Genomic DNA, 72089 nt, shown 5'->3' with positions numbered 1-72089 from the left:
AGCCAATAGGGAAATTAATTTGATATTTAGAGTCATTAGCTTCACAATATCCATTTTGTCTAATAAGCATTCTGGAAATGTTCTAAAGGGATTTTTAGGACACAATATACAAAAGGGGACATAATAGGAGATTGAATGAATGATGGTAGGAAAATGCACAAGAGGACAAATGAAATCTAACTATGCTTTAGTGCTAACATTTCATTACCTTATCTCTTCCATACTAACTTATAGGATTAACTCGAAGGAAAAAAGTCAGCATGAAATGCACATCCTGACATGCAAATTCTGGACAAAGTACAAAACCAACAAAATTATTTAAGAAATAGGAAGCAAAAAAAAATTATCACAGAGAGCAAAAAACCTGGTTTTCTTAGCCCTTCCCTAAGTTGGAGTGTGTGGTTATTTTTTTCTATAGTTTCAAGGACAACAAGCAGTCTGACTTATGAAGAGTACTGCAGGGTTCTTCCTCACCTTCCTCAGCGTAAGCAAAGAGTCAGTGGAATTGCCGTAGGGTAAAACCCCAATCTCACACCGACGAGAAATAACCCAAAGCTGCAGAGAGAATCACTCATGCAACCTTCATTGCAGAATCAGAGCCTAAAACAATGGTAATCTAAGCTGTTGCTAGGAAAGAGGAGGAAAAAAAAAAAAAAAAAAAAGGAAAGGCAGATAGTGTGATGGCATCTCGTCCACAGGCCAGGACCGGGTCTCTGGCTGCGGGCCAAAGGCCGTGGCACGACTCCCACCCTCACCACACCAGGACGGCTGCGGCCAGCTCGCTCAGGCAGCTCCCCAGACCTTGCCAGGCGCTGTGCCGGAGCCTGCTCGCCAGCCGGGGCCAAAACCGTGCCAGGGACCACGCTAACAGTTTAACAGCAACTGCACGCAAGTGCCCTGGCCCGTGCCCTGGCCCCATGTCATTCACCAGCACTGACGTGGCCATGGGGAACTGATTTGAGGAGCAGTGGTGGAGTAAGGCTTGTGCAGAGAAAACCGATGCTGTGACTGTAAGGGGAACTTACGTCCGTAAGCTTTTGTTATTCAGCTGAAAAGCCTACTTCCAGAGCAAAGCTGTACACATTTCAATAGAAGATCAAGTCTCACAAAGGGTTGCCCGAGTTCTTGCTGTCTAATAAAGAGTCAGCAAATTTATGTTGTAGTAAAAACAATTGGGAGTAAAATTCCTTCAAAAAAAATACTCCATTCATCTGACTACAAAGTGAGTTGCAATAAATACAGTATTGAGAAACAGAGCGGCTTAGCGGGGTTTTAAGTAGTCTCTGCATTCTCGCTGCTGCTCCCACACACGCACACACACACAGGCTGCCACGCTCTTCATCGTGCTGCTAAAAGCAAACAGTGGATATGACGGACAAACATTGTAAGCACAGATGTGTCCATTATAACCAGCATGAACTATGCTCACGAGGAGCGCTGTCACTTCTGAAAATCCAAGTGTCTCCGGCTGCGAAAAAGCAGTGGGGTGTGAGAACAAAAGAAAGAGATGTTGTGATTAAGGCAGGGCTAATGGTTCATTAACAATATCCAAGGCCTGGCTCTACAGCTTAGAAGTTAAGGATTTATTTCAAAATTACCTTTTGGCTTTCTTTTTTTTGTTGTTGTTGCTGTTCGTTTCTTTTCTCTGCCTTTTGAAAAGGATTTGTAGCTTCCTCTCTTGCCCTTTTGTCTGATGGCTCCTAAAATATGAAGCAAATGAAAACACAGATCTAGTGAAAACAATATTTTTTTCCTTTCTCATCTCTTTTTTCAACTCTTTCTCTGATGTGTGAGTTTAAGGCAAGGGGAGAGGCAGCATTCCTTGCTTCAACAATGGCCCTACCCTGGCTTTTGGGGTCCAGCCTGGCAATCTGAGGGCAACCTTCAGAGCAGGTACAGTACTCACCTGAGCCAAAAGCACCACCCAAAACTTTCCAACAATTTAAGAATAACGTGACCGTGTTCCAGTCCCCTTTTTGCCACTGGTTCGTTTACTATAGAGGCATGATGTTAGCTTGTGTCTACCCTGCTAAATGAAGAAGGCCAATGAGTGAACTTGGTGCAGCAGGGCTGCTGTCAGATGCCCAGGGACAGCTGACAAATTAGCTTGTGCCAAAAACCTTTTTCCAGCTGGCACCGAGAGCAACACTGCATGAGCCTGAGGTCCTTCTGCTCTCTGGCATTGTCCAGCATTGTCCTCAACCACCACCATCAGCCCCCACTCATACCTCGGGCACATACTTTTATTTCAGTGCTGCAAAGCACCTTGCTGGTGGGCTGCGGCACGGCCCTGAAATTGTTTCAGTCTGAACTAGGGAAAAACAAACACACACACAATCATCATTATACCGTAAGGCCAAGGGATTGTACACGAAGTCCGGAGGAGCCACGGGGCCAAGTGCTATATGCTGGGAGGTCAGCCAGTCTGCTGCAGAGGGAGCTTTTCCCAGAGAGCCAGTGCACCGGTGGGTGTCTGAGTGAGGCATTGCTCTCTGCTACAGTAAGCAGTCCAGACAACTGTGGATGCTGGCTCTGGAGCTCCCAGAGCAGTTCTAGAGCACCCACTGGTACCTCCTAGCAATTCTGAAGGTTTCCTTGATTTGCATGACTCTAAAATGTGCTTTTTAGTGTGTTGGAAGGGAGGAACCTTCCTGTCCTTCCTCAGCCACTGGTCCAAAAATGCCTTCAGATATTTCCAGGTCTCCTCATTCCTATCTTCCAGCCAAAGGCATGTTGCATGTCACAGGCCTGATCCTTAGCTCTTCTTAATCGTGCTGGTAGTACAGAGTTGTAGACAGGAGAGTACAGAAGCACTGAAGAGCATTTCAGACATGATTTCAGACTCCTCTAGGCAACAGTGAATGTTGGTGAGGTCATCTGCAAGCTTTAGTTTCATGTGCAAATTGCTACTGTGCCTCCTTGCTGCTGCAATGAACCTGCTGTAAGTCAGAAGGGCCCAAGTAGTAGAAGTTATTACCATGAGGAATTCATAGCCTTTAGTTAGACATTGCTGTTTCCTATATGATACCCAGTCTCCAGTAAGAAATAACAAGTGGAGCAGAGAAAACCTAAACAACAGCACATTTGACCTGGAAATTGCTTAAGTTGTTTAGTTGGGAAGCATTATACACAAGGGCATGTCTTAAATCTCATGTTTTACTGTAATTCATCAGGATATTCCTTTATCTCCTCTTCTCATCCAGAACCTTCTCTGACTGTTGCCACCTACACATTTCTATCAGAAGTTTGGTGAGGGTAACTCCTTTAAACTATAGCTGGAATTAGAAGAGTGAGGTTTACCACAGGGGTTCTGATAGCTCCTGGAAGGACTTCTGGTGGATTAATCCTTTAGTTTGCACATCAGCCTCTTACAAAGGTACAGGCTGGACACTGCCTGGCTGGAAAGCAGCTCTGCTGAAAAGGCCCTGGTGTCCTGGTGGGCACCAGCTGGTCATGATCCAGCAGTGCACCCTGGCAGCACCCTGGGCTGCATGAACAGGAGCACAGCCAAAAGCTCAGTTAAAGGGACTTTCCGTTTTACTCAGCACTTATTAGACCACATCTAGGTACTGTGTCCAGTTTTGGACTCTCCACTTCAAGAAAGATATCAATAAACAAGTGAGTTCAGCAAAAAGCAACCAAAATGATTGGAGGAGTTGCCCTCTAAGAAGTTGAGGGAGCTGACCCAGTTCAGCCTAGAGAAGAAACAGCTTTAGAAGGACCTAACAGCAGCTTGACAGTGCCTACAAGGAGATTACCAGAAAGATGGAGGCAGGTTTTCCATGGTGACACATGGCACAGGATGCCATACTGACAAATTACATAAAATGAAACAGAAGAGGTTCTGAATTTGTATAGGGGGAAACCTTTTCACTATTAGGACAGCTAGGTTTCGGAACAGGTTGCCCAGAGAAGTTGGGCAGCCTCCATTCTCAGAGATTTTCCAGACCTGACTGGATACAGCCCTGAGCAGCCTGGTCTGACCTCATAGCTTACCTTGCTGTGAGGAGGCTGGGCTAGAGACCTTCTGAGATACCCTCTGATCTGAATTATCCCATGATCTGAAAGTTGGATGAGTTGAGCCTGTGTCATTGCAGGCTCTCTCCTCCTAGACAGTGGAGAGAAACAAGCACCTCTAAAGTGCTATTCATTTGACCTAACCCAAATGTCTAGCTAGAGTTGAGATGGCTTGCTGTGAAAGTTCTTGTTTCAATCCATAAATAGAACCTAAGGTAAGTAATTTAAACTTAGTCATCTAACATATAAATTGCTAAAATTTGGTAAGAAGTATCTCAATCTTGTATCCTATGCCTTCTTTTGCCTGCTGAGATTCAGACTTTCCTCTCTAGTGATCATGTCCTAGGATGCTCCTGGAGGATACCTTATGCAGAGAGCTGTTGTGAGATACCTGGGCAATGTTTGTATTAGCAAATAAAATGGGGAGAAGGTGCTAGCTAAAGCAGTGAGCAATTGCATGTACTCTTTAACTGCTAACACCCTCTCTGTCATGGCTGTAACACCTGCCAGATGCCACTTTCAGACACAAATCTTGGCAGCATTTGGGGGCTACCTTGTTTGGAAGAAGAGAGAAAGCCAAACTGTGTGGTTGCAAGCCATGTTGTCCCAGGTTGGGGTCAATCTCTAGCCCTGTAGTAGGCAGTCCTGCTGCCCTAACCATAGCCAGTGGACAGTCCTGAGCAAAACTGGTAGGAGTATAATCCTTTCGCGATCACCAAACTTCAGTTTATAAAACCTGTTTTATTTTCCTAATAACTAAATGACCTTCCTGTGCTAGCTTCATGACTGGAGATTAATACACTCTGGGATCACTGCCCAGTCACTTCTGCCAACACAGGAGCCATTCCAGGAGACATGTTCCTCCGACTCCCTGGTTAGATTTCAGTATATTTCAATTTTCCATTTGTAGATTATAATTTTTTCCAGCCCATGGTGTTCTGGTAATGTACTAGATCTATTGGAAAGTAGAATCAGCAGCACTTTCCCATGCTAATTCATCTGCCACAGTGGCAGTATCTAAATGTCCACTTGAAATCTCTCTGGATAAATAAATCTTCCGCTATTGTAGTGAGCTATGCAGTAGTTTGCTCTTTGCATCTTCCTGCTTTAGATGTTTAGCGGTAAGGCTGATTGTTAGAGAAAAATTCTGCAGTAAAACTGTACAGTACAGTATTCAGCATCAAAAAACTGATCACAAATGTGAACAATGCATCCCTATGAATCTGATCCTGCCCAATCCTTCATGTATTTCTACTTCAAGTTCCTGTGGGAATGCCTACAAGTTATTTTAAGACACTCCTCCAGAACAAATTAATAGCAGATACAGGCAGCAAATCTACAGGCACTTCCCAGGCATGACTGGAGGCCACCCTCTCAACTGAGCAGATCCCTTTAAGCTGTGGAGATGACACTGCTCAGTTTAAAGCAAGAAAACCACTAAGTGGTGTAATGGATTAGAAAATCTCTAGGCTTGCCTGGACATGAGGTATGTGGCTTTCTGAGCATACTTCCCTACCCCTCTTCTACTCCAGATGCCTTTTTACCAAATATATGGGCATATTCCATATTAGTGGAGTATCAGACTCCCCATCAGTTTGGGATGCTAGTGGCATAGAAATCTTGCAAAATTAGGATCTTAGTCAGCACCTCAGAGACCATTCACTTCAATAGCAGTAATGATGCTAACTATAACTAAACTATTTATACAAGAAATTTATCAGTTGTGATACGTGGACCTTTAAAACTGTTTTGCCAGTGCTAGCATACAGTTCTTCCTGTGTGTAATATCTTACAAGGTCAGTGTTAGAAGTGCCTCACCAATCCTATGAGAAAGTGTAACCCTGCAGAGTAAGGAGCTGTGACTGTCACTGCCTTGGCATATAAACAAAACCGGAGCTGACTCTCTGAAGCTCTGGCACTGATGCCCCATCCTGAAGTCTGTGAGAACTGCTCTTCTCAGACCAACTCTAGCGCAGGCGTGTGGCAGGATAAGGTGGGCTGCATGGGACAGGGCTGGCAGCACTGGCCTGTACACCAGAGGGTGTTAGGATCCGAGAGCAATTTGTCGTGATAAGTGCATAGAACTAAATGAATATATGTGGGCTAGAAGCTTAAACATGCTTGACAGAAAGCTCATCCACGTGAGCGACGTGGGACTGGAGTCCTTGTATGAGGAACGTAAAGAGGACATGGAGGTCAGAAGCCAGGACACCAGGAGCTGCTGCTATGCTGCTTCTGAGGGCAGACCTCAAACAAACTCAGTCTGAGAAACCCCTGGTTTATTTCACAGACTTCCTCCCACCATTGTACGCAGACCAGAGCACCAATCTTGTGTATGCTCAGCTACAAATCTAGGAGAGATTTTGCTGCCAGCGTGGGGGCTGACATGAGTGACATTAAACATGTGCATACAGTTTGGGTGCTACTGTGATATACATAATAAATAATAACAAGTATAAAAACAGACCTACCTTTTAGCAGCCATATCTCATCTATATTTTTAGATCCACAGCCATAAATGTTATAAATATAGCTGAAATTGTCCAATATGTATTGAATGCAGATATTCCAGGATGCCCATAAAACACATTGAAAAATGTGAATTGATTACATAAGCAGCTTTTTTAATGAATAAGGTCTATAGATTTTATAGTATTCCTCTCTCTCGAATCTTGTAAAATACATGGAAGTCTTAATTATAGTTGAAGATATCTGAACTATGTTGGCCTTTGATTTTATAATACAATATGTAATTCCTGCTGGCATAATAAACCAATAAATTCAGTATTTGTTATAAATGAGTTTAAATTTATAAGTCTATCAAAATACCTCCTGGTTCCTGTTAATGTTTAGGAAACATTTCAGAAATGTTTCAGGTTCCTGGCTGAAAGAATTGCCTCACTCTTTGCTGAGCTTCTGTTGAAACAACGTCTTGAAGTAATCAACAGTTATATATACTGTATGAGTAACACACACGCAAATGTTGTGTATGTAGGTAAGAGAGATACAGAAGGAAGAGAAGGAAAGTAGAAATAGTCGTTTATGTGTAAGCACTTCCTCCAGTAAGAGTTTTGGATCTAAAAGGCTCATCCTGAGCCAGTTGTAAATCACATTTTGCTTTGGAAGGTATGAAATAGATGGGCTGCCTTTCAAATAGCACCCTCAAATCCCTGCAGGTCCTGGCCAGGGACACTCAGTTTGCTAGTAGACAGCCAGCTGGTGAAATTCATACAGTACCACTGTCACGTGCTTGACTTTGTGGCTTTGTGCTGAGACTTCAACTCTTGCTTTTCGGTCACGTTCATATCAGTGCTCATGTAACATGACTTTCACTTCTCACTCTGGAGATAATAATATCTGGGTCCCAGCAAAAGGTGCCAATAGTCAGGAGTTGTAGCTGAAGGTGGTTAAAAATGTTCGCTCTCCTTCTATGAGTTGGTGCCCCTTGATGTGGCTCCTGAAGCTGCAAACAGCCAAACTCGTAGCAGGAAGGAAGGACAGTAAGAGATGATGAGACTTGTTTGCTGACATTATCAGGCTAAATACGTAAAATGAAGAAGCATCTGATTCTACTTTTAAAACTCAAATTTAGAGCATGTACTAGCATAGTCTGGTAATGTTTGTGACAGAAAATCAGTAAAATTTTCATGTCAAAATACTAAATACCACATAAAGGAGTTACAGATGCTGTATTTAGGTAGATTAGCTAAAGCATGGCATGAACTGTAGTTTCTTGAAATTCTACCCCCAAGGCAAAACTGAAATGTTCGATGGTTGAAGTTTTTTTGTTTTTGTTGTTCCTCAACAAAAAACAGCTTTAAAAATATGATGCATATAAAGTGTTATACTTTCTAAATTATGCTGGCTTTTGGCTAGGTACATGTTTTCTATTGAAGTTCACACTATAATCTGAGACATGTTAATTTAGGGTAGGCGTCTACTCAGTCAGCTGTTCAATAGAACGTATAGACATATACATTCAAGGCCTTTCATTCCCTGGAAGTCTGAGGAACATTTTGGATATTGCCTTTCAGCACTAAAACTGGTCAGCTTATGGTAGCATTTTCTCATTTCAGTTTCTGCAGGTCCAAACCACAACGATCCACAAGGGGATTAAAGCATATATTAATGAGCTTTTTAGCCCCTGTAGATTTTTCCTTCTAATTTGCCAGAACTTTATGTACCCCTTTCCTGACCCTAGAAGTGATATTTTCTTCCATCTGGAATGATTGTTTCATGTTAATATGTTGGTTTGAATATAAAACATAGGAATGTTGGTTAGCACAAAACCTAATGAAGGCTCTGGGGTTTTTAGCTTTTTTGGCTTTATTTATTTTTTTCCTTAAAGAAACATCACTCATTTGTTCAGGCCAAGAATGTAAGGTTTCAGATGTTACTCATGCAAATCTAATGTAAAACACAAACATTAGACAGTAAATCCATATTTAGGCACCTAAATAAGCAGCCTGATTTGACACATTAGCATTCTGGTAAAAGCCTATGTTTTCTTCCCTGACCCCTGTCATCTGAATTCAGTCAGGCTTATTAAGAATTCAAACCCCATCTTATAAGAGGGACCTGTGTCTACTAACTGCTGTAACTACCATTATGACAATTATACTGGAATAAGATCCCAGGGAAAGTAAGACTTGGACAAACAGGCGACATTTTATTTAGGTCTTTTGTCTTGGACTGCAGCTTCCATCTGAAATGGCCATTGTAAAATGGAACCGTACCTCCCACTGGATGAAAATCCAGCTTGTGCAGTTACCCATACGACTTCCCTCATAAAGGTTCTGGTAGCTGAGTACATTTTTGAGGGCAGAGTTTGGTTGCAATGTTCTCTCGTTGAGAATTTCCATTTGTTCGATTTTTTTTTTCTTTCTTCCATGTGTTCTACTTATTCCAAAGTAAAAGTGTGTTTTTTCTCTTGAGTTAATGAAAACTCAACAATCATTAGGCCCACTGAATTTTTAACTAAGCAGTTCTGCAAGAATGAGAAGGAAAAAAATACGCACATGGTAAACACAAAAGTGCTTAAGTAGATACCCATATATGGTAAAACGTACAAGTTAAATACTAACATATTTGGCAGAAATGCATGACAAGAATCCCTGTCCAGAGCCAAAGCCTCATAGACAAAGGGCAGAATTTACCACAAGCTTCCCTATCTCTGCTGCACGCAAAGCACGTTTCTTTTTTGGATGCATCTGGACGATTATCCATTATGCATTCCATATGACATACATCTCAATGGGGTTTACTTCACCTGCTTTCATGAAATGGACCTTATTCTTCTTGCTCTCATATAATAAGAACGTTTGCTACTGAATATTAAAACGTGTGCAACATGTGGCAGACATCTGTGGTGTGCTGCCATTGCACTTGACTTGCACAACAAAGTGAGCCATCTCACCTTCCAAAATCAACCCTGCCCCTCTTCAAAATACATCTTATTTCAGAAACGCAGGTGCAAAGCAACACACCTCAACAAAGACTGAACACATAAAGAGCTTCAAAGAGATTTTGTTCCACTGTGTTTTGCTTAGACGTGTCATGAAACAGCACATACGTAGGAATCAGTTTTCACTTGGTCTATTCCAGGAGTTTTCAGTCAGTTGGGCTTTGTTTTTTCTTGTGTTTTGCTTTTACTCATTCTTTTTCACCAAAATTTAAGATTATCCTTAAGAATGCAGATCACTGTTAGTGGAAGGCAGTTTCATGGTTCCAATACACAGGGCACCACACCAAGCCACTCTCTGTCCATCAGCCGAAACATGGTAATGACTGGGTAACTGGTAAACTACATGGCGAGTGTGACGTAAAATGCATTAACTTCATTTACAGTAAAAGACATTTAAATGAATACATCTTACTTCACATTTCCAATGTCTTAAGTGCACGCACAAGCCGAACCTTTGGTACCTTGTGTTCTTTTAGGAAGCAAAATAAGATAAATATAATTGACATCCTTTCCTTTTGAATGGGTTCCTGAAGCCTTTTAATTATCCTTAACTAATCCACTTTAACAGCTAATTCACATTGCCTCTCCTGAGCATCCTTGTGTCATCACGTTCTGGCTTGCAGATATGGAAAGTGGAAAATCTGCTGCTGCTTTTAGACTGCACCCACAGAAGATGTATGTGCAAATGTCAAGCCTCTAATGCCCAAATGTCTGCATGTGCTGTCTCTGCTCTCATAGCTCTGCAGTAATCATTTACACCTGTGCCATATGAGTTCAAAACTCAGCGATTTCACTCTTATTTTACTGTCTGGCAATGTAAGAACTTGAAATTACGTTTTCTTTAAGATCATTCTAATATACCAGGTAGTATAAGAGCATATTAAAGTAAGGGCTCTCTCTCGTACATCACCTACCACAGTGCTGGAAAATTACACTTGCTTTGTACTTAGCTAGTCACCGACCTGAGGTGCAAGAACGTGGAAAACTAGACCCATTTTGTGCAGAAGCTGAACATTTGTCTTGTGTTACTTTCTTATGCAGTATTGCATCAGAAATGCTTCCCCTGATCAGATATTAATACGTAAATGAAAAGGTATTCAAAATTTATTCATCTTGCGTGAGAATGAAAAAGATCATGAAAGAAATTCAAACCAGACTGAGGATTTTTGGAATAAATCTTTCAAAAGTAAAATAAAAAAACTCCAACACATAAGGAATTTCTAGAAGCAGGTAAGGGGTCATTCACATCTGCTATCTGAAGTGGACAACTTGGACAAGCACACTGCTCCAGGATAACTGCAGCTGTACTACCACCACCTTACTGTAACCCTGTGTAACCTCTGTTACTGCAAGAAGAGGTGATGGTCTGACTATTCACAGACAGGAATAGGAGCCACCTGTGTGAGTACTGAGTGCCACAAGGTCTGTTTCAATACCAAAGACTGACGCACATAGACACATATGCAGAAATACGTGTACCCTTTGAAAAACTACTGAAGGAATTTCTGGCATTCACCACTATACCTGGCTCTGCAAGGATTACAACTGTGAGTCGTGTCATAGCTGTTGCAGGCATGGAACATTTGCAATGTATCAAGAGAGCATATTGCCATTATTAAATGAATGAAGCCATTCAAAGCAATTTTGACTGAAAAGGCCTCATTTTAATTTACAGTTAGGGCTCCTTCACCACCCCTGCAGTATAAAAGTGCCTTAAAATGGATATAAGCAATCCTAATCAATCCTACTCTAAGGCACGTTTATGCTGCTTTAGCACAAAAATGAAAGTCCAGGCTCTCAAGGATTATGTGCGTAAAGCACTTACTGTATTGGACCCATTGCTATCTTTTCATTGATGGCAACACTTCAGGGCAAAGTACACAATCCCAGCTTCATCATATCAAACTCTACATAGAAATAGGAACAGGCTTCCTAGAGAGGTGGTTGATGCCCCAAGCCTGTCAGTGTTTAAGAGGCATTTGAACAATGTCCTTAATAACATGCTTTAACTTTTGGTCAGCCCTGGAGTAGTCAGGCAGTTGGATTAGATGACAGTTGTAGGTCCCTTCCAACTGAAATATTCTACTCTATTCTGTTCTATTCTATTCTATGTAGAAAAATGATAAATCAATGGAAGATACATATGGTCAGATCCAGACTCATGCTACAGTAAAGAAGTTCTAAGTCCACCTTAAAAGCATGGTAAGAATCAGAACAAATATTTAAGATAATCTGAGGCTTTATGATATCTGATATCACAGTATTGTATTTATAATAATTTGATTGCATGAGGGAACTACTTTCTGAAGGCTCGAGCATGTGGCTTCAGGCATCTCTGCATTGTGTTCTCAGGTGAATCCTAAGTTATTTTTTTTCCTAAGGTGCTGTAAATTTCTGCGCACTTTGTGCTTGCCACAGTGTGACCGTAAGAAACCAGTGCTCGGCTATTATTTCCCTGTAAGCCTGCACTGCACTTTGCAGTAGCCAGGTAGGCAGCATGGACACAGCCGTTGGCTGTGCTCGGGGAGAGAGCTTGTCTTGGTGGCCGTGAGCTGTGCCGCTTGGCTGCGGGGCCACAGGCCAGCCCCAATGTCAGTGTTAGATGTCTGTAGTTTGATGGGCAGCGGTTGGGCCGTAGTACACAACAGATGCGATGTGGCTTCCCTTGGAGCAAGCTACCCCGCACAGAGGCACGCACAGCTCACGGCAACATCCACAGGGCATGGGGGAGCTAGTACAACGCAAATTCAAACTCCAGCATACCACACACCAACCTGCTGCTTTAGGCAAACCCTTATTCCTCCTGGTCTATTAGGATGGTGAACTCTTCAAGGCAGAGACTTTTACTGGATGTTCAGTCATCACTTAAGTTACTTGAGCCAGCTGTGTTTGAGAGCCTCTGTCAGTAAGTGATTAAGACCTAATTCGTGTTTGCATCCACGGTGCAATCCCTGCTACCATCACCTGGTCACGAGAAGGAAATAAAAACCCAAACACTGACTTAAGGAATGAGGATGGGTCAGTGGTCAGGGTAGTGGTCCCTGCTGTTGGCATGCCTGGGAGTAAGCCTTTGTCCTCTTACAGTCTCTGGATGCGACAAATTGCATTGTCTCCATTCATAGCAATGGACACAGGAATATTCCCTACCCCTTCAGGTGTGTTAAGGTTAAATCCAATAAAGAGGTTGATATAAATATGAACATGGGTTTCTAAGAGGAGGCATGGTGTAGGCAGGGCACTTCTGTAAGTCCTTGTACTGCCACACACAGCAGAGCCGAGCAAGGCATGGCAAGGCTTTGCAGGGAAAATCATGTGGATGTTGGAAGCAGCAGAGCCATGTTAGCACATCACTGCACCTGAACTAATAATACTGGCACCTGAACTAACAGTGCCATGCTGAGGTGATCACATACTGAAGCAGGCAGAGCTAGCTTAGTAACTCTGCATTACGCTTTGCAGTGTATTTGTGCCACAAGCTGTCCTTCCTCAGAAAAGTCATCATAACATGGCCAGCTACAAGCTTAAAGAGGGATACTTTGTCTTTTATCTGACTAAGCAAGGAAGATGCCATGTGACTGTGTTGAAGGCACAGCTGTAGATGGTGTTACCCATACCTGAATAAATGAGGAATAGCTTCCCTGGAGACATCAGAGTCAGGCAGACAGAGAAATAGGGGAAGTGAGATGTGAATTCAGCTCAAGAGTTCAGTTTCATTCATTTTTTTCCTGTCCCAACTGATGTGTGCAGAAAGTGAATGATCCTTGGCAGCAGACCAGAATGAAGGATATTGAGATCAAAGAAGTACCAGCAGAGCACTGTGCTTCACAGAGTAGTGTGTATTTGGCACAGAAACACGTCCAATAAGCATTAAAAATATCTTTTTAATGGATATTTTATTCTCTTGACAGAGGCTATTTAAGATTTGAAAGTGACACAAAAGTAATTTATCCTCACATGTAAAAATGCACTCTCCAGATAGAGATACCACATTAATTTTACTCATTCATGTAACACTCTGAAAACTAATCTTGGGTTCCTCCCTCAACACTGTGGAAAGCAAAAATTAATTGACTTGGGTACAAGGAAAGGAATGAATCTGCACTTGCTTTACTCTAAGATTCTGCTTTCAGAGTAGCAAACCTAGGTCATCTGCAAGCAATCATTTGTTTTCTACTACAAATTCTACTTCATAATGTGTTTAATATGTCATTTGCTTATTAGCACCTTTGTTCATTAATATCTGTTTCACAACACAGTCTACAGTCCATCATGTTTTTAATTCCTCCAGTCATCAGACACACAGCACATAATGTGGTCATAGTTGAATGAGAATGATTTTATATTTATACACTGCCTATAAACCAGAAAAATCCCAGAGCAGGTTCATAAACTATCTTCTGTGAATAGGTTTATAAACAATGGTTTAGGGCAAATGTAATTATGGATCTGTTATACCTTTGTATACATCTTTCCAACTGTTCTTTTTTAACTAGACATGTATTGCAGATCTGTCATAATATTGGCCATCTAATCCTTATTTTTCTTGCTAATCAGGAAGTTTCTTCTCCTCTTGTCCACTTTGAACTTTCTTTTGGTTACTCCTGGTGTTCTTATCAGGATTCTGAGGCATGGAAAAATTTAGCAAGAAATTGCAAAATAAGAAAAACCGACAGTGAAGACTACAAGAGAGAACATTGAGTGATTTCTTTGCAGGACTTCATTGCACCAAAACCAAAATGGAGACCTGTTTTTGAAAGCAGAAGTCTCCTTGAAGGAAGCAAATTACAGTTCAGAGATAACAAAGACAGAAGGGTATTGGAACTGCATATCTCCCATGGGCCAAATTTCAAGAGCTATTTACACAGCACTATGAATTACCTGTCTCATGGAGCAGAGTGAGGAGACTCTCTATAATGTATACCCTAGCCTTAAAGACACTCAGACCCAGAGCATAAAACAGTATATTTTTGTGAGCTCCAGAAAGGACAGTCCTACCATGTGGAGAAAACACAATTTTGCTTAGAAGTGAGATTAGCAGCTACAGTTCAGTGTTAGATTCATTTATATATAAAGCAATTGAGGTAAGTACATTTCCCATATTTCTGTACAGGCATGTTTACACATGGGACAGCTTTTTCGGGGAGAATATTATATAAAATACATTCTCTCTGAAGTGAAGAGAAAAATATTTTGGAGAGAGGATTTCTCGTAGAAAAAGTTAATGAAAGCAAAAATTTTTCATCTAATTTTTCAAGGAAATCAAGTAGTCAGAAACAAAATTAAATTTTAGAAAAAAAATGCCTCTGAAATGCTTTTTGGGGGCTCAAAAACCTGCAGTTCTGATGCTGCCTGCCTTCCACCTTCTCAGGCTCCAAAACCAGGCTACATTTTTTTGGTATAGCCCTTTATTTCCCCTTCTTGATGAGCTGCTGTGTTGCAGTATGGGAGTCTGTGGTCATTGTGTTTTTAAATGATAATGCCTTCCTGAGTAATCTAGCTCCCAGAGAAGAATAAAGACTTGAGACTCCTAACCTCCCAGAAATACCTCAGTAACGTTTAACAATATTTTTCTCTGTTTCCTGAGCTACTCTTTAAACAAAAATCCATCATTTCATAGGGAAAGCCAACACTTTCTCTTTACAGGACTACATTTAGAGACTAAAGGCTTGAAAGTATTAGTCTAGGAGATTTTTGAAGAACCATGCAGGCTGGTGAAGTTTCATCAGAATTAACCAAGCTTTTCCCTACTTAACTTTGGACCATATTCTCTAAGCCAATCAGTCACCCAGCAGCTAGTCAGCTGGAGAGAAGTCACATACACTCTTTCCTTTACTGGTATCACTACCAGTATATAGGCTGCATAGATTAAAGTCCTTGTCCATGAACTTCATCTGCATTCCTGATAAAACAGGGCCAGGTACAGGAGCAAGTGCTGTGCTGTGGTTGTCCCTGCGGTTGAATTGCCAGGGCACTCCAAGGCACAGCTTTGGATGCGATGACTCGCAGTGCATGAACACAGCTTGGAAACAGCACAAAGCAAGCAAAGGTCCCAACCAGCCGCCTGGACAGAGCCACCCTCTTTGAGGGGACAAACCAGGTTGGACACATGGACAGGAATCATGCTCTGCCACTTAGCTTCAGGGCCAGACAAGCAGCCCTGGCTTATTTTACTTAAGAATATGGATGCAGTCATAGTGGTTAAATGGTTGACCCCACAGGAGTATCCTCCCGCTTCATGTGCTCTTCTATTCAGATGCTGAGAACACTCTCCAGCAAACACACAGTTAGAAAGTGTGCTGAACTGACAGCCAAATGACCAACTGTATTTTACGGTTTCCCCAAAGTTTTTACATCACAGCTCACAATAATTACCCTGCGAGTCCGATAGATTTTTAGGTGGCAGTTTTTTGTTCTCCAAGATAGACTACATGTCTCCATGGTACATATTTTATTGGTAGATGTGAGTCTATTATTAACCCATGCTAGAAAGTGTAGGCTCTTCACTTCATATTTTTAGCTCTGGAGGTCCTCAGTTTAATCCACGGTGCATCACCCAGCATCACAGCTGTACATTAGTATATTAATCTTCAACTGCTGATCTTACAGCACTATTAATTGGTGAGACGGAGTGTCCCAGCTCTCTAATCTTACAAGGATCTGATTTCTCGATAAGCAGTTTATGAGATATTCACGTGCATATGCACGTTATAAATAAAATTATCACAAAATGTTATTTAATGACACTTTTACTTACCTGAAGTTATATGGCTATTTAAAATTAGTCACTTGTAAATTACTTCATTGCATATGAAAGTATCCTTTCTACACCAAAATGCCCTGAAATACAGTAAAGGTTTATGTGCAGATTAAGGTTAGATGAGATTCATCGTGCATGCATTGAACTTCACAACATACATAGAAGGCTCACTGTCTTCCATGGTATTTCAATGAGACTTGGATCATTGCTTCAAGTGAAACTTATTCTGAAGTGTTTTTCTGACCAGAAACGGACTTATGTACATCCTTCATTTGTCTGCTGAACCAGCAATTCTAACACTAATTAGTATCAGCACTAAAACCCCCACCAAGACATGATACTGAAATTCAGTGAAGGCTGGATAAAACTGCAGCTTGCATTCTTTAAATATTTATACAGTACATCAAAACAAATGAAACTGGAGATTCCATTTCCAGCATGAGCTGCAACATTGCTAGAATGGGGTCTACTGTGTCATGCCACTTATTTTCATTTCTTTGATTTTTTTTTTATGACACTTCTGCTGAATTAGTAATCAGGGACAAGGGACAGAGTCATACTGTTTTAAATCTTCAGTATTCCTAAGAGTAAACAGATATCCAGTGAAGCAAGTTAGAGAGACCTTTAACTCTATGAATTATTTTGAGAGTATGAAAGTCACTTTCACAGATCAAGTTTATCACAGCACTTAAAAGATATAAGTATTTGCACTAAAGTTTGTACACTTCAAAGAACACCACCTAAGAAAAATCTGTCCTTTTAATACAAAATCCTCATTTAGTTAATCAGGTCTGAGTGTCTCAGGCCTGAGATACACAGATTCTCGTGGAGGTTGATATTTTCTCTACAGAAAAAAAATGGTTGTAGAGTTTGATAGTAAGAACTATTTGTCTATTACTTTTTTCTCTGTTGTGGCGCAACATGAATGCAGTAGTAGATCATCTGTAGTATCCATGACTTCCAAGTGACAATGACATTTACCAAATATTTGGTGAGGTATTGAAATAACATGTAGAATAGTAAAGACTACTCCTGCCACTCTGCTCTTTCGCAAGCTCCTGAACATTGTGGTTACACAGAGCCTTGGAATCAAATCCAAAGCTGTGGTTTGCATGGGCGAAGCACTGCACACGCACAAGTCTCTGCTATTGTTATTACTTTTAATATAGATTTTTTTCATCACTTACATGACATACATTTTCTTTTACTAAAGATGGAATGGAGTAACCAGAGTAAGGTTTGATCCCAAATGTGAACTAGGACTTAGTCCACAAAATAAAAGACTGGAAGAAGGACATAAAAACTTATAAAAGACTACAGACAAGAAAATGGGAATAATACACTTCCTGTTGAGCCTGAACAGACCAAAAAATAGTATGACGAAAATGAAACATGGAAGAGTCATGTTGGGCCTTTGGAAATCACATTCTAACAGAAGTAAAATATCTGGGGAAGTTGTAAACTCTCCATCATTGAAGGTCTCTAAAATAGATTAGAACTACTTCTGACAGAAATGACAGAAATAAAGCACTTGGAAATACAGGCAGGAGAAATGTGGGTGATTTCTTGAGATGCCTCCAACTCTGTGATTCTGTAAGCAGTTAATATATTGGTGCTTGGAGGAGTAAATGGGATGCTCTGAGTTTCCCTCTTACAATGGTGCCTGTAAAGTTTGTCTAGCTGCATATTGGAGAAAAAGTCATTATCAGTTTTCATTAAAGAAAGCAGCAATGTTTTGGCCAAGTTGTTGGATTTTTTTTTTTCTCAGTTCCCTGAAAGTGTAGGACCAGAGCACTGTCATCCAGCATTTTGCATAGTGATGCTTTCTACAGGAAAACAACCACAGTACCAAGTCCACCAAACATCCAGCTAGTCCAGTATATGGACTCCAGTAGTGCCCAGTATGGACATGGCCATAGAAGAACAGGGAGAGCACAGTGGACAGTCATTCTGTTTTCACTTTTTCCTTGCTTCACAAGATTTTACAGACCTTTTCCTGTCCATTTAGTTTCTTTCACTGTAATGCACCATGCTGCCCCATGTTGAAATCCATTTTGGGGAAGATGGACAGGGGAGAAATGATGGCCCAAATCTCTCATCCTTTTTGGTAGGAACTGAGCACTTTCAGTAACAGTATGACAGTTAACTGTAGTGATCTAACATCCCTTTTTAAATGTTTGAAACCTTTTACACTGAGACCCGGCAGCCCTGGCTCTCATTATTTCCTTGCATGGGGAGGGCAGCCTTAGAAAGTCTAGAAATCAGGATATGCAGTGGGGGAGAGCTGTCACCTACCTTACAAATCCTATATATGAGATGTCATATTTTAGGCCTATATTAAAAAAGATTAAATTTCTTGTAGCTTATGACAGTGAAAGCAAATACTGTCTTGTAATTTTGTTGATACAGTTACAGTTCACACACAAACTATCCAGACTTATGCTGAGCTGGAAATAAAATTTCAGAATCACCTCCCACATCAGCTGCATTTTCCCAACAAGAATGTCCCATGTAGATCTGGTCTCAGTGCACTGAAACCAAAAGCTCTGAACTCCACTCCAGTGTAAATCCGATCAAAATGCATTTGTGCCTTTCCAAAAACTTATGAACTTGCACAGAGTTTTTGCAGGCCCTTGTTAGTTCAGCCATTTAGAGGCCTGAGCTTCAAAGAGTTTAAACTTCCAGAAACCTCCCCCTGCAAACTCAGAGCTAAACCAAATCCACCAGCTGAATCTCATTTGTTTATGTTTATGTATTTATTTATGTATGTGTTTCATTGATTTATTTATTGGTCCTAGAATAGAAGGGGTATGAAATCCCCTGCCTGCTACTGGGTTTTGTTAAACACCATCTGCTTGAGCCAGGCTTACTGAAAGAATTGCTAAGGTTCTGATGAACCTTCCTCAGTTCATTACAGCGATGGCCAAAGGCCATTTCTTTCTCTTCTCTGTTTTCTCTCCCCAGCCTTGCAATAGTACATTACAGCGAACTCGCAGTGTCTCCCTCTGCCCATGATCTGTGCACGTTCATGATGTTCTTCAGCTCTCAAGTTCCTAAAGAAAATTCTGATTTGGCACAGTCTCAAGTTCTTCTTTTAAACACAAACACTATCTTCCTTGCTTTGGCACTCTCCTTGTTTTTTCTGTCAGCCTTTTCCCCTCCCTTCTTCTTTGCTATGTCTACCTTCCCTCTATCTCTCACTCAATTCCTCAGTGAAGAAAGCTAACACTCTTAGAAAAATCCATGTTTATATGGTGATTGTCTTAGCTTAGAGCAACGCTACCGGGCAACATAATAAATAAAATACTTTTCTGGGGCATTGTTAGATAATCTCTATCTCACACTTTCCAAAACTTTCATGTGCTTCACTCATTTGGAAAATTGTTTCACTTCATGTCAACATTCCCATCTGTTCTAATTTTGTCGATTTGTAATAATGATGCTGCTTAAGGCTTTGCCTCACTTTTGCATTGACTTTAGGGAAACTTTAGAACTTAAGCCTGAGAGCTGCGATCTCCAGCAAGAAGAAAGTACTTTGGAATGACCTAAATCTTTCTGTGGTAACTAGGTGCTCAGAAGAAACATCAGTATCAACATCAGGAACATCAGCGCAGACAGACCAGGAGCTGCTGAATGATACTTCAGGCAGTCCCAGTCCTAACTGGGAGCAGTATGTGACAAATCTCCTGGAAGAACTCTAAATACAGCTTTTGCATCTTCAAGCCTCTGGATACAATGGAGATGAACAAATGATGTAAATGAACTTTGCCAACCTGTTACACAAAGGTTATGAAAGAAGGAGGTTATTTTGCACTTTCACAGTCTTTCTTATGTGTACATGGCCATGCATAATGACCTTTCACTTAGTGAAAAAGAAATATTCCAGTCCTTACACAAAGGAATCTTTGCCTGGTAAAAATAATCAGAGAAATTGCTGCTCTGCTGATTTCCATAGTAATTTTGCAATTGATCTCAACTGCATGGGGATTTTCCTCCTTAGTTAAGATAAATGAGGCCTGCATAAAGTTCTCTGAAGGTGATAGACATTTTATGGACAAAACAGAACTTGCAGACCATATTTGGTCTTTTCAGTTATTTTTTTGACATGCATATTCATTTACTAGATTAAACCACATTAAAAATAAATCTGTCCATATGCATATTAATGTTACTTTTTAAATAGTGTATTTCCATATATTAAATTACAAATATATCCTCCTTGTGCTTTTTTTCCTTCGGGAAAAACATCAGCTACTTACCATGGTTTCTTTAGAGTTTTCAGCCTTTCATCTACATTTGTATTTAGTGTCTTTCATAGGAGCAACTGATTGCTGCATTCATAGTGATTTATGTGGAAAGGGAAGCATATTCATATTAAGCATATAATGAGAGCCCTGGAACGTTAGTTTACATTTTGCTGGCAATCACAGTGGCTTTGGCAATGGATTTTAGATGACCTTAACATTCATGTCTAAAACATATGCGATAACTAGCCTCAGCCTTCACCCTACCGTTGATCTTTTAAAACAGTGAACATAAGATAAAGATCTGTTGTGGTTCTCTTCTCAGCTCTCCATAACATTTCATAAATAGGTCAGTTTTAGCATGTTTATATAAATTGATTCCCCTTCTGGGAATGCTGGGCTGTGATAAACAGTTCTTTCCAATTAGTTTGTTTTTTTTAAAAAAGTTAGGGATTACTATTACAGCTAAAAATATTTTAAATATAAGTATCTTCTAAGTCAAGAAAATGTTTTCTGTCTGTTACTGACAGATGAACTGCAAATGCCCGCTCCTGTTCCCTTTAAAATCAATACTGCTGTCTCTATGCATGTGGACTTCTTCTTTTTGACAATACACAGCAAAAGGAAGATCTAGTCCTGCAACACAGTGCCCACTACTACAAGCCATTTTAACCATAAGGAAGGAACGGTTGAGGCCAATGAGACTTCCTTGGTTTGTAATCCCTGCGCTGAACAGACATCTACAGGATCAATTCTGTTTTGTCGTATTTGCTTTAGAAGACATTCTGCTGGCTTACAGATTTGTACATTCTTTTAGGTGCCAACTGTCCTTTTAATTCTCATTAATCATCCATTTTATTTGATTTTGTTGTCAGGTCCATTTCTAGAAACAATTTGCATGGTAAGTCAGGTCAACTGGTGAATCAGTTGCCCAGTAACCTCCCTCAGCAATAAGTAGCACTAGATGCATCAGAAGAAGATGTAAGAAATGGTAAGAAAGAATTACTTCTATTTTTTTGCCATTATTACTCATCTTGATGATCGTACCTTTCTCAGAATACTTGGCAGAATGATGGTGACAAATCTTGTGCCTTGACTCCCACTTTTTCATATCATTGCAGCTTTAGGGGAGAGACCAAGGATCTGAGCAAGCCTAGCTCTGCTGCTCACTTTGTGGTAGGTTAGATCTGACAGCAGATGGAATCCCTGAGGCATGTCAATTTAATTTTAGGTTGTGTGTATAATGCACATGTTGCCAATTACAGTGGTGTATGAAGTCTTTCTAGGAAGGAGGTCTTTCTCTCTCCCACTGGGTGAACATGCTAAGGATAAATTTTGCGAAAGTTATTAAATCTGGGCTCAGTCATGTCTTAATAGCATGCATGAGCAGGAGAATATCATTCAAAGATTATTTCTGACTCTCTAGAAAAAAAAGATTCCTCTCCTACTACTCTCTTAGTTACTCTGTTAGCAGTAGTGCATTCAAACTCCCAGGGAACAGAGAAAAAGCTCCAGGTTTCAGATGGACTTCAGTGTTCATGTGGTTATACCGTTTCAGTTGAGCAAGGGACTTCAAACTTTCTTTTGTTAGAGCCCTATGACCACAGTTCTGAGGAAACTGGAAAATCCCAAAACAGGCTCTCAAACAAGTGTTCAGACAGATAGATTAATGGCATCAGCTACCTAGCTCATCAGTAGAGAAAAATACAGAAGAGACAGGTAGCTAAGATTAGTGTCCAAGTCGATCTAAAACCACTGTTAGATGCAGGAGTGCTTCAGACAGCAAATTTTCCTGGGAAGGAGGAGGAAGTGATGTTTTTCTAATCCAATTCTTCTTGTTGTTGGGAGCAGTGTAAGAGAGCTCTGCCTAGAAGAGCAAGGCAAAGCCTTTTCCAGATAATCTGTGGTGATTATCTAACTGCTGGGTGATTTGTTCTTTGAGCAAATGTCATACCTGTTGTTTGTTTTATGTTCTCTATGCCAAAAAGACTTTCCCTGTTTTCCTCTATCCCATCACTTACGGACGCCTCCACTCCAGCGTACCGCATTGGCCTAGCTCCACAACCACACCAGTCGCATCACAGATGAGACTTCCAGATGAAACTTCCACCAGGCTTCCTTTTAGCATGAGGCTGTAAAAGTCAGGATTATTATCTTTCTGATTAATATAATCATGATACAACACCCATATTTCCCGATTTTACACAGTGTCCTACAATATCACAAAAGGTTGAAATAATTGCATCCCTAACACTGGTGGGTTTTTAACAGCATGTGAGATAAGACATCTTCATTGTATAAACGTAAACTTTAATTGTTCATTTTAAATGTATATTCATAAGTTCCAGTTGGTCTCACAGTCAGAGAGCAGCCCCTGACCCACTTCACAAACTGGCACAGACGTAGCTTCGGAAGCATGTTATCTCAAGAGCTAACACTCTATCAGTCATGAGCAGTTCAGATGTTACCCTTTAGCCATATATGGTGCCTCTGGTTCTGGCCAATCCATGATATTGAATCTAGGCTCTCTAGAGCTCAAAGCTATAGTTTGACCTTTGCAATAGGGAAAAACAATAAATTCATGTGTGCAACGTGTAACTCATACTCCAGCCAGCCTACACAGACATTGTGGCTACAGAATACCAATAAAAAATAAAGCAGAACAATTTGTATTTGCATATAATTTAGATGAACTTTTGAAAATATCTATACATAAAAACATAAAAACTTATATTGAAAATTCCATCAATATTAAAGTATTTTATCCCTTATTTTCAAACTGGTTTGTGCAACAAAAGCCTGGGTGCGGACATTGACTCAAAAACAAATTCTGAAACATTCAGACTTGACTGTAAACCCTTCAGCAGGATCATGATTTTTGCTTCTGAATACATGGATATTTGTTTGACCCTTGCAAGACACTCACTGTTCTGTGTCTGGAAATAAAGAAAAAGAGTGAGACATCTGTCTTCCGATTTGCTGACATGAGAGGAGCAACCAAGCACCGTATAGCCACCATACGAATACAATAAGTTAAGATTCACCACTGCTGCAAAGCCTAACTCTAAACACTACACTTCCTCCTGCCGAAAGACCCCTTTCCACAAGTTCCCGAGTTTCACAAGAAAAAGGGCAAGATGCAAACTATGTTCAAGTCCAACTTGAATCTGACCCAGTTGGAATAAGAGAAGAGAAGAGAACAAACTGCCACCCACACACAGTTTGCAAGCAGGAAATAAAATTCAATTGTTTTATTTATGTATATTTATTTCTTTATAAGTATCTGCATTGTCTATCATGAGAGAATGGGTGTCTGTGTGTTAGTCTGGGGAAAATAGTGCAATTTATTTTGAATAGAAATATCCTTTTGCCTTTTTCATTAATTAATATCTTCGAACCGCAATTTCCATGAATTTTGCTGGCACAAAGGATTCAGATGCCAGATTTGAAGGATGGATATGTGAGTATTTGTGGAACCTAGAGTTGCAAAAAAATTCATTGGAAGTACTACTCACACATCAGGAAAAAGGAATACTGCCAGGCAGCCAGTCCAACCAGTGAGAGTTTGAAAAGCAAATATTGGCTGTCCACGAACAATTTACATAGCAAAGATCATCTGGACAACATAAACACTGTAATACTTTCATATAGCAAATATTTGTTCATTAACTTGACTAATTTTGTATTATGCTTTAAACAAACATTCTGAATATATTTTTATTTTCTCAACTTTTGCCAAACTTCAGTTACAGATTGGTGTATCTAAGTTACAGATGTAAACACTAAGCCAAATTGTGTGTGGCTTGATATGCTGTGGGTATAGAAACTAGAAACATCAGTGATAAGTAAAAACAGTGGCCGGTTTGAATAAAGGGGTTTGATTCATTTTCTAATTCATCCTAGATCACAAGTGCTGTTGATTTTGGTATCTCTGCAAGACACTGTATCTAGAGCACTGCCTTCAAGTGGGCAGATAGGTGACTGTTAAGTTGTCACTGTGAACTGTTTCCATGACAGAGATTGAAAATAAAAGAAAACAAGGTAAGGTTCTCAATTTGAAATATTATGAGGTGGCCTACACTATAAAGGGGTCAGACAAGTCTTCAGTACAACCAACTCCCTATTTTAAAGGCAGCTCCCATTTTGCAGCAAATTCCCCTTCAGCAAATCAATCCTTACTTCACATCAGCAGAAAAGGTGGAAGAGTTAAATCTCAAATTACTTCCCTCAACTAGTTTGTCAGCATTTTGAGGGATTAATCCTTCCCAAACCCAAAAAATCATTAAACTATCCTTTAGATTGTTGAGAAAAACTGTAAGCTCTACCATCTAGACCAGGAGTTCCCCACAGGTCACAAAATGGTACATGAATGCAGCCAAGGAGTCATGCATACACCTCTTCTTACGTGCATATTCAGGCAGGAATTACTGTCCTCAGCAATGCCAATTTCAAGGATGGCACATATTCTCAACAGGACTTGGTAGTTCTTGTTCCTGACAGCAGCAACATAAAAAACCCCAAAAGATGGATACATACTATTTTGGAAATCAAGAGCCAGACTTAGCATGTCTTAACCACCTTTCAGTGTCCAATAATTTTTTAATTTTTTTAAATCAAAAATACAAAGAGACAGGTTATAAATTCAGGATAGGTCAATTTAAAAGTCCTTTGTATGCCTATAGGAAGAAATACTACAGTATTCTAAATACTGCTCAAATCTCCGTATGAAGTGAATAATTTCACCATAGCTACATATTTAAACTATCTTTCTGCGTATGCTTTTTTCATTTATGTAATGTATTTTTGTTTATATAAATACACAAATTGTTCATGCAAAAATATTTCAGTATTTGAACTTTTAGTAAACTGTTCCCTTTCAATCTGTTATTTAAAATTTCTTACCTGTGTTCCAAGAAGTTATTCTGCAATGAGTTTTTGGCTCTGAATCAGGAAAGCAGCCTTTGTTAGGACCAAAGCTAAGGTATTCATGGCTATATTAAATCAACTGGTTTTAATCGCATGTTTTTCTGCTTTCGTATCTAGATACCAAAAAAAAAGAGGGGGGGGGGTAGGGAGGGAATCTCCCATGAAGATCTCCACCCACCACATGGGAAATAAAATACTATTTATATTAAGCGCTACTATCAGTTTGCGGTCCACTGAGATTTTCAGTAACCAGTTTAAACTGACAGTGAATAAGCTTTCTCCTTCCTCAAAGCAAGAGACAGCACATGGAGAAAACAGCGTCTGTGATCTTTCTTTGAATTCTGCAACTAGTTTCATTATTGATGACATTACTGAAGAGTACAAGTGAATACATCAGTATTGCAATGACAGTGAGATACAAAGCTTTCCAAATCTCAGTCTGACCTCCCAGTCTTTTAGCAGTGTAAAATTCAAATGTAGGAACTTAAAATGCCGTTTACATGACTTCTCTTGCCTGCACTAGAAACTGGGGCTAATTGATGTTTTGTGATACTGCAGCTTGCTTTCTCTATAGTTAGGTTTTCATTTCAGCAGTTGTGTTACATTGACTCATAGGGCTGAATATCCGAATCAGGATTAGAGCCAAACACAAGAGTCGCTGTGCCACAGCTCCCTCAGCAGAGCAGTGAATGATGCTGAATGCCCGGACACTTTAATATTAGTGAATCTGTGGCATTCATTTATTCATAACAAGACTGTGCTGCTGACCTAGTTTGCTTGTTAAATTAATGGAAGTTGGAGAAACTAAAAAGAAAATCCTAGAGGGGTTTCATTTCTGTGCCTACTTGGTTGGATCAGTAATTCCTTTTATTTTCATTTCTTTTCTCCTGGCTGTATAACTGGATGAATTTGGTTTAGATTATTTTCCTATTAACTAAAATTTCCCAGAGGTTCCTGGTATTTGCATTCAGCTATTTCAGTAGCAGATATAACATTGCACTGAATACACCATCTACTGAAACAATGAAGTCGTAAGGAAATCAGACACATGTTCCCTACAGATGTTTGACCTAAGGCATATTGGAGTTGCCAAATCCACCTTTGGGTCACACTCTTCTCCATCTGGAGATCTACAAACATTGGGCCAAATGCAAGGAGTGATTTATAAACTGGGTAGCCCTACTAAAGTCAACTAGCAATCTTGAATTTAAGTGCCAAAATCAATGCTGTAAGTGCTAAGAACTTGCAGCCAACAAAGACTTCAGTTGGGACTTTCTGGCACTCTGTATGTCTGAAAATTGGGACACCATGAGTTTGGTCCTTACATGTTAAGTTTAGAAGTTTGGTTTTGGAGTTTTGACTTTCAAATCCATATTGACACCTCCAGGTTTAGCCAAACCTCTCTCGACCTTTTGTCTTCCGTATTCTCCACAGTGGCAGGAATGGGTCAGAGAAACGTGCCAGTGCTAGACAGACTTGTATCGAGCATATCTGCTTCATTGCTTGGCCATGGGATCGCATGCAAACCAGCATGCCTAGCAGATGGGCTTGTTCTCGTTCGCTGTTCAGTCCCTTCTGATGCATCTCGTTGCTCTCATAGGACTGCCAGAAGTAATGAGACCTTTGCCCTTACGATCAACTTTATCCATGTTCATTTTACTTTAGCAAGATCACCACTGAAAGGAATCTACCCACTGCATCCCAGGACAATAGGATATTATGTGCCATCCACCTAGGACTGAAAAGTCTGTCTCATTAAAATCGCAAGTAACTATATAATAGACATTTCCCCCAAACTCAGAAGACACAAAATCCCTACCTTGTAAGTAATACGAGATCTCTGTAAAAAAGACAAAAAGTCTTAAACTATTACATGCCAGAGGAAAAAAGCAGGAGACTTCATGGATCACAGGGATTCTAAGTAAATGGCACCAAGCACTGAGTCCTCCTTGCCGACTATTTTATACTGAGTGAAATCTTTGCAGAAAGTTAGTGTTATTTCCATAATGTGATAATCGGGCTGATACCAGTTTAGTGGAAAGGTTGTGTTCAGGGATATTAACAACTCCATCTGCTTTCCCCTTCCATTTTCCCCAACTGATGCAATGGCTTTTATTATGTTTTATATAGTTTATGTATTTGATTAGGTACACTGGAAAGTTAAGGAAACTCTGAGCCATTCATTTAAACATTTACTTTGTGGTGCAGGAAAAAGGGAGTTTGATGAAAACACTGTGTCACTATGAATTTTCTTCCTTCCCCATTTTGAAAATCTAGTTTTCTTTTTTGCAGCACTTTGAAATAGGCTTATTAATCCACTGAGGGAAATAAACAGCTGGAAGTAAACATTTCCCAACTGCTGGAGAAACACTAACTGTTTCCTAAGCCATATCCAAGTGGTCACCAAAGAAATGCATAAGGGAAAACCGGTTCTTGGCCTGGATCTATGCCTGTGCTAATGAAGAAATCAACAGTAGAGGGCTAGCTGAGTCATTCTTCTTTAAGGATCATCAAATATGCAGCTTCTTAATTATTTATTGGTTGCTAAGACCAGCAGCCAACACTGTGCTTAGAGCTGTACAGGGCAGCCTTCACCACAGTCTAAATTTGGCATACCAACAGTATCCAGCAACTCACTGGATGCTCAGTAGATATCCAGCAATGCACCTGGTGGGTGGTGAAAGCCAGAGCTGTTTGTAAAGTGCTAGAGAAGTCATTTTCCAAGAGAAGTGCATTTTAAGGAAGAACACCAAAAGGAGTACACAAGAGGTACCAAAAGAACTGACTGACAGTTTGAAGGAAAGTGATGGAAAGTAGCACATTCTTGAAGGTCTGCGATTTCTCCTTCTGCCACAGACAACGTTATTGTTCATGTTCTTTTCAAGAACGCTTACATAAACAAATTTTCATGTGTGTAAATAAATAGTTAGGGAGAAGAACCTGTAAGCCCATAGCCAATATAGTTTTACTCATAATACAAAATTTCCAGTCTGAATTGGAAAAAAAATCATCTTGGGTGCAATAAGGAGTTTTGGTAAAGTTTAGATCAAACAATTCTGAAACAAAAATAAGGGTGTGTAATTAGCTCTCCTGTCACCATGCTCAGTTAAAATGAAACTCGCCCCACAGGCAAAAATCCATCCTTAAGGCCTCCTGACAGTATGGCAAGCCACATTAACCCATGAGCACATCCCAGTGAGACCAGATGAGTGTCAGACTGGAAGAGTCCCCAGCATGAGGCTGCAGGTGGTCTCCGTACACAGCAGAGACAACCAGCAGAGAAGAAAACCTGCAGGACAGAGGTGGCTGTGCCTGGAGCACTAAAGTGGCCTCAGCAGCCTGTGTAAGTTAGGGAAGAAACATGGGGGGTTGTTATTAGTGAGGTTTGAGGGTTCAACTAATAAGGGATGGAAGAGCCTGAAAAAGACTTTTTCTGAGAAGAGGAAGAGTCCTACGGCCCTACATACCTGTGCATCACTGATGTCCTGCTTTGTTCTCTGAAATGCAGTACAGTCCTTCCTCTGACATATGTCTGACCAGCCTCACTGGCTACAGCAGGGGAGGAAGGACGGCAGGATCATGAACATACTCATCAGTATGTAGTTATTCCCTAAGGGTAGCAGCACCCAGACCCCTCCTACCTAATATCACTTTAGATGAAATCTGCTTGTACTTACTTTAGTATTTCCTTATTGGAAATTTTCTCCTCTGTTGTCTGAAAATGTACCCGAGACTTTTCTGTAGCCTGGTGCTGAAGTCCTGGAGAATAAATAGATAAAGAAACAGCCTCAAAAGAATTTAGAAGACATATATAAACTGAAATATCTTCACATACATTTGGAAGAAAGCCATCCTGTGTCTGGACAACTCTTGATGGAAAAAAAGTTGTTAAACTGATTAATCATTCACCCATAACATGTGATTTGAGCAGCCCCAGTTAGAAGCCAAAAGGCCAGAGAGAGAAAAGGTGTCATGATGAGAGAAGGGTGGTAATTATGCGGTTGTTTGAAACAAGCAAAGGAAGCAAGAGGATGAAGAGATTAATGAATTCGGAGACTCAGAGAAAGACAGATTTGTGGTGAGTTTCACTCTGGAAGACACTAACTTGAACTTGATGCAGAAGGCCGAAAGGTAGCTAAAAAAAGGCCAGACTGAAATAGAGTCAACAGGTCCAGTGACGTGACAAGTATAATTAGTTGCAGCAACAAGTAGACAAAATAAAATGGTGCTGAATAAGAAGCAGAAATACAAACAGAAATGATGGGAAGGGCAAGAACTCTAGCAACACTGATGTCGCAAAAAGAAGACAGGAAGAAGTATTAACACATGGGGGGGCAGGGAGGAATATTGCCTGAGAAATAAGGATAAAAGAAGGAAAAAAAGGAGGAAAGTGGGTGTCAGGTCTCTGGTACAAGTTGATAAACCTGATGAAAAGCCAGTAACAATTTCTTTTTTTTTTTTTTCTCCTCAATTTACCCTAGTATGAAATACAGACAAATAGGGCCAGAAGACAAAGTGGTAAAATAAAACTTAGGAAAATTAAATTTAGACAAAAAGTGATAGTGGGTCTTAGCAATGTGGATTTTGTGGCTGCCACAAATCCATCAGTAGGCCTAATTCTCTTCTCACAATTTCTCCTGTAAAACCTGAACAGCTCCACTTGATTCAGCCAAGTCGAATTGCTGTAAAAGAGATGAACAAGCCCATAAACTCAGATTTCATTATTCCATACGTATAATGTAAAAATATTGAAAATCAAATGCAAGTCCATCACCAAAGATCTAGTAAAGACAGAAGGCAAGTTAGAAATCAGGAAATAAGTTATGACACTCATCCCTTGGAAAATAGTTGTGGTGCCTCATATGACCAGAGCACACATTGTGCTACTCAAACTTAGCAATACAGTTCTCTAACTGTTCAAGTTGACTCGCTCCTTAGAAGATATAATAAGAATGCAGAATCAATAGACCTTGCAAATATTTAACTGATTAGTGGTGACAAGCTCTGTGGACAAACTTCTGATAATCACTGCCACTGATCAAATTGTTGTTTCATTTTATTTTTCAATAGCTACTGTGTCAGGAACTATAATGCTAGTATAAATATTTTTATATGTTTGGTGGAGTATCAGACGCCAGTAAAGCACAAACATAAGGCGTAGGGGGAATCGGCACCAGCAGCTAAGGCACAGGTGGAGGAAGGAACACCTCCTTTTAGTGATTTACCATGTTCTCATCAGGTATAAATGACAGCGGAATTACAGCCCCAGAAAACAGTCTAAAGTGAGATGTGAGCTGGAAGTGGCAGAGACGTATGAGCACGACAGGGATTCTGGAACAGCTAGGCCTAATAAAAGGCAGAGCCAAACAGCTCCGGCACAGCACCATGCTGAAGCCGCTGTTCTGCTTGCAGGCCTCATGCCAATATCGCTGCAGGGTGCTGCCCTGTGTCATGTAAACATGTCTGCTGGGTATCCATGGCACGGTGCTGCACTGAGCGGTATGGACAAATACAAACTTTCATTGAAAGCTATGAACATTTGGGGGCAGCTGGGTGTTTTGGGTTTTTTTTTAAAGTTCTGCTGGATGCTGAGCACACTTCAGCGGCTCCTTGAGTTTAAATAAGGTAAACCTGACTGTGTAAAACAGGTCAATGCCTTAGCTTGTGTCTCCCAGACTCAGAAGTGATTCTTTCTAAGGCAAGGAAAGCTTCCTTCACTGCTGCAGCTCTCTGAGCAGTTAAATATGCATGTGGCCAAACTCAGTCCTCGTAAAACCCAATTGACTTGATTCAAAAAACTCCTATAAAGATGACTGATGTCATTGGAGTCCCACCAGGGATGAATTTGGCCCATGCCATTCCTCCTGTTTAGTCATTGGATAGGAATGTAGAGAAGAAATGCATGCTGGGCTCTAGGACTCCATCTCTCAACAAAACTGCCAGGGCTGAAAAAGAATTACACGTGAATATAAATTTGTCTTGCACACTCCATTAGATCTCCCAGATCAGCCACTGCTTTCAGCTGCCCAGGTACGAATCGGAATATCTCCTTTCACTACTGAGGGCTGAGCAGGAGTTTCTACACGAGTGTGCCAGGCCTCTTGGGAGCAAAAGCAGCAACATTGTCCCCAATTTACAGATGAAGAAACCCGAACAGGGAGCTGAAGTGATTTGCTTCCTCTCACATGTGGTGACAGAGGTAGAAGAGGTATTGAAACTTAAGTACTTATGGCTCCTCGCCACTTAGGCCGTGTATTCCTGTGATATATCTTTTTAATTTCCCTCTCCTTTCCCCATCTCCCTTCTCCCCTACCCCCAACCCCATCAACATTGTCTGTAGCCACACAACTGGGAAGCTGGGATTAATCCATCCCTAGGGAAACTGGGATTAATATACAACTCATGCGGAACCTTTAAAAACCCAATGATTTGTGGTCCCCTTTTCAGAGGCACATGTAATCCACAGCTGAAAAGTAACTATTTGCTGTTCCAGTGCACATTCTGAGAGAGGCTTTTGCTCTATTTCATCAACATACACTGAAGACCCCATCTGACAAGATTTCTTCCTGCATCCAACAAAAAAACAGGCTGAGTAGGCTGTGCAGAATCAGGCTCTTGCGGAGTAGTAACAGTTTATGGGCAGAAAAAGAATGACTGGAATGCTAAGGGGGGAAAAAAGAGAGCGAGAGATGTGCCAAGACATCTTTACATTTTCTCCAGTAACTGGAAATGGTTAAAAAAAAAAATTAAAAAAGACAAAAAAAATCTGTGTTTCCCTTGTAAATCTTGCAAGAAGAGACAACTAGTGTCAGGTGCCCTGGTTTTTATTCTTGCAAACTCCCATTCAGTGATGTTTTTATGATGAAAATGCAAAATTTAAAGCAACTGTGAAAACAGAATCAGCTCTCGATTGGCAGACAGAGGCCTAAGCAAGTTTTATTCACTGCGTGAATGTCAGATTAAAACACAAGCAAAGAGAGAAAAGAAAAAGAAAGAAAGGGGAGGTAATTAATCTTTTAAATTATTTGTGATCCTGATTCAAAAGGCACATTTCCCGTCTAATTCCTTTCATTTATTTTGCGGGTTAGTACAACTTATCTCTTCTGACTGTCATGATTTCATCTCTTCTTTGCTTTCCTTGGAATCACTGAACTGATACTGCCTAGCAAAATTCAAAACACTGGAGGGAACAGGCAAACTGTTCACCAGTGCAGCTGAGAGCGTGACCAGAGAGATAGCCTTTGTTTGCACAAGGTCGAAAGCGGCCTTCTGGGAAGAGGAAATACACACACGTATATGTGTTGTACAAATGACATTAAAAGGCCGTGTGTGCATCCTGTGCTCAGTATGCCCACGTAGTTTTAATACATCTGTAATTCTGATTATGTCAATTCTGGGGATTTTTGGTTTAAATTGCACATAAAAATACATGTCCAAGGAAATTCTTGGCAGGAAGATCACGAGGCTTCAGCCTTACAAATGAAACGCTTCTCATGCCCAGCTGGGAGGAGTGGTTTCTCCACCTTCGCGACCCCGCAGTTATAATGGTTCCCAGGAACCAGTAACTGACACGGTTTCTTACCTCGCCACGGGTGTTTCAGTATCCCGGTGTTAAGGAGGTGGTGGAGCGACCGTGGGAAAGGCTCAGTGGAATGACCCTCCCTGCATCCCTTCCTCCCTCCCTTCGGACCCAACTCGGATTTCTGCCGCGTAGTCACGACCCCTGAAAAACGACTGGCTGCAAGCGACAGAGCCCTTCACTTTCTCCCTCTGCGACAGGACTCCGGGAGCATCCCTGCTCCTTTACTCTGTGCCACGAACGACACAAGAGCGACGGGGGAAGTTCATCAGGGATTATCTCTCTGAATCTCCCTTTAGAAGAAATGCGGGGGGGGGGGGGGGGGGGGGGGGGGGCGGGGGCAATGACCCACCCAGCCCTTAGGCTGACAGTTAACGCCGTGTCAGTGCTCGGGGCTGCAGGTCCCTCCTCGGAGAGGCGCGGGGTGCGGTGCCCCAGTCCGGGCAGCGGGGCACGCCGGCGGCAGCCGGGGACGGCCCGACGCGCGGGCGGGGGAGGGTGGCGTTTTCCAAGGAGAGCTCCGCAGGCAGCGACCCGCGCCGGGCGAGGCGGCCGCTCCCGCTGGGCTTGCGCAAGGCGATGCAGCTAAACCCCAGCGGAGGAGCGGGGGGGGGGGGGGGGGGGGGGTGGGGGGGGTGGGGGGAGGGACACCTTCAGAGGCAGCGCGAATTGCCCCCGAGAGACGCTGCCGAGAAAACGCAGCCCGATCCGGCTCGGCAACGCGAGGCCGGGGCAGCAAAGGGATTCTCCGTTCTCCTGCCGGGCTCCGCGCAAAAAGCTGCCCGGCGGAGCACCGCGCAGAGCTCCGCGCTCATCCCGCCGTGGCGGCTACACGCTGTGGAAGCGCGGAGGGGGCCAGCCCTGGCGTCCTGCAGGGCTTGGGGGATTTCACCCCCGCGCTCCTTGCTTGTACCGAGCGGTGGGTTTTCAGATGCCTTTTTAAGACAAACCCAAAAGCCTTTACGCGGTGTGGAAAGCGAGTGGCGGGTGGGAAGCAAAGCAAAAGCAAGCCGGCTTCAAGCTCTGCCCGTTCTCCCAGCCTCCGGAGCTGGATGCACAGCGAGGCGTCACCTCGGCACCCTGCGCTTCCCGAGGGCCTTCCCACGCTGAAGGTGGACTCTGCCGCCCGTCCAGCAAGTGCCTTTCCATTCGTTACCATGAGCTCGGATCGGTGTCCAGTAAAAAAAAAAGGGGGAGAGAGGTTTCCCCCACCACCACCCCTTACATTAAATAAGTTACAACTGCAACTTTTTCCCTGTCCTTGATGGGATTCCTTGACCAAATAAAGAAATATTTTCTAAGGAAAGGAACCGCTTCGGACCGAGCGGCTTGCGGCGTCAGAGCATCCCCGCTCCGGCAGCGCAAGAGCCGCCGGGGCAGGGCCGGTGTTACCGCGGACGTAATTTCATGTTACCTCCTGCTAATTTGCAGAAGGCTTTTCTTATAGCGGGGGGGGGGGGGGGGGGGGGGGAGGACACTGGCTTGTGACGGGGGGAAGAGGGTTTAAGGTTTGCCGAGGGGACGAAGAAGGACGGCAAGAGGCCCTTCAAAGGCTCAGGCGGATCCCCCAGCTCTGAGCTCGCTCTCCCCCGTCTCGATCCAGAGCGGTTTCGCAGTGGAGTAAACATCTCTGATCTAAGACAGCTGCCGGGAATCAAAGGCCGCCCCAATCAGCGCTGAACCGGCCGAAGATGAGACTGAAAAATGCCCGCTCCTGACAGGCGAAGGGAAGGGTGTGCGAAGGCGGCCCTCCCCGCAGCGCCTTCGGGCTGTGAAAGCAGCAACAGTTCGCCCATTATTCATCTGATTTGTTTTATAACACTTCTGACACCTAATCTTATCAGCTAATACCCAAGATTTAGTTACCCAAGACGATTTTTTTTTTCCACACTAGCAGCAAAATTATTCGACTCCCTGCAGATCTGTTTACTTTTGTCAGCCTTAAAAAAAAAAAAAAAAGAAAAAAGAAAGAAAGAAAAAGAAAAAAAAAGAAAGAGAAAGGAAAAAGGGGGGGGGGGGGGAGAAAATTATGAGGGGGAGAGCTTATGCGTGAAGGAAAGATCCAGTCTTTCCAAGGCTGGTAGAAACAAGCACTGAGGAAATACCGAGTTAACTCAAAAAAAAAAAAAAAAAAAAGTTCTGAATATTGACAGAGAGGGTTTGCTAGGGAAGAGACCAGAAACCAAATGAACACATATGTAGTCCATGCAGACTTGCCTGTAAAATAACGATTTATTTTAATACTTAAAAAACACACACAATCCAGTGATAAATGTCAATTACCAATAATCAGCATAAAGTGCCAAACAGCCATACAACTTTTTTTTTTTTTAATAAACAAAACTTATTGGAATGTCTCTTAATTTGAATACACTGTTCAGAAAGCCAGCATTTAAAAAAATATGCTCTCAGGTTGAGATTTGTTCTCTCTCATCAGGACGCACGAAGACTTTAAAGTACCACTAAAACCACGTTGTGCATACCATCAGTTTGACATATTGCCATCTTTCTTTCCTTCGGGTTTTTTAAAATAAGTCCACAAGTTACAAATCTCCTCACAGCACACTAGACCACAAGGCAAAAAAAAGGTCTCCATGTCCCATGAACACTGATTTGTCCTGAACACCGGGGACCCGCAGGTCTAAGATCTGGATGCGTTTTCTAGCGCATGATAGGACTCCCCACTTGAGAGATATAGGTCATTTCCAAACATTAATTTTCTTCTCCTTTTAGGAAAACAAACTAGCAAATGAGATTTGCAAGTTGCCCTTCTCCTTGTCCTAATGGTGCTGTGATGAGAAACCACCATTTCAGTTCTTAATCGTCTTCCAGAATTCTCTGTATCTCCTGAAGTGTAAAAATAAGAAGCTTTATACAGTCAAAAAAAAGTATAAAATAAGAGGTTGGGGTTTCTTTTTTTTTTTAAAGTAATACTTTTGGAAGCTACAGTTTGGGGGTTTTTTTGTTGGGATTTGGGGGGGGGGGTGCTTGTGGGTTTTTGTTTGGTTTTAAAGAGATTCCTGTCCAACACGTGAGCACCACCTTTTGGCATAAAGTTTATCAAAGCCACACAAGTCAGCTAGCACTCTCTGCATCATTCATGTATATTTTAAATGCAAAATAATCTTTTCACCCACGACTTAGGAAGTTAGTTGCTTGGGTAGGGGGAGGTGGGGTGTGGATTTTGCTCTTTTTAAAGTACAAACAAAAACAAAACACAAAGTTCAGTGCTCCCATCCTGAAAGTTTTGTTTCTGCTCTGGTTTTGGTGTAAAGTCTGAAGGGGAGGAAAAGTTCATAGAAGTTGGAGATTCAGCACTTAAGTTTGGCAGGTTTCAGTTCCTTTACTTGCGTGTGCAGTGTCTTGTGGACAGCTAGCGTTCTGGACTGGCAAAATCCTTTCCCGCATTCTTGACACTTAAAAGGCTTTTCTTTAGAATGGATATATCTAGGGAAAGAAAAAGAATTGAGATGTCAGAAATAACTGGCCTAAACTCAGCAGTGAGCTACCTGACGGAGAACACGCTAGAGCTTTTTACACCTACTGCTGAGACCGAGTGCTGGAGTGCGGCACTCGGGCGATCGTCCGTGTGTATGTTTGTAAGAAGAGAGGTGGGTGTCGGAGGCTTACAAGGGTGCCTTTCTTAGGGATAAAGAGCTCCTCTCTAACTTTGGCGTCATCAGGCTGCGTGTCTTCGTGACACTTCTGAATGATCACAAAAGCAGAAAACACAAGACAATGCAAACGGGGCATGAAAACATGTGTGGAAGCTAAGAAGGAGGCCGTGCAAGTCATTTTTGCAGAGTGCGTGAGTACAACAGGCCTCTCTTCCAAAGTGAGTTATCTGGGCTCCTCCACCCACAGTGGGCAGAGGAAAACCTAGAGGGAACACTGCCAGCTGGCCAGGGACATGACTTTTCTTACAAGCACCTTCATGAATGTAGGAGAGTAACTGGGGGAGTACAGATACACAAAGAAAAAAGGACAGGAGAAGAAGAGTTGTTACCTGTGATCCCTCAGGTGGTCCTGTCTTCTGAAGGCCTTGTGGCAAATGTCACATGTGTAGGGTCGTTCATCGGTGTGGGTTCTTTCATGGATCAAAAGGTTGTAGGACTTGGTGAAGTGCCTGCCACAGAATTTACACACGAACTCCTTCTTGGTTTTGGACGGTAACCTTCCCCGCGTGGGTTTCTTCTCTGGAGAGAGTTTAGTCACCTCAAGCAAAGACCCCAGCCCTGGGGGTGAGCCCTGGCTGTCTGCCTGTCCCAGTTTAGAGTGGTCCTCTTGTGTGGCGGCCACTGCTAAGTTGGCAAAGTCGAAGCGTGGTTTGGCTTTGAGGGTCACATTGGTGGCCTCTTGCTTGGGTTGGATGACGTGTGGGAAGAGCGGGAAGGTCGGCAGCTGGAACCGTGCATCCACCAGGCTTGACACGCTGGGCACTTTGGAGAAGGAGGAGCGGGGCAGATGCATGGCAGGGTACCCCAAAGTCCACTGGTGCAGGTGTACGGCGTGCAGGGCACTGAACCCGTAGAGGTTGGAGAGGTGGTCAGAGGGCACGGCGGGCAGCCCGTTGAACGCTTGCAGGAAGGAGTAGTTGGTGAGCTGGAGGGAAGGATGGATAGGCACTGGGGCCGGCAGGGTCTTACTTCCCATGGTGGCCGCTCAGGAGGAGGATCTTGGGAACAGGGGAGGAAAAGATCTGGAAAATAAAGGTGGAGGGGGGAAGAGGGAGAGGTGGATTTATACGAAGATAAAAGCAGAGGTAATTTCTCACCTCACCCCTTATTAACACCCTTCTCCAAAGCCACAGAAGGAGGCTGCCTTGGACTTGGAGAGGCCTGACCAGCTCTTGGCTGCAAGTCTATCCCCACAGGTCTCCAGACTCTCCCTCTCCCCATCCCTCACACACAAATGTTGTACCCCATCCACAGTCATTCACCTCCCGACAGCATCCCTGTGCTAGGTAGACCTCCGATAATCCTCTGCAGAGGGACAGCACAGAGATGCCATTTTGCCCCACAAAGCTCAGGCTTCTCCCACGTAATTTAAAATCACTTCCTGGGCACCCTCAGCCTTTAGAAAATAGTGGGATACTGCCCACTATGTCTGTCCACAAAAACTGCCTCTAGCCCTGACCCTTGAGGTGATGCGGGGAGGGGGTGCAGCGAGCCCGCTGCCCCTGGGTTGCTCAGCTCCCTGCGGTTTGGCATCAGCCAAGCTTCTGCCTCTGGGGTGGTGGAGGCAGTTGCGTGCTCAGAACTGCATGTCCTGCCTCATTCAAACAAAGAAAATCCTCGAAAATTTTTTGGGGGAAAATACCAGCCAAGAGCCCTCCCTCTTACGTACTGCAAAAATAAATGGGAAAATGCTGAGTTCGGGTGACAAGTCTGAAGTGCCATTTGCTCTCCCCAGGGGGAAGTGCCTGGCTTCAAGCCCACATCCTAATCTAGGCAATCGCTTAATTAGAACCCTTCAAAAGGCAAAAAGGCAAGGGCTGGAGGGACCCTTCCCATGGGGACACCCAGCCCACCAGCTGCAGGGCCGCAGGGCGGCAGCCCTTCCCTGGGATGGGTGCCACCACTTTGCTCTGTGTTTCAGGGTCCCGCCAAGCCCCCAGCCTCTCCTCTGGGCCAGATCCCTACCCATTCCACCCCACAAGGCAGAGGGAAAAATGCTACCAGGCAGCAGCATGAAGGCATATCTGGCCGTGCCTGCAAATTCAGCCCCGGCGGCTGTCAACCATTTGGCAGGAGATGCCTCCTGAGGGTTGGTGGTGGGGAGGGGTGGTTAGTAGCTTCCCCTCTTTGTGGGTGCAAGAAAGCACCCACGGCTTTTAGAGGCATCGCATCCCTGCAGCCCAGAGAGTCTCCTTCTTACTCTGCAGCCTATAGCTGATGCTCTCTTTCCCCCCAGCGAACTCCAGGAGTTGCCCTCAGTAGGGCTGTTTTCCAGCAGGATCCCCATAGGGTCCCTGTAGAGTCCCCACAGGATGCTCATAGGATCCCCACAGGTTTGCTGCTGGGTTCCCACCGGATCCACATAGGGTTCCCATAAGATCCCCTCTAGGGTTCCTGCTGAGTCGCTGTAGGATCCCCACGAGATCCCCACAGGGTCCCGGCAGAATCCTCACGGTGCTCAGCCCGGAGGGTCAGTTCATGCCCACCTGAAGAGTAAAGCCCCTTTGGGGAAAAGGAAGCAGCAAAGTGCTGCAGAGCAGTAATTGTCCCTCGGGGCTGGAGGGCTGGGGGGGTGGAAACTGGTGGCGGAAGAGGTCTAAAGACCAGGGAAACAAATCTGATTTATTTGTGGGCTGTTGCCTGGACCAAGGAGCTGCGGCTGGGAGGGTGTGAGAGGGAGAAGCTTATTCCGAGCAGCTCTATACGCCGGGTCCACCTTTCACACTGCTTTACATAAATCAGCAGCAGGAAGAGAGACCCAAACCTTGGAGGAATTCCATCGCAATGACCCAGAATAAGAGATTGTGACATTCTGCCTTTCTTAATTGGATACATTTTGGGTAGTGGCTGATTGAAAAATGCACACATTACATTCTCATCCCTCTCCTTTTTTTTTTCTTTTTTTTTTTTTTTAACTGTTTATGGCCGATGAGCCAAGCAGACTGTTCTGTTGTTCAGCTGGGGAAATGCTTTTTATTTTGTTAGTGCTGCCCATACGCTAGGCGTGTCCACTTCGCAGCACAAATGCCTCAATCGATGACCCCGAGAACAAAGTGCATGGAAAACACTCTTGTCCGGGTACCTGAAATGTCTTTTTCTGTCTGTCACAACGGCTCCGTGTCTATTTTCCTGTCTAGGTAGCCCTAGATCTCTCAAGCATGAAACATGCTATTGCAAACTGAGTTAATTTCTGGGCTTATCCCTCTTTCTTTCTTCGTATCCTTAGAAATCATTTCATATGGAATACATAAGCAAAAATCTACTATGTCAATTTGGGTAAATTCTCGCTCGATAACATTTTTAAAATTCTCTTTCGATTTCCCAAACGAAGAAGGGGGCAGAAAACAAGGAGTAATACAGTCGGGTCATAATAGCATCCATTGCGCCCTCGGTTTTTTGCTAGAGCAGTTCTATTATTTTTCAAAAAAAAAAAAAGAAAAAGAAAAGAAAAAGAAAGAAAGCAAGGGAAAAAGGAAAAGAGAAAAAAAAAAGAGGAGAAAAAAAAGAAGAAGAAAAGAGGAGGTGGGAGCAGAGTGTTCACGTTACTACAAGTTTCTTGGCAGTTTTCCAGAAATGTAAGCTACACTTTTGCTCTGTGCGACCGGGATAGTCAAAAATATAGATGAAGAGCAGAGTATTTCATAAAGAAGTCCCCTCTCTCCGGGACATCAAAGAGAACGTGTTTCACAGCGCAGTAACTCCCCGCTCTCCCGCTTGCCCGCAGAGAGATCAATGTTTCTTTGATTTCGGTGTCACCTCCACCTTTAATTCTGTTTCATGTAAACAGATCGTTATCGGGGCTTCTTTTCTATTTTTATTTTTTTAAAGAAGAAGACCCCGCGAGTTCTCTGCTTGAATTCCCCCATCACAATAAAACTGTGCGGGGTTTTCTTTTTTAACACAAACTACCTCGGTGAGTAATTAAGAACAAACCACTTGTGTTCTGACTGAAACAAAAACCACTCATGCCAAGATAAATTTACCCTGCAAAATAGGATCATAAACTTGAAAGACTACATCTGTCTCCAGCTTTCTTACCCTTTGTCCTGTTTGAAGATACGGTAATGCTATTGTCCAGTTGCCATTGTTTTAAGACCACTGTAATCTTAACCTTCCAGATTAAATTCTACCTCCCCTATACGCCAAAAAAAGAAAAAGAAAAATCCACCCGGCTTTTTGCTGGTAGCATAGCAAGGGGCGAAATTAAATGGATTTCTAAGTAATCTTGTGGCTAGTCGGTATTTTTCCTTTCTACCTTGAATTATCAATTTCCGATGTGTCCTTTGAAAGGGATATTTGTTACATTAAATACCTGACTCATAAATAATGAGGTTTGCTAATTAGTTCCACATGGAAGAATGGAGGAGGTAAATTACCCTGAGAACGTTGCTTATTTTTACAAACATGATAAAGTAGCGGGCATAAAATGCTGCATTCTTGCGATAGCCTCAAACTACAGCAATCAGGTTCATCTGTCAAAAAAAGTCCCCCTGTTTTGCCTGAATCCTTTAAAGCCTGGCAGCTCCGTCCTTTCGGCTGCATAGCATCGGTGTGCAGCATTTTGCCACCAGGTCGGCTACTTATTTTGTCCCCTTTGAGGGGAACGAGATTTTCCCTTCCTATCAGTTTAAGCGAGGAAATAGAGCTTACAATTTATCTGTGTTTGGGAAACTAACTGGAAAGAGAATAAAATTGCCCTTTCGCTCCGCATTATTCGAGCGTGGTGCTCTTGAGGAATAAAGTGCATTGTTCAGCACAGATTTATTCAAAATATTAATGAAGTGTGCAGAATCTATTAAAGCAGGTTTATTCGGGGCTAATTGAGCGTGAAAGAGTTAATTGCTAACATTAATGAGGACTGGAAGGACTCAGTCAGCATGTGCCTTGGATATCTCCGCTCAATCCTTATAAAATCATCATTCACATTTTATCACGAAATCGGTGTTGACAAGTCTCTCCAGACCACCATTGCGAACGCGGATGAATGCGGCGGATTTTAGTCTCTCAATAATAATAAATAATAATAATAATAACCGGGGTCCCACTGCACCAGCGATCGCTACACTTCCCGGGGCAGCCTTTACCCAAAACAACAACAACAACAGCAAAATCCCCGGGTCCGGATCCTGGTGGGACGGTGGCTACGAGGGCCAGGGGCGGGCGCGCAGCCCACGGCGGCTCGCCGGGCGGGAGGCGGCCGCGGGTGGGTGCCGGCGGGGCGGCCGCAGGGGCCAGGCTCCTCAATTTTCTCCCTGCTGAAGGTTTTAGGTTGGTTCGGAGGGGTTTTTTTTTTGGGGGGGGGGGGGGGGTGTTTAATCCCCTCGGGTGCAGGCAGGCCCCCAGCACAAGATTCATTCTCGCTTTCTCCCTAGAGAAGCGGCCGGTGCCTCCCTCCCCTGCGCACGAATAAATCGTCCTTCCTCTCTCCCGGCGGCAGGGAGGATTCCTTCCCTCTGTACTCCTCGCTTCCCACGGCCACAGCACGCACAGCCACGGGTGGGGGGGAGGACAAAACCTTTGCGGTGGCAGCCCCGCGGGGCACGCAGGGCACCGAGCCGCATGCCCGGGCCCGGCCGGCCGAGGCGGTGCCGTCCCCGGCCGGCCCGCAGCCGGGCTCCCGCCGCGGAGCTGCGCGGCGCGGTGCCACCGCGCCGTGGGGTCCCGAGCCCAGCGCCGTTTTCGGGGTTGGCCCTTTTTCCTCACTTGGCTTCGGACTTACTAAACCGGACCTACTGTGCACCTGTCCGGGACACGGCTCTCGCCCTCCTGCCCCGCTCGCGTTTTGTCGGACGAGTCCCGCAGCGCTACGGTCATCTCCAAACCGCTCGGTTTTTATAGTTTCCCTCCCAAAAGCCAACTATAACAACTATACCCTAATCCTCGGCTTTGCACTGACACTTTATAGGCTCGGCCTCGGGAGAAGCTCAGTCGCTCCCTACGCTGAACTTGTTTCGAACCATTCAGACAAATACAAACATCAGAGTCATTTGTGCTGTGGCCTTGGGAGGAAACAGAGGCAGCTTCTCGGACCCTAAAGCACTAAAAATGGAGTAGGAAAGAAAGAAGGGAAGGAAGAAAGTAAGAAGGAAAGAAAGAACAGAAGAGGAAAGAAGAGAGAGGAGAGAAGCTGAACGTTCAAGCCCATAAAGGACGTCCAGGCTTCTGTTTTGCAGCTCGTATGTGTAATTTTTAGCTCGGGTTAGAAACACAGCTCCTCCGCAAGGGGGGATAAACAACTTTGAAAGGGGAAGACAAATCCTTAAATAGCATCAAAATATCCGAGCCCCATGTGAAGGCTTCCCCCCAGCCCTCCGCCCGCCCCAAGGAGAACAGTCCTCCTCACGTGAACCACTATTTCCCCACTTGGTCTGCACCGTCCAGGGAACGGTGGGAGGGGATGGGGGGGGGAAAGAAAGAAAGGAGGGAGAGAAAAGGAGGTGTTTGGATGAATATCCCCCACCCCCGAGGCTTGGCAAAACAAAAATCAAACAAAATGAGTTGTTCTTTTTATTTACCTAATCCCGATCTGTGCTCCACCGCTGGCAGCAGTTAAAAGATCCTGGGCTAAATTGGAGCTGGCAAAATAAAATAATAGAAAAAAAAAAAAAAAGAAAAAAAAAAAAGAAAAAGAAAAAGGAGAGGTTGGGCTAGGTCAGTGTCTCTGCTGGCCCTGGGGGGCACAGCTCTCTCCCCACCCCACCCCACTGCTCTTCCAGCGGGTACAGGCAGATCCGAGCGAGCAGCGGGGCCAGGTGTCCAGGTGCTCTGGCTGATGGAGACGGAGGTGCTCTCCCTCCTCCTGCTCCCGGCGCCGTCTGCGTGTGCCGGACTGCAAACGCGCCCGGGAGCAGCCGAGCTCACACTGAACCGATCCCTTCCCTCCAGCCTCCTCCTTATTTCAACCCCCCCTCCCAGCTCCCCCCTCAACCTCCCACCAGACTCCGGGCATGCGCACGCGGGGAGAAAGTTTCTGGCTGGGAAGAACCAACTTTTCAACCCGCTTCTCCTGCAGGCGCAGCAGCCCGGGGCTCGCAGCCCGCAAACGTGTGATCTCGGCCCCCCCCCCGCCCCGCTCCCGCAGCCTCCCCCGGGGCATCTCCCCGGGGCCCGCTACGCGTGGCCCCCCGCGGAGGAGCGGCCTTCCCGGGGGGGGGGGTGCTGGGGGGGGGGATCCCCCCGTCCGGCTCCGCGCTGCGCCACGGCGGAGGGCTGCGCGCTCCCCCGGCGGCGCTGCGCGGCCGCGCTGCCTTGCGCCGGTCCGGCCCGCCGCTTCGCGCAGCTCCGCTCCTGGCCGGCCTCGCTGCGCCCCCTCCCCGCCGAGCCGCGGGACGGGACTCACCGGGACCTGCCCAGGGAGGGAGGGGGAGAAAGGCAGAAAGAAAGGGGGAGAAAAAAAAAAAAAAAAAAAAAAAAGGTGGGGGGAGGATGGAGGGAGGGATCTGATCCCTCTGGGAGGATTTTGGGATAGCAAGTTGTTCTCCCTCTTTGAGGAGATCCTCCGAGAGGATCCCGGGAGCCGCTTACCTGCGAGGGGTCCACCCCCGGTTAGAGCCGCTTCCTCCCCCCGGCCCAGCATCCCTCCTGGCCCCCACTTTCCGCCCCAGCGCCCCTGACCTCGGTGCCTTCCTCCTGTCCCTCCTCCCGCGGCCCGGGACGGTGTCTCACCGCAGCCCGGGAGGGGTTCCGCGGCGTGCGAAGTCCCGCGGATCCCCCGCGGACCGGGAGCCGCAGAGCCCTGCTTAGGTCTGGGGGGAGTCAGACTACCCGGGCGAGAAGCAGGCAAAGCAAAACAACCCTCGAAAGAAAAAGGTTAAATGTGCTTTATAATTAATCCTGAGGCCATAATCTCCTTGCTTATTTGTTTTTCTATTCATCCATCCATTCACACTCCTTTAGATCCGTGAAGGGGGAAAAATTGCTTGGGTGTATTACATTGTCCCGAGGAACCAGGGTAACATAATACGCTAGCGAAGACAGATCCGTCAGGATAACATGGTACCGTGCTCAGGGACACGCATGTGGTTTTTTATTGTTCATGTCATTGCCGTTGTTACACTGATTTTTGCCCATCTCCGAAGGAAAAACAAACAAACAAATACAAAAAAAAAAAATCAACAAAACGCAACCAGAGATCACTACATTATCATCCTGCAGAATAAGTGTTGATGAACACGACAGTAGCGTGGCAAAGTAAGCCCTAGCCCTGCCATTTCATGCCCCAAACATCTCTATTTCTGGGGAGAGTCTGGGGTCCAATACTGCTCACTGCTCTGGGCAGGCGAAGAGATTTTCGTTCCCTCCTTTTGTAAACGAGTGGCATTTTTATGAGGCAGAAGCGAAGCAAAGACGTTCCCTCATCCCGGCTTCTTCAGTTCTCTCTTATTTCGTGCTGTTATTTTCTTTCTCTCTCTCTTTCTTTCTTATTACTACCCCCCCTCCCAAAAAAAAAAAAAATCTTAAACCGAAAACCTAGCACTTTTATTCCTGTTCTGGGGGTCGAAATGTCGAGAGTGCGATCCTGTGCCCGATGCAGTAAGTTGATGGCTTCGAATAAGTTTGCATTTTCAAAAATAGTTTTCAAGTCCTGTTGTCACAACACGAATGTAAGATCCCCAAGTGTCCCCAAACCAAGAAACAGACCGGAGATATGCTCTTCTAATTGCAGATTTCTCTTTTCCCAGAGGAATAATGTTGGTATAGCTGGGGGTGGGTGCGTGCATTAGTAAAACAAAAATCGCAATTCTCTTTAGAGAAGTAGCAGATTAGTTGAGATGGTAAACACAACAGCAATGATACCTGCACGTGCTGCCTTTAAGGGAACAACAACAAAAAAAAATTCACTTCCAGTTACAGAATCCATCATTCCGAAATAAATACTTAAACATCGAAATAAAAGGCAGTAGAAGATCTCAGTGGCTAGGGGGGAGGGAGACACAGAAAATTATTCCCACGCGAAAATAGTTTTTAATCAAAGCGGGTCGTTGGGATATTATTCTATCGCAGAGTATTACTGGAAGCTGTAGCTGAAAGCTGCCTGGATAACGTATAGTCTGATATTTACGTATTTGTTAAAAAATAGAAATATTTGGACTTGTCAACCCACTGGCGATTGACCTGAAGTTTCAGGTTAACTGTCTTGTTAAGTGCATTTGGTTTAAATATCTGGTGTTTAAGTTATGAAGGGTATGCTGTTCCAAAACCTTTATTCTCGGATGGATTTTTATGATGTCCCTTGCTAATTTGCATTATGTCAACTTGTAACGGTGGGGAACCTAATACCGGGAACGGGATACAAAACCACTATTAGCACTGACACGCAGGGAATACGCTGCGCTTTTCCACAGCGAAGATCTGCTGTCGATTAGGAATGTTACAACTTCAAGAGACTCGTAAAAAGTGAAGGCATCTGCTCCCAAAGCCAGCCACGTTTGTAGGATTTAGACGTGACAGCGAAACCCAATTCGTTTCAAGAGAAATCCGTGGGGTGACTGGAGAGACCGGAGCCCCGATCCCTCTTTCCCACCTGTACCCGCTTCCCAAAACCATCCCCGCCCCCATCCTGCCCCACGTATCTGCAAGGTGAAGCCCCCCCCGCCCCCGTCCCGGGCTGTGCCCCCCTTTTTTCGGGGAACAGCATCCCGGACAGCAGCAGCCGGCCACCCCACCGGGGCTGCCTCCCAGCTCCGCTCCCGCAGCGCCGGGGCCGGCGCCGAGCGCTGCCGCCTCGCCACGCCGCTGCCGGGGCCGGGGCCGGGACCGGGGCCGGTGCCGGAGCTCCGTGCCCCACCTGCGGAGCAGACTTAGGGGGCACGGGGAGCGCACCTGAGGGCATTTCTCCTTCCCTCCCGGAGGGAGCCCGCTGCGCTTGTCGCCTCGTCTCCAACGAGTTCTGGGTTCGAGGGCTAATCCTGCGCAGCGCAGGTACTGGGGATCGCTCCTCCTCTGGTTTAAGCTCCTGTGGATGCCGGGCATCCCTGGATGCACCGACACGTGTGCTGGGAGAGGGCTGCGCAGCCTGGCTGATGTTCCTTCTCCCTCCCTCAGCTGGGGCACCCGGCTTCACCTTCGGGACCCACTTAACCTTTGCAAGAATAACGATTCCCGGCCCCATCCCGTAGCCATGTGCGGGATAAAACTCCCTTTTGCTTCCGTGGGACTTTCTCCCCACCGGGGAACGCCGCTTGTCCCTTGAAAAATCTTTTACTGAGGAGAAACAACCGTGCCACTTGCGAAGCATCAGCCGCAGGCGCCTCGCTGGGCTTGCGAGGAGGAGCGGGTCCGGCGGGGCAGGGTGGGGATATTTGTTTGCTCGGCGGGTTTCAAGGGCTGCATCGCCGCCCGGAGTCCAGCAAACATCTCGCCCCCCGCAACGCGGCAGTGGGGGGGGGGGGGGGGAGAGCTGGTCAAAGCTGCCTCCGGTCGGCAGCCCTGCAGTTCCCAAACCTCCCGGGGGAAGGGAGCGGGGAGCAGGGCAGAGCAGCCGGCTGTGCTCTGCGGCGTTTCCAAAAGCCTCTCCGCGCCCGGAGCCTCCTCGCTGGGAGGGACGGAGCCAGCCCCGGCGGCAGACACGCAGGGAAGAGCAGGCACAAGTGCACGGCAGCGTCCCCCCCTCGCCCTCATGCCTCCCCGGGCAAGGTGTCCCTCGAGACAGGCCCCCTGGTTACCAGTGGCACCTGGGGGCTATATTCATATATATATAGTTGGTTAGGGGTTTTTGTTGTTGGGTTTTTTTTTTTAATTTTTTAAATATTTTTTTTTTTCCCTGCCTTCCTTTGCTTTGCCTGGTTTTTCCTCTTCCTGCGGTGTTGGTGTTGACCGCGGTGAAGGATTAGAGTGTGCGGGCTCTGACCGCCCCCCCTCGGGATGAACCGGACTCGGATGGAAACGGGAGAGCCAGAAAGGGCCAGGGAGGGAAACGAGCCCGTCGGGGCTGAGCCCGAAGCGCGCTGGAGCGCGGACGGGGAGCGCGGGGGGCGGCGGCAGCGCGGGCGCTCCCACACCCCCTTTCCGAAACTGGTCCCCTCCTCTCTCCCGGCCCCCAGTTCGCTCCTCAGGTCCCATGTAGCCTTATTATTTTAATAGCTGCTAATGACAAGACACGGAAGAATAGCGGGAAAAAAAACGCGGGTGGAAACTGCTCCCGCCGTGCGGGTAAATGGTCTTCTGATAGCAACGCCCGCCCCCATCCCCCAAAACCCAAATCGGCACAGAGACGGATAGAACATTGTTCTGCCAACTTTTTTTTTTTTTTTTTTTTTAAATAAAAAAAGAAATAACTTCTACTTCTAGGACTCCCTGAAAATAAAAGCCAAACTCTGGAGCATCTCCATTTTGTTAGTAAGGGGGAAATCGTTTGCTTGATTTTTAGCGCGGTGCTGAGATGTGACCCGCCGCCTTAATATATCGCTGCCCTTCGCTAACGAGCTACTGCAGAGGGGGAGCGATCCGCCGGCGCGGAAGCACAGCCCCCCTGTGCCTACGCAAGGAGTTAGGGCATGGCATGGCCCCGTGCCCCTTCCACGGCGTGGGCTGGTCACCCAGCAGGGACAGACCTCTGCCAGCAACTTCTGCCGACTGGGAAAGAAAATCCAGAGCACGGAACAGAGCGATAGGGGATTTGTCTTCTTCAACAATCACAATGGATTTTGCAAGCAGCTAATTAAGTGCAAGATCTCCCCCCCCCCCCCCCGCACCCCCCCCCCCTTGTTTGCAAAGTGGTGTGAAGTCGGTTGTGTAAATGATTCCACTTTAACTTCCAGCCCCTTTAGATCACTAATAATGCCGTGGTGCTGCTGCTCACACTGCTGCAGTGAGAGTCAGCATTTCCATTATAATTTCCTATTTTCAGGAGTTTTTACAGTGGTCATAAAAATTCAATCCAGGCTCAAACTTGGCATCCCAGGGCTCCTCCCAGGAGTCATTTCTTTTTGTTGTATTTGAAAGAGGAAACCATTTATCTGTTTTTACATTACAAGAGAGCAACAAAAGGAAGCGAAAGCAGGGTTTGGAGAACATTTTTGTATTTTACATTGCTTGCTTTTCCTCAGCTTCACCGTATCTGCCGTAGATGTTAAAGGAGTACAGTACACAATAATTAATAACACGTGAAAACCCATCAGGTTACAGAGAAGCCAGAGTCCACAATCAGAACAGGTCATATAAAATACCCTTTATCATTCTAAAACCCTTTGCTTTTTTAAACTGATAATTTGCTAGCAATACATCCAAAATGTAATTTGATGCTGGGGGTCACTTTGATTTAAAATGAACTGATCATTTTGGAAATCTGAGAAAGTTTATGTATGTGCTCATATTTAAGAAGAATTTCCTAAAAGTACAGATGTTTTCACTGCAGATTTGAGGGGTCTATCCTCCAGCCCCCTTTGTGCAAGTATATGTATAACAGTCGAATAATCTTTGGATTTAGGTGTCCCTAAGTATTCATTTATATGATGGATTGTAATGGCTATATGGTTCCCTTGAAACCATTATATTCTATCAGGTCAAAACCATCTTCTTAAAAAAAGTTCATTTAATACAAGGGTGGCTGGAATGATTTGTGTACATTGCATTCGTTCACATACAATTCCCATATCTGCTGGAAATTGAGTAAGGATTTAATGATCCCACAGGAACTGAAGGTTTTGGTGACATGAGCTCAGAATGGGCCTATGAGACAAAGACCAGTGTGAATTGGGATGCTCAAGTGGAATGCCAGCAAAACCTGGACATCACATCATTTTGCTGTGGATTATGCCTATGCCACATGTTTTACAGAGAAGTCCTTTCTCTACTGCTATAAAATATACATTTCTACTAGCCTGGAAAATTAGTAGGGGTATCCTCCAACACATTCAGCTCAGGTTTGGCTAGGAAAAAGGATCACAAAGAATGATCTCTCACAGATGTGAAAGAATTATTTCTAGGTGGTAGAAAAAAGGTATGTATGGAATTAGAGGTACATATGTATACATATGTATACCTAGAAAAGGAAATTACCTTTGTATGTATATGTAGACATAGAGAGAGATTAAGACAGATGGGCTTACAGTGTGCACAGTAGAATTAGAGGTACAAGTATCTTGATTCAAAGAATGTCAGCCACCTTTATCTTTTGAAATTTTTGAAATAACATTTATTTGATAAGGCTTATATTTACTATAGCTAACGATTGAAGGAGGACTCCATAACTTTCAGGGAATGAAGGCAACATTTGCTTGGTCTGTCAAACACAGGACTGGAATCAGGATTCCACAAGATTTATCTTCCCCTGAAGGATTTCATCACAGTGACATTGGGCTAGTAACCTCCAGTGGATCCAGCACTTCCCAAAAGCAAAGGAAATTCATTCTCTGACCTCACTATACCCGTAACGCAGCCCAGACGTGTTACTCTTCCAATTAAACTGTTGTACCTAATTTAGGAGTGTTGGCTCCCAGATTCTTCAGATAGTGGAAGTAAATCCAAGCCACATTGAGATCCGATTCACATTTCAGAGAAACCTTTCAGTTTTTTGATTGACCATATGCCGGCATATACACAGAGCCAATGGTCCCTATTTTTGGCATCTCAATTAATTGCCTGAAAGTGAGTGGGATGGGTAAAAGTCTTTTCTATTTCTGCATTTTTATCGGCTTTATCTCAGTAGTTAATAAAGTACATATCTGCAGCAGTTGATAGATCATACACCTACATGACAAGAATCTTGTTACAACTGAAAAATGAAACCTTTTTTTTGTGCAAGAAGTGGTTGGAAAAGCTTTTCCTAGTACTTATCACAGCAACACTTCATGACAGCAATTCAGCATCTCCTTTGGGCTTAGCAGGACTGAAGACAGCAATACAAACAGGAGTCCAGGTTTTATATCCTAATTATTTGGGATCTTGTTCTGGCTTTGTTCGCTGCATAGATCCTGGGATAAGTAATGAAACAAGGCTCTAAGTTCAGTCAATTGCCAATACTCGTATCTCCTCACCCTGATAGACTAGGCACTGGAGCCCAAAGGCACATTCAGTCCACGTGCAGTAGCATGAGGGGAGATTTGTCCTGCGTTTGTGCCACAGAACTCCGACCCTCTTCCCAGAGCTGTTTCCATTTCGTTTCCATTCCTTTGACGCACCAACTGCCATGCCTGTTCAGTAGAGAAAGCAGAGTGAAGAGGCGCTGAAGATTGTGAAGACCCTGTGCAGACCCCCTCTGCAGCCTTGGACAGGCTCCTGGGGCAGCTCTGCCGGGTCAGATCTGTTGACTCACGACCTACAGCTCAGAAATACAGGTGGTATTTTAAATATCCTGTGCCTGGGCCTTGGAAAGCCTTCAAGGGAGGTCAGAGCCTGGCTCAGTAGTCAATGGGGGTCAACTTTAAAAACAGGTTTGGGATATTCACTATTCCAGTGAATATTTAGGACTGCCGCTATCTCAGCTCCTGTACAGTGACAGGGGAATCCACCACAGGACTAAAGGCCTGAGGTCACCTTCCCTGCTGCACACAAAGGCGTTGTCGATAGCTGGTGACCCCAGCACCACTTGCCCTTCAGTTGGCTGCAGCTAATTGACCAGCGCTGCTGGCAGACGCAATGGCCAACCCTCCACAGGGGGCAAGGACATTTTTAATTCAATGACAGCAGTCCCCAGTCCTCTAAATCACATCTATGCCCCCTCGCTTCTATAATATGCTGATTGCCAGAGGCCAGTTGATCCCTAGCCGTATACACTGCTAACATGACTGCATGACTTTGAAGCAGTTGTGGGGTTCCAGTTTTCTTCCACAGAAACCTAGATGAGTTTTTACCATTGACTTCAATGACAGGATTATCTAACAACTGCAGTGGTGTGTCACTGCGGATTCAATTTCTTGGCTTGTACTCAGTGGAAAGGTGTTATTTTAACACAAAGTATTATTGTTACTAATACAGAACTAGTATCTGGCTAAAGTACATAGAAATATTGATCTGGCAAGAATGTTATTATTTAGAACAACCCTAAAATGAGGTTTATTGAGGATAACATATAAGAAATCAGAATTTTAGTTGTATAATCACTCACAATGTCTTTCCTGTTTTTAGCAGCTTCTAAATATATACCAGCACTATAGAAAAAATGGCATTCCTTTTGTTTTCCTTTTTTTTTTTGTGTGTTAGCTTTCAAAAAGGATATAAATTCCCACTGAAACTACATGGAAATAAAGCCGAGGGATCAGCTAAAAGTCACAAAAGCAAAGGAAGTTAAGAGTCAAGTTGGAAAGACAATTTGCTATCATACACAGCTATGCTGAAGTGTTAGAGATAAAGGTCATCTAACAGGGGGGGCTTTGTGCCATCAGGTGATCCTAACTACCAAATAAGCTGTAATACCTCGGCCCAAGGGGAAGGTTTAGCACTGACAGAGTTTCAACCCTAACAGAGAACTTCCTGCTATTTGTGGTTTGGGGTCAGACCCTTAAGGTTATTTTGAGATAGGCTTTTGTATGTAAAACTAGGAATAATACAGTCAGGGCATTATTGAACAGACGGGACCATAAAAATCTTTTCCTGAAAGCGCAATTCTGAAGAAAACTCGCCACCTGCTGGCCAGTCCCCTCCCGGGGCTCCGCTCCAACCCCCCTGCGCTCAAGGCAGTTTTTTATCCGTTTGCAGCAGCTGAAATCGTCCCCAGTTCACGGTCTCTCTCCAGTTAAAGCATGGATTTGGGGAGCTTCTCCTTAAAGGAAAATATAATTTTCATCTGGAAATCTCTGTGTGACACTGTTTTGCACTGGCGTTTGAAAATAACGCTCATCAAATATTTCAACATGAATAATAGTCTCTCGAGGCTTAAATGTTTTTGTACGGGTGAGTTTTGTTAAATGCTATTTTAAAATGTATATATCCTCTTTCTTTCCCTTATGATTATAGCAGGAATCTTTGTGGTTTTTTATGTGATATTTGTGTTGCCACAGAGTCTTTTATTTGCTGTTACTGCTTTTATTTACTGTTACCAAACAGTAACTGGAGATTTTGACATCTCATTAGAAATAGTTCTCATTCCTGTAATGGGAAAGGAAACACCTCTCAATGTTAAAGCCCACCATCTTATGACCTACCTTTTTTCATGTAGACACTTTGGTAAGCAACACTAGACTATTTAGTAGAGATAACAGAGATTTTTTTGTCAATTAAGTAAGTCAGGTACATAATGTTGCCTTTTTTTCTTAGTGTCTGCACTACAGTCAGCTAAACTAGACGACAGATCCCATTGATTCCAATCCGCTTTGGGTAGACCATCACACAATAACCCAAAATACAACGTGTACATTCTTCAGAGCTAAAATGTACAATTTCTTGGTGGGGATTGTGAATGCATAAGCCACAGAAAAAAGCTTCACAGCCAGCAGATTCTGCACTCAGCAAGGCAGAAGGCAGTGAAGGCTGCGTTCATCCAGACTCAGTGGCCAAGTGTCCCATGAAAGGAGGCAGCACTCCTGTGTGAGGCCAGGATGTAGCAAGGTATAGGAATTCATCTGTCAATACAGCCAACAAAGCAGTGAAGGCAAGGAAAACATGGATAGTTCTCCAAAATGGAAGACAGCGATAGAGAAACATGAAAGACTATTACAAAACCTTACTTCCAATTTACATTACATTTGAATTTCAGTACAATACTCTACATCACAAAACTGACAAAGGTACTGAAGTTCAAAAAAATTTTGCAGGAATAGTGGAAGAAAAAAAAGGATGTATATATCATAAAATGTAAGCATAACACTGAGAAGTCAAAATGGAAATATTGTCTAGAAGAGCCAAAAGAATTAAAAGAGGTTACTGTGAGTTCTTTTAGAAAATAATGGGAAAGTAATCTAACAAAAAGATGAACCTCAAAATAACAATTTCTGCTCAGTTTGTGGTAATAAGGATGATCAGAGAACACCAGCAGAATAAACAAATGCAATTGAAGCAACTAAGGAGAGGATGTCACCAGTGTAATGGTGAATGTGAGCACTAAAACCATGCTGCTTTACTCAAGAAAGGGCCAAAAGGGGCTATGGATGAAAAGGCCTGGGATTAGGTCAACGGCTTCTACCAAACTCATCTATGGTTTTGTTCAAGTCACTTGATCAATTCTCTTCTCTGGTATATCCATCTGTAAAAGGTAGGTAAAAACACTCAACCTAACTGCCAGGATTATGTAAAGAAAAATATTAGATATCATATTTCACAGAGGGGAAAATAGCTGCTAGCAGCCTGCATTTTCTTTGACTTGGCCTTGTCTCAGCTACTGTTATATTCTGTCCTGGTTTAGTCACAATGCAATTTTTAAGCAATTTGGGGAGCATTTGTCTGGAACTGTCAGTTTGCCAAAATTACTTCCTCAATTGTACATGTTTTCACAAAACCTTGCTCACATAAAGCAGCAGTAAGCTGCTAAACTGCTAGCATCTCTTTTGGGGGCAGATTTAGGGCAGGACCAAAGACATGGATTTCTGACTTCAAGCGTAAATGAATGAGGGAAAGGAGCTGAGGAAAAGCAGACTTCTCATGTCAAACTGAATATAGTAGTCTGTCTTGCGAGCAGGTGGCAGTGGTGCCCAAAGAACAGGGATTGCTGGCACTGCTGGCTGGCTATGATTTTAATGTCCTTCCACATTTGATCAAACAAACTCCAGCAGAGCCCTGAATTCAAGTGTATCAGAATTCAAGTGGATGAGAAGATAGGACACAGAAATCAGTTACTGTGGCGCAAGCTAGGTTGTCCTATGTTGACCAGTTGCTCTGCAGCCATTACTTACATGCATGCTTTAACTTGCTGTATAGAAAAAATTTAACTTTGCTTTCTAACTTTCATGCTTTTACTTGCAGTTTACCCATGTATGTCATGGAGCACAAGGAGAGCAATATGCTGAAGCAGAGCTACAAAACAGCAGAAACAGCAGCTGCTGTAAGCTCATATCCTGGAGGTATCTTCATATCTTCATCCCATCTACATTCAGATGCTAGAGAAAGAAAGCCAAGAATAAACAGTAACATAGGCACTAGGACATTTGTGATTGGTCAAGAAAGCTTTAGATAAATTCTGACAGAATAAGATAGAAGATGTGAGTAAGGGCATCTTGTATCTCATCTGAGTATATCCAGAATTAGGCTAGTGACTATCCCAGATAACTTTCTCTACTCTTTCTGACTAAACAGTCAATTTTAATTGATAAATAAAAATTGATATATAAAACAATTCCTAACTTAACCAGCTGAAGACATTACGTATGTCTTAGAGCTAGGGAGCCTCAATATTGAACTTTACCTCTTCGCTAACAGCTGTTCTCTGGTCAGACATTACGACTTCTGCTGGCTAGTTACTACCCTGTCATCATTACCATCCCCTCCCAAAGAAGAAGGGCAAAGCTGGAATCAGGTAATACTGCTTTTCTCACCTGTGGATAGTTATCCAAGAGAGAGGTCTATGCTTACATTTCTTGGTGTTCTTTGGAAGTTGCAGACGTTGCCTTTTGAATCATGACTCTTAGCATAATCCTTAGGGAAGGAAAATTACTTAAAGGTACAACTAAGACCTATAGTTACAGGAATTAACCAGGGCTAGAAACTGAACTTGAACGGTTTTTCTGAGTCAAGGCAATTTGGTCCTCTGTTCTCTGGGCATCCAGTTTTGTATTGTCTTCTCATTAATTTCTTATGCACCATTTGTAAAGCTACTGAGAATTATTCTGGGGGTTTGTTTGTTTATTTATCCCTACTAGAAAGTAATTTCAGACTCTAACATCCCACATCTTACATCTCATGGAAAGTTTATTATACCCATGTGTTCTTGTGCTAATTTAAACTGTTTCTCTTCCTTGGTATTCCTTTCCCTTGGCTTTTGTATCCTAAGTTAAACAAACCCCATTCAGAATGATGGATGCTTCATGTCCAGCTTCCTTTTGATGAACCTTCTCTGCATCTGTTTCATTTTGAATTCGTATATAGGCAAATGATACAGATGAGGTCTTAATCGTGGCTTCTACAGCAATTTAAGTGCCAAAGGTACTTGGTACCCAAGACAAGGTGTGCAGTGTTTCCATGTACAGTCTCACTCATCCATACAAACAGGCTGATTTACATACACCGTCTGAAATCTAGTCCCCTTTGGGGTAAGACTGTGCTTTTCGCAAACCAGACAGTTGTACAGTTTCGCTATTTTTTTCCAAGTCAGTTGACCTAAACAATGTTGTTGGTTACAAATCTGCTTTCTGAACAGATACATCCTGTCAGTGCACACCTCAGTACTTGAAGGCTTGCTGTGCACAGGCCAGCTGAGACTCTCTCTTAACAGAGATCTTCTTGAGGCTCTCATCTCTCTCTGCTTGGCTCAAGGGAGAGGGTCTGCTGAGGAAAGAGAGTATGGAAAAGGTTATGATCTTCAAAGATGAGATCCTTATTGTGGCTCACCATACCCAAGCTCCATTTCTTCCATTGAAATCCAGACAGTCCTGTCCACTGTGTTGGGACTGGTCATGTTTCCATCCAGGGGCCATTAGCCTCTTCCAGTAACATCTACCTTGAACAGTGTGAGGCTAATTCAAACCAAGAGGACAACTGCACCTGCTTCCTCTCAGCCAACAGGGCAGCTGAGCATCCAGATGTTTGTAGCTGTGGTTGAGTTTAGATATTTTCCATCTACTTCTCACAGGAACTAACAGTATTGCATTCCAGTGACCATACAATCCTGGCTTCCTGTCTTACAGGACTATAGCATCCTTTTCACCTTTTTTGTCATTGTCAAAGATCTTCCCATTGTATTTCTTTTTTCTGCAGCAAAGGGTTTTGTGGTGTTTTGGAGTTTGTTTGTTTTGGTTTTTTTTTAATAAAGAATGAATCTGTACTTTTTTGTTCTTACTTGTATTCTTTAGATTTTTAAAGCCAATGTTTAAGTCAACTGTTTCTAGAATTAGCTGTGTTGCTGTTGTGAACTAGTGTATTGTTAAATACAGAGGAGGTGCTGGGGAATAATTGACTGAGTTTAACTTTTCAGATCAGATAAAACTCTTATATGTCACACTTCATGACATTTACTTATGGATTATTAATTGAAGTGCTTCCTAATCTGGCTTTATTTTAAATTATTTGATGGATGGCATATTAAATTTTTTGTCTGGAATGGATTGCTTGCAAGCCGCTTGCAATGGAGACTGCTTTGTATTTTCACACGTTCATTAACTTTCTGATCATATATTATTGTTCTACTTTGACTCAATACATTGCGTTAGAGCTCAGCTTGGGCATGTAAGCTGTAGGCATTTTACAGCACCCCTACATTCCTCAGACTTCTATGAAAATAGAATTTCACTCTCCAAAACATTCTTACAGAATAACATGACAAAAATGAGTAAGAATCTTTAGCTGAATCCTTCTCAGATATTATTTTTGCATCATTTGCACAGCCTGACATTGACTGTCAGGCTGAAGGTTCACTTCAAAGCAATATTCTGCAATGGAGATTTCCTTCAGTCTCTATGACTTTATAAGGGTAGTCATCATTGAATTGCATTGGATTTAAAATCCATGTGCAATGGTGTCTGCAGATATACAGTGAGCTTTTACCACTCTGACACATGTACAGGGTTTAGTATGGTCCAAAAAAACAGACAAAAGATCATATTTTTTTGAGTTTATATTTGCTTGGTTCTTTATTTTTAACTTGAGTTACCAAGAGACTGATCACTGGTAATCACTAGCAATTGTAACTGAAATAATTCTGTTTTCTGAGAAGGAAGTGCGAAAAACAACAGGGAAGAGCACGGTCTTATTCAGTTCTAGAAATCTGCAGTGTAGAAGTTTGCCTCTGGAGTAGCCTGCCTTGGGATCAGTGGGAAGAAGCAGGCAATTGCAGAGTTATTCATCTAACCTGTTTTAGACCCTATTCCTTTAGCATCTGCTGCACACAAATACACTCCTGCTATATTTGGCACACAATCACTTTCTCATATTGCTTGTGGCCTTCAGGATACAAGGTGGCAAAAAAGATAGCCCTATCCTCCCCTCAGTCAATCTATGTTTTCTCTGTTGGTGCTTCCAGCAAGCCTTGCCAAGTAATACCAGTGGGTAGGGTGTAGCCTTTGCAATGCACAGTCCTGTCTGGTAAGACTTGGCCTGAACCCACCAAATCTGCTGATTTTATGTTTAGTTAAGTGAAGGTGACATTACGACTCGATGACTTCTGTTAACCATATTTTTCCAAATAACACTTGAACATGCTTGAGCCTTTTAAGTTTTATTAAAGATTAATCATTTGAAGGGGTTTTCTTTTTGGCAAGAATCACCACCATCATTCATTCATCATGAAAACAGAACTAATCAGTATAAGGGCAGAACGTGCAGAGTTCATTCTTGAAAGGGGTATGTGTTAGGGATGGGAGGACAAATGGCTCTGGCTAACCTTCTTTACCAGCTCTCATAGCCAAGAAGAAAAGATGTCTAAGTCCGATTTCCTTCCTGTGCCATCTGTTCATTGATTATACAGTTGCCTTTTAAGCAGGTACAGATTTCACGGAGGGATGGAATTAGAGGCTCTCTTCATATGAGATATTAAGCCCTGTCTCCTAATACCTGCTGTAGGATTAGGTGTTTCTCACATTACCAAAGCAGTGGAAACATGAGTTTTGCCACCACCACATCACAAGGAAGGAAACAAGGGGTCAGAGAGAGGGCGAATCTCTTGATGTGTTCATGGCAGGTGGGACCAGCCTGAATGGATAGACTGGTTGTAGCCATGGCTGAGGTCTGGAGCTGAGCCCTGGGCTACACTTACTTTCACTAGCCCTGCATTGAGTGTACATATCTCCCAGCATATGAGTCACCATCCTGGTACCATGCCATTCACTTAGGGGCTCTGTTTAGTCCCGTTTAAGGTCAAAGGATAATATTTCTTACAAGTGCTAGAAAAAAGGACCAAAAGGAGGGATTTCCACAGTTCTCAGGGAATGGTCCTAACACATGTTTTCATGACCAAGCACCATTTGCAGATGCAGAGATAAACTTGGGTGTTTGCATGTGTGTGTGCGCACGTGCGTGTATGTGTGTGTGCACAAAAGAATAACACACATTGCCTTCTTTCATTGGCAGCCTAATACTTGGGGTACTTTCACACAGGGTGGGAGCAAAAGGTTCAAACTTCTTCAGGGTGGGGTGGGTCTGAACCAGTGTCCCAGCCACAAGCAATATAATAGAAGATGTTTGTCTAGTTCCCATCTCTTTTTTAAGAAAAGTAGTTGTGCATTGAGCATAAGTATGCTCAGATTATCTCCCCTTTCAGGTCCTAAACATTATTTCTATAGGTCAACAGTGCTCAGGCTGGACTCAACACTCAGTTGTCCTATTTAGGATACTGTGTATATCTTGGTTACCTACAGAAGCACTCCAAAGTCAAAAAATTGATTTTACATGTTTCTGGGCATTAATAGAGCTGGAATCATTCTCTGAAACCCAGTATCTTTAGCTGGGACTTAAGCAGACACAGTCAGTCTGAGTCTCAGTCTTGCTGCAGGAACAAGAAGGAAAAGCTTTTCTGTCCTCAATTCTAGGGCTGTTCAGGCTTCTGTTAGTTTTGTTCTTTGTTCCACTCCTTTTGCTCTTTGCACTGACACACTCACTATCCCACAATAGCTATTTTGTTTCCTACCTTTTGCCTTCAGTGGGCTATCTTTGGCAGAGGGTTTCTGCTAAGGCAGTGAAGAAACTATGGACATGTTGAGGAAACTGTCTGTGATGGGAGCAGAATCAAAGGCAATTAAAGGGGGAGTTTGTGCAGAGATTCCATAGCCAAGTTTTACAGTAAAAGTGTTTACAAGGTGAATTCTCTCCATCAGGCAGGGGAGTAGCTCCCCACACAACCGTGCATGTGCTAAAGAGAAAAGGGGTTTTGTGTGTTTTAGGCTGTTTGGACAGAAATTAGCACACCCACCAGGGCTGAGGGGTGTGGAGACAAATTGTGATCCTTTTCTCTTGTGGCCTGGTCGGACAGGACCTGGAATAGAGAGTGGCCCATACACATATATTGTATCATGGCTGAGGAGTGTATAAACACAGCATAGCCAAAATCTGTGATCTAAGAAGACAGGTTCAGTGAAAAGCTCTTCACCTGCCAGCACTAAAGTTTATAGGTTTCTTTTTCTTGGGTCAGCGGCTTTATTAAGACCTGAAATACTGCAGGGTGGGTATTCTTTAACGTACTTCCAGCTGCTGGGGATATGCTTATTTGTAACATACAGATTTCCAGTAAGAGGGGAAATTCAAAGAGAAACTAGGAGGAAAAAAAGTGATGAATAATCCAGAAAAACAGTTAGGTGTCTAACTGCCACTTTAGACACCTAAATCCAGCTGTAACTCCAAGGCGCCTGCTTGGATGAATCCTGGAGACATCTAGGTTTTTGCCAGTAAAATGTGTCTGTGTTTGCATACATACAATGTCAGTAAAATGTGTCTTCTGCACACATACACAGCTCCCAGCCATTCTTTAATAAATATTTTTTGGAGGAGGGTCTAGAGCCCATCTTTTTCAAGTTAATATACAGGCTACAACCCAAACCAGAACTTTTAATCAAGCAAGCTAGAGAGAGAGCCTCAGCCCACATTCACCTACAGAGCAAAGGTGCCTCCTCCCTGGAGTGAAATACTTTGATTCAGATTCCTGTTGTAAATCAGGAAGAGGAGGATATATGGGGCTCTCATACACCGAATGACTGGTTTAATCTCTGCCCTGCTGATCATAATAGCACTGGGTTATTCCTTGTGAGAAAGGCACAATCTGGGCTAGGCACATAACTTCAGGTGAGTGTTCAGTCATAAAGCCAGAGGTTGACTTGACTTAAACTACAGGTGGAGTAGGGCAGCAGCTGAAGGCTGGAAACTGATAAAACCCCAGTGTTCACTCTACCTACTTTGTATATGGCAGAGCCCAGCCATCAGGGCTTTTCTTTTCACTCTGTTTTGTGTCCATTTCCCTTTATCCTCTTCCTCAGCAGAGCAGCCCATTCTTGTCTTTGAAATGACAACTCTTATTTGGAGCAAGCTTCTGAGAAGTCTCAGACTGGTGTTGTGGTATGGAGGGAGGCTATAACACCCCAATAGGATGGAAGGAGAAACCGACCTCTTCTTAGGTTTTTGTTTTACTTTAAAATTTTTCCATTAGTCCAGGCAATTATACAGAGAAGGCAGTGTTTTCTTCATCACTTAGTTATGTATAGGGTCACTGGGTATTTTTTTCTGGGGCTAAGGGTTCCACAGAAAGGCAAATTACTTATGGTTAAGGTGGTACAGTGCTTGATATCCAACATTAAGTAGAAGAAATACTGCTTAGGAAATATCAAAAACTAAGTCATAACAAAACCCATCAGTACTGAGACACAGGACCCATGGAGGATCAATGCATTTGCCTTTATGACATATCCTTTATTATCTTAGCTCAGCAGCTGAGGAAAACACTTAAAAGCTGTAAGGCATAAGGAATCTAAAGCATCAAACTTCTATGTGCAAGGCACTAAATTAATTGTAAACATGTACATGAATTTGGGACTGAAGGAAGTCCAAACCATATTCAGGTTCCTTTAAAAGCCAGACTGTGATATTTGAAAAATTTCTTCCAGACACCTGTCTATCTTCTCAGCTGTTCACTAGCAGTGTTTTATACTGTTTTTTTTTTAAGGATATGTGTCATATACTAATTCTTCTCTGAGTAAAATCAAGTTGAATTAAAGTTGTTTAAACAGGATGGAAAAATTGGACAAAAACTTAACTAAGCACTCCCTATACAAACAGCATCCTCAGTGCTGGACCATGGTACTGGTGTTTGCTGTTTGCCCTATCTTAATTCTCCAGAGACTTAGATTTCCCTGGTGTTATCTCCTCTTCTGCTAACACAAGTAAGGTTCACTGACTTCATTTGTTGAAAGAAGTCTTTCTTGGCCTTAAGGCTCTGCCCATTTAGAAAATGTCTTTGTTAAGCAGGGGGGCAGTTATGACTAAACTCACTAGACAAAAGCATATATATAAGGATATATAAAGCTTCTTTCTTGTTTCTCTTGCTGTAGGCTCCTCAACCTCTTCGGAGTTTTTCTCAAAACGCTCAAACAAACAAGAAGCCACATTCTCTGTTGACTCCTTCTGTGACATTTTTGGCTTTAACCTTTCTGTCTCTTAGTTTCCTCTGCTGTAAAACAAAGGTAATAAAGTTTAGGCTTTTTTTTCCTAAGATTATATTGAGGTCTATAGGAATTCTCAGAACAATTCTAGTTCCCCCAAGCTACAAATATTTTGGCTAAAGGGGATGTGTGATTTTCAGAGGTGCTTGCTCAACAATTTTGACATCTTGGACTCCTGTGAGGTGTGTCATGTTAAGCACCACAACATGGACACACATTGACATACAAAACTTGTAAAAATTGCTGCTTTTTCCATTCTTGCTGGGTGTTTGAGAAGAAGATGTATCTAAATCAAGAAAAAGTAGCAATCTTTTCCTGTATAAGAGAGAAATGTATATTTTCATAATAATGGAAATCTTCTACTCTTCTGATACAGAAGACTTATTTTTTAATTAACAAATCCTCTGCAAAAAAAAAAAAAAAAATTACCCTTGCATACACTAAGCATTACACCCTTCCCTTCACAATACATAAATTACATGTGCTGCCAGTAATGCTCCAGCAAAGCTCTCATTGGTAAGGTATCATTTTAACTGAATACACCCTTTGAGGGAGAAACCTCCATTAATAAGCAACAACTAAGAATCACCCATAGAGGAAATGGTTAAAAGAGGCAGAAGTGCTGTAAGACAGAATCAGAGAACACACATAATCCCAGCTTGATGCAATTACTCTAACATGAATTTAAAATAAAATTAAAGTTAACAGTTTAAACTGATGTTTGAGGGGTTTTAAAAAGATTTAGTTTCCCTTGGAACCACTATGTTATTTGAGCCACTGTAATCTCAGAGTGCAGTGCTCATAACTTCTCTCAAGCACTGTTACTACTAGATTATGCCCACAGGTTAAGTTACAAATGTCTAAAAACCTTAAAATTATTAAACCTAGATTAAAGTGTTCAGAGAATATGGTGTTATTTTAGTCTCCTGCCATATCCTACATTTACTATAAAACTGTTATATTGGCATTCTAATAAAATGTCATAAAGCAAGTATGTAAGGAGGTGTTTTGGGTTTGTTGCAGTTCGATGGAAGCCAAGTTAACATGGCAACCAAAATGTGTAACAGAAACACTTAACTGTTTTTCATAAACTGCAAACCTTGTAAGAGCCTAAGAGAACGTTGACTACTGGGCAGCGCATTACTGAAGATTGCTGCCATATATTCTTGATGCTTCATCTTAGATCATTTCTACATAACTCAAAAACTAATTATCTGAAGTGAATAACCTACTTTCTTTCAGTCACCCTGTTACCCACTAAAGCTCACAGGTGTCCCTTTGACTCCAGCAGCCACATTTAAAGAGGAAGGAACAATTTATTCCTTGAACCTTGGGAACAAAGTTATTATACCCTGATATTTAGAAAGTTTAGAGCCAGAAGGGACCTACGACATCCTCTGGGCTGTCTTGTTTTTCTTAAGATTCCCCACACCTTGAAGAATACCTTATCCTGATGCCTACACAGGGATATACAACATTAACAGAGTCCATAATGTCTGTAATGCCTCATCTGCTGAATATGCTCCCATTATTTTTCCTATCTGTAATGCACTTGTTCTTTGTTCTGGTATACAGATGTTTCAGAGTTCTTTATTTAACTCAATAAAAAAAAAGAGTCTCATTATTAGACCTCAGTTGTTGTTCACAAAAATAGAAGCGTTCAATAATGTCTGGACTATAGCTTAAAATGTTACCTCCTGGCATATTCATGCTGAGGATAGAGAGAGTCCACCTTGATGAGCTGGTCATCTCAACGTTCCTATTTGAGACACTCAAATCAACACTCTATTCTTGCTATCCACGAATAAACAAATTCATTCAGGCTCACTTCTGAGAGAAAGAAAATTACTTGATATAGTTCCTTTCACCTAATGAACTCCAGATGAATCCTTTAAAAATGTTTAGTGCAGTTACCTGTGATAAGGCTGTTTTTCTTCTCAGTAGCAAAACCTCCACTGACAGTATGGGTAGCTAAATGAGTATATTCACACAGAGTACAGCAATATAGGGTAGGAAGCTGTATAGAGGTATGAAGGAAGAGTAGGGGAGGAAGAGAGCTTTGTGAAAGAGAAATGCTAACACTTACATGTATTCATCTCAGCTGATTGGAGAGGAAAATGCAAGAAGCTACTCTACTTCAAGAGTCAGTGTGGTCATTTACAGACCAATCAAAAGTACATATAATGAAAAAAAAAGACATACATCTGACCAGAGAATCAGACAATACCCTTTTCACTGGTCAGTGAGGTTTGGGCAGTCTGGAGGAAAAAGTGCTAAAAACATTGCATGAGGGTTGACAACTCAGTGATCCAGAACAGAAAATCTTGAGGAATACAAGGAGGCCTAGTATGTCCAAATAGTAATAATAATAGAAATAATAATTAATTTAAGAGAATAGTTAATTAAAATGATTGAAAAATGGAGCTGAGGACTGGCCACAATTTTCACTCAGCCAATATGAATTTAAGAAAAGAGTTTCTGCTGAAAAAGCATTTAGCAAAACATTAAAAAATATTTTAAACTTTTTCTTAGTGCATATCCACCTCCCCAAAAAACCCAAACCCTATATGTTTCATTTTGAGACAATATGTGGAATTCGACAAACTTTAATTTTTGATTGAGGATACAGATCTTTCAAAGATAAAAAGAAAGGCATCTTTGGTTTGAATAGGATGGTGAATAATCAGTTATCCACTGTGGCTTGACAGCTTTCATTTCTGATGAAAGTCAAGATGAAAAAACAAAACTTTTAAACTAAAACACCTGAAAAGCAATTGTTGACACAACCTCAGTTGCAACTACAGATCTCAGCAGCACAAATGAAACTGAGGAGGTGAATATAGGCAAATGACTTCAAACTGCCCATGAATCACTACCTCATTTGAGCAGATTTGTTCTTACTATGTGTGTACAGCTCCTGCTCCTTTACTGCCTCTCTGTCTGATGATAACTGAACTTTGCCTGTGCTCAGAAACCTTAAGTGATGCATAGCAAGGAAGGTGCAATCGTTGTGTAAAGGCAAAGACAAGACTGAAGCTAAGTACCATGCTTTGTTCAGAGTTTTTAAAATCAGAGTGAGTTACATTCCAATTATTTGCAGCACAAAGCAGAAAAAATGTATTAAACCAGCATCTGCAAGCCAATCACATCACCAAAATAGAAGTAGCCATAACAATACTGCTAGAGGAAACACATTATAAAGGCAAGGGAGGGGCTTCTTCCTGTCAAATCTACCGTATTTGTTTCCAATCAGGCAGTGGTGAGGATCATTTGGAGTCCCATCTGTGCCTCACATAGTCTCACGGAAATGGAATGTGAAGTGTGCCATTAAAGCTTATAAGTCCTTAACAGAGAACTCAAGTTTGCTAGCACTGATGGGCCTGGTACATCCTTTGGATCATTAATGGTTAAAGTGCATTACATGTGAATGTCCTGTTTGGCTAGCTCAGAGACATCACCATTTCTGTTGGTACAGCTGGCAGAACTTGTAAGTCTCCTTATTGTCAAAATATCTCCATTTCATGAGCCATGAACCTCTCTGATATACCTGGTGGAACTCACCATGAGATAAGTGATGATGCTTGAAAGGTCTTTCAGCACAAGAGCTCATCATTCCCAAGCGGGAAACAGTTATGGGTCAAAGTAATTCCAATGTTTTGCTAGCTCAAATGATAGACAGCATAAGTGCCATAGTGGGAAACAGCAATGGTTCATGACATGTTGAACATTACAGTTGGGAGTACTTACAAATTCTGGTAGTACGAATGGTGGAGGCAGGTGAGAAAAGACCTTTAATGCAAATAAAAGCATTATTGTCAGAGTTTGCAGTCTTTGATTTTAAAATTTGATTAAATGTTGATTAAAAGGAAAACAGTTGCTGAATTTTCTATAAACCTCACAAAAAATACTGATCAGTTTGGCATAAATCAGGAAAGAAAACTATTCTATCAAACAGGACAAATGTTAACATATCAGAAGTTTTTCTGCCTTCTGCAGGATGTAGTCAGACTCTTCAATGTTTATGTAATTAAAATAATTTTTCATCAGTTTCTGGTAGACTAAAATTTCCTATGTGAATCACGTGGAACATGGATTTCCCCATATCCTTCAGGCTCATCATGAGAGAGCTATTTACTTCAGATTAATTGTTAGGTTCCTAAGGATAAGAAATTCATAGAATCATAGAATCATTTAGGTTGGAAAAGACCTTCAAGATCATTGAATCCAACCATCAACCATGCCCACTAAACCACGTCCTGAAGTACCCCGTCTACTCGCTTTTTGAATACCTCCAGGGGTGGTGACTCCACCACTTCCCTGGGCAGCCTATTCCAGTGTCTGACAACCCTCTCAGTAAAAAAATTTTTCCTAATATCTAACCTAAATCTCCCTTGCCTCAGCTTGAGGCCATTTCCTCTTGTCCTATCTCCAGCCACCTGACAGAAGAGACCAACACCCACCTCACTACAACCCCCCTTCAGGTAGTTGTAGAGAGCGATAAGGTCTCCCCTCAGCCTCCTCTTCTCTAGACTAAACAACCCCAGTTCCCTCAGCCGCTCCTCATAAGACTTGTGCTCCAGGCCCCTCACCAACTTGGTCACCCTTCTTTGGACACGCTCCAGCACCTCAATGTCTTTCTTGTAGTGAGGGGCCCAAAACTGAACACAGGACTCGAGGTGCGGCCTCACCAGTGCCGAGTACAGGGTAACAATCACCTCCCTGTTCCTGCTGGCCACACTATTTCTGATACAAGCCAGGATGCCGTTGGCCTTCTTGGCCACCTGGGCACACTGCTGGCTTGTATTCAGCTGGCTGTCAACCAGCACGCCCAGGTCTTTCTCTGCCGGGCAGCTTTCCAGCCACTCTTCCCCAAGCCCGTAGCGCTGCATGGGGTTGTTGTGACCCAAGTGCAGGACCCGGCACTTGGCCTTGTTGAACTTCATACGATTGGCCTCAGCCCATTGATCCAGCCTGTCCAGATCTCTCTGCAGAGCCTCCCTACCCTCCAGCAGATCGACCCTCCCTCCCAACTTGGTGTCATCTGCAAACTTGCTGAGGGTGCACTCAATCCCCTCATCCAAATCATCAATAAAGATATTAAACAGAACAGGGCCCAACACCAAGCCCTGGAGAACACCACTTGTGACCTGCCGCCAACTGGATTTCACCCCATTCACCACAACCCTCTGGGCTCGGCCATCCAGCCAGTTTTTCACCCAGCGAAGAGTACACTTATCCAGGCCACGAGACGCCAGTTTCTCAAGGAGTATGCCATGAGAGACAGTGTCAAAGGCCTTGCTGAAGTCAAGGAAGCCTTGTCATCCACAGCCTTTCCCTCATCCACTAGGCGGGCCACCTGGTCATAGAAGGAGATCAGGTTGGTCAAGCAGGACCTGCCTTTCCTAAACCCATGCTGACCGGGCCTGATCCCCTTCTTATCCCGGACTTGCCCTGTGAGTGCTCTCAAGACAAACCGTTCCATAATCTTCCCCGGTACCGCGGTCAGGCTGACAGGCCTGTAGTTCCCCGGATCCTCCCTCCGACCCTTCTTGTAAATGGGAGTCACATTAGCAAGCCTCCAGTCTTCTGGGATCTCCCCTGTTGACCAGGATTGCTGATAGATGATAGAGTGGCTTGGCAAGGACCTCTGCCAGTTCCCTCAGTACTCTTGGATGGATCCCATCGGGTCCCATAGATTTGTGAGTGTCCAGATGGCGTAGTAGGTCACTAACTATTTCCTCCTGGATTAAGTTAGGTATGTTCTGCTCTTCATTCTTACCTTCCAGCTCAAGGGGTGGAGTACCCTGAGGATAACTCGACTCACTATTAAAGACTGAGGCAAAGAAGGCATTAAGTACCTCAGCCTTTTCCTCATCTCTGGTTGCTACGTTCCCTTCTGTATCCATTAAAGGATAGATATTCTCCTTGGGATTCTTTTTACTGTTAACATATTTGTAAAAACATTTTTTGTTGTCCCTTACAATAGTGGCCAGATTTAGTTCTAGCTGAGCTTTTGCCTTTCTAATTTTCTCTCTGTATGATCTAACAAGATCCCTGTACTTCTCCCAAGTTGCCTGCCCTTTCCTCCAGAGATGATAAACTCTCTTTTTTTTCTTGACTCCTAGCAAAAGCTCCCTGTTCAGCCAGGCCGGTCATTTTCCTCGGTGGTTCTACTTGCGGCACATGGGAATAGCCTGGTCCTGAGCCATTAAGATTTCCTCTAATATGAAAAAACTTTCAAAGAACTTTTCTTGAAAATAGCTATGTTTATGGATGCCAGTTTTCATTTTGATAAATCAGCATTTTCCAGCAGAACAAAACTAGCAAGGTGGAAAATTCTCAGTCTGCTCTCATAAGGATGCTTTTGATCTTTGACATTATGCAAGATTATGAGATTTTTTTCATGAAGGTGGGATATTGAAAACAAATTGCAGAATATTTAGGAATATGTAATGAGTTTTCTTTATGCAGAGAAGGTGTGAAACACATTGGTAGTATCTATTATTCTTAATGAGCCTAATATTAGGTATTGTCTTTGGAAAAGTTTAACTGGATCAAAGGGTGCTGATAAAGGTCATTAATTCCACAATCTAGTTAATTTCCCAAAAAACTCTGTCTTCTCCCCAGAATAACTCTGCTGTTCTTGGACCTGAAGACTGAGACTATAAACCAGCCTTCACCCCAGTGTGCAAACAACTTTTGATGCAGTAATATGGCTTCAGTCACATTTTGCAGTAACAGAAATGTACTTCAGCTAAATGTGATTATAGAATCACACAGCTCAAAGACACTTCAGGTAGCCATCTAATGCACACCTCTGCCCAAAGCAGTCATCTATATCTATGGTACTTGCTAAGATCTCCAGTAATGGAAACTTCACAACTTTCTCTGGGTAAGAAATGCCAAGACAGTTAATTTTTACCTTCCACTAACACAAGACTGTAAACTTTGTCATATTTATTGTCTAATGTATGAAAAGACAGATGCATTCTATTGTTTTTGTGACCTGCATTTTATTGGAAGGACCAATATAGATCATGTTCCAAGTCTGGAACTTTGGAGGCAAGATTTTATTTACTGTCTCAGCCTCCCCTTTTCAATATGACTTTGGGTATCTCTATCTCTGCAGGGTTTTATTTCCTCAGAAATATAATGAAAGTAGTACCTCCCTGTTCCACCAGGAAGTGTGAGAAGGAGAAACATCTTCAAGGAGATTGACCCATTGTTGACAAATTTCCAGTAAATTCACAGGACCTCTCTTGTAAACTCAATCTTCCCATTGCTCACCAGGCCAGGGCAGTGCCAGGAATATCGACCTTTGAGATTCTTTATTATTTGGGAACTTGGTTATTTGGTCATACAGAAGGCTGTTTTAAGCCAATGACTTCAAGATTTCCGGGTTAATTTCATACAAGTAAACTAAACTCATGAGGACTTGAACACAAGCATTTTCCCGTGACCATACACACAGCTTAACTGCTGGCACGATCCCTGGCCTGGTTCTGGCTCGCACTCACGAGCACTCTCCCACGCAGTGCCCAGGCACATTGTGAGGGATTTCATCGGCCAGAAGCTGCTCTCAACAGCATGCGTGAGACCAGACTCACAGATGTGAACTTTACCAGGACACTTAAATGCTGGAGAACAGGCACTGTGCCATTTTATTTACTAGTAGGGATGTAGTCATAGGTCTGAAGGCCAGGGATAATCCAACCTGACTCAGACTGAGGGACACCAGCAAATTAACCAAGAAAAATATCTGGTTGCCATGGCATGTTACTCTCTTCCAGCAGTTCTTTAAGTTCAGTACTACCTGTGTAGCCGGTCAGGAGAGACGGGTGCCTCAGAGAGGGATGTCGAACACACCATGTGAACTGTAGCTGGGTTAGCAGCTGTTAACATCAGGTTTAACTTAGATTACCAAATCACATTTCTAAGGTTAAGCAATGTAAATAGCAACTGTAGTTAGATAAGGGGAAAATCAGAACATAGCAATAGACTTCAGCATGAGTGTTTCTAGCCTTGGTTTGGACCCAGACTGGCATGTTAGTTTTGAATTCTTCTATGAACAGAGACATTTCATAATAGATAAACTTATTACAATGTGGACACACTGCAGAGGGCCTTCCACATAGAAGTCCTGCCAACACCCTTATTATACCTGAGTGATACCAACTCAGATTTCTCCCCTCATATCAACTTTTAAAGCACTGCTTCATAGGGAAAGAAAGCCAGTCTCTCAGGTAACCAACTCCCAAACCACTTAGGTCTTTATAGGTTAAAACCAACACCTTGAACTCAGCCCAGAAATTTATTGGCAGCCATTGCAGGTTTTGGAGACTGGTTTTTTTTATGTCCTCTCTGCATGATGCTCCACTTAATAAACAGGTGGTTGAATTGTGCACACTAGATTCGGTTGCCAAATGGCCTCAAGATGTAGCCTCACACGGAGTGCATTAGAGTAATCTAACCTTGTGGTAAGAAAAGTATGGATAACTTGAGCAGGGACCACATGTGACAGGAAAGGTTGTGCTCTTCTTGCCAAACACAGCAGGAAGAAAAAAAACCCTCTTGGCTGGCTGTGTTTGCTACCACAGCACCGACAAGCTGCCCAAGATCTTCTATGTGCTCCAAGACCTGAACGCTCAATGGGAAGCTGGACCTAAGTTCTGAAATAACCCGCTTGGATTCTCCAGTGTTCTGGAGCAGGAGGCTGGAAATTATGTGACAGATTCACTTAAATTGAATAATGGAAGTTTTCATGACTAAATGTAAAATGAACAATGTAGCCTGTAATATAGTCCTTGTGTTATTTATTCTGATACTAAATGTAATTTTATGCTGTTCCTACAATTTCCATGTGGAATGTGCTTACTATTTTGAATTCATAAGAGCACAAGTTCATCACTGAAGTGGGAACATGAGGTCTGGGAGAATGCGTGTGGGCTGCTGAGGATCAGGAGAAGGGTGGTATGAAGCGTGGCGTTACAGCACTAACAGGCCATTCCTGCTAAATCAGTCAGCAATGAAATAGTTAAAAATGCAGACGTCTTAACTGTCACTTGTATTCTCCAGAAAAGTCTAAGTGAAGGGATTATGTTGGAAATCAACATTTCATTGGTACATTTCTTAAACATTTTCTCCACTACCTGAAAGTTGAAATCAATACCTTAACACAATAACAAAGATCCAGGGTGGTGGGAGAAATTCAAATTCTCCAGCAAACAATCTTAGCTAAAGAATCATGAGATGTCTAAATCCTAGATTATCATAAAGCTGTGAATCTGTTGTTTGTCAGTATTAAAGAACGGTAAAAACCTGAAATCAGTGGCATCCTAACTTCACTTTGGCCAACTCTGACAGTTTCTTGCAAATTCTACTTCATCCCATTCTCATGTATGCGTCATCTTCTAATAGTAGCTTCCACTGGATTCTGGCCATCTTAATTGAATAAGGATGTAAAAACAGATAGATTTCCACCAAACACAAATTTAAACTGTCTCAACCACTGTGTTATGGTTGCGACTTTTTTAGCTTGGGTCAGTTTTTTCAGGTTGTACCAGTCTTCAGGAATACAAGCAGTTGTTCAAACTCTTACTAAAAAAAGAGCTTCCTCATTCCCAGATCAGAGGTAATATTTGCTAAAGTATCTACACAATGTAGGAACATACATTTTGTTTATGTGGTTTAAGTATCCTGGTGTCTATGCCCTATTGTCTTTACTGCTGTGTTTTGTATAGTGTATACTCTAGAAAATAGACATGCAAAATATAGCCTCTACACTGTTTTAATCAAGTACACTGAAAAGGAAGGCTAATGTAAAAACAATCATATAAAGTACTAAGTTACTGATACCGTCAATTAACTGATTTTAGCCACAAGGAAAATGAAGAGTGGCTGATACAGAGGTCTCTGCCCAAGAAACTATTTAGCCGAGGAACCTGTATAGGTGCTACTGCTGCATTTCCTCCACTCCTCCTGAGAAACCTCCTCCTTTGAAAGAAAGCTATTTTTGGACTGCTGAAGGAGTGTTCAACTTCTGTACCCGATCTTGGTGTGGATGGGGGCTGACATTGCCATCAAGGGGGCTAACTGCAGGGTGCTTTGATAAACTCAGTTTATTCTTTTATTGCTTTAAGCATTGTAGTGAAAACAGGATTTGCATGTCATTTTTATTATAATTTGGTTTCCTGTTCAGGCTAAAATAGCTTTTGAAACTGCAGTTTATCCACTCGTGAACTAGAACAATGTCTTGTAAAACT

General features: G+C 43.0%; 1 protein-coding gene across 1 annotated transcript; it reads right to left on the bottom strand.

The window, feature by feature from the left end:
- Nucleotides 1-35200: 35200 nt before the first annotated feature.
- On the bottom strand, nucleotides 35201-43543 carry OSR1 (odd-skipped related transcription factor 1). The gene is made up of 3 exons (XM_030037962.1): nucleotides 43180-43543; nucleotides 36994-37686; nucleotides 35201-36434 (listed from the first exon to the last, which is right to left on the bottom strand). The coding sequence occupies exons 2-3, from the start codon at nucleotides 37638-37640 to the stop codon at nucleotides 36299-36301; spliced, it is 783 nt and encodes a 260-aa protein (XP_029893822.1). The 5' UTR covers nucleotides 37641-37686; nucleotides 43180-43543; the 3' UTR covers nucleotides 35201-36298.
- Nucleotides 43544-72089: the final 28546 nt, after the last annotated feature.

The sequence above is a fragment of the Aquila chrysaetos genome, chromosome 15 (assembly GCF_900496995.4).
Source record: "Aquila chrysaetos chrysaetos chromosome 15, bAquChr1.4, whole genome shotgun sequence".
Lineage (NCBI taxonomy): Eukaryota > Metazoa > Chordata > Aves > Accipitriformes > Accipitridae > Aquila > Aquila chrysaetos.
The sequence above is the reverse complement of the archived record's forward strand: the minus strand, read 5'-3'. Positions and strand labels throughout refer to the sequence as shown.

Excerpts from the sequence above, each read along its gene's own strand:
- OSR1 (XM_030037962.1), bottom strand. The coding sequence starts at position 37,640 with ATGGGAAGTAAGACCCTGCCGGCCCCAGTGCCTATCCATCCTTCCCTC. Across the intron at positions 36,435-36,993 it reads GACCACCTGAGGGATCACAG|ATATATCCATTCTAAAGAAA; the intron begins GTAACAACTCTT and ends TTCTTTCCCTAG.